General features: G+C 37.1%; 2 protein-coding genes and 1 non-coding gene across 4 annotated transcripts; all 3 read right to left on the reverse strand.

Annotated features, from left to right (window-relative positions):
• Positions 1-4249: 4249 nt before the first annotated feature.
• Positions 4250-4358, reverse strand: LOC122283473. Its single transcript, XR_006230876.1, has one exon. It is a non-coding gene; the product is annotated as a small nucleolar RNA R71 (small nucleolar RNA).
• Positions 4359-24524: 20166 nt separating this feature from the next.
• Positions 24525-25055, reverse strand: LOC122282250 (uncharacterized mitochondrial protein AtMg00310-like). The gene has a single exon (XM_043094202.1). The coding sequence runs from the start codon at positions 25053-25055 to the stop codon at positions 24525-24527; it is 531 nt and encodes a 176-aa protein (XP_042950136.1).
• Positions 25056-29595: 4540 nt separating this feature from the next.
• LOC122281778 (renalase) lies at positions 29596-44793 on the reverse strand. 2 transcript variants are annotated; one of them, XM_043093545.1, is made up of 9 exons: positions 44414-44789; positions 44197-44296; positions 43735-43915; positions 42146-42218; positions 41872-42051; positions 37048-37145; positions 36793-36881; positions 36510-36683; positions 29596-30093 (listed from the first exon to the last, which is right to left on the reverse strand). In XM_043093545.1, exons 1-9 carry the CDS (start codon positions 44454-44456, stop codon positions 29931-29933), a joined length of 1101 nt encoding a protein of 366 aa, XP_042949479.1. In that variant the 5' UTR covers positions 44457-44789; the 3' UTR covers positions 29596-29930. The 2 variants fall into 2 exon arrangements, with proteins under 2 accessions (XP_042949479.1, XP_042949481.1); XM_043093547.1 differs by lacking the exon at positions 36510-36683 and having other exon boundaries at positions 36740-36881; positions 44414-44793.
• Between the last annotated feature and the right edge of the window lie 27296 nt (positions 44794-72089).

The raw sequence follows: 72089 nt of genomic DNA on the forward strand, positions 1-72089 counted from the left end.
TGATTCTCAAATAATTTATGAATTGATCACTTCAACAAACACACACACACACACTCAATAAATAAATTTGAATCGAAAACCTCCTAATTTCTTTTCCCTCCTTTTGCAATGTGTCTTGATTTTATGTTTTGTATATTTTCCTAAAATTCAGATTTCTTACCTTTCCTGTGCCTCGGTCATCTACGGTGCTACCATTAATTTAATTTAATATAACTAAGCAAATCACAGCTTTATATCTCAACATGAAGAAAATATGATGATTTCAAAAAAAAAAAAAAACAAAAATACATAAAGAAAATTGTAAAATATGGTAAATACCTAACCTAACCAAAAAATCAAACTACATTTGGAAATTAGAGGTATTTATTACCTTTAGAGGGAACTGGAAGGGTGCGAATCACCGTTTGGAGGGGCTGGACCGGCTGGTTTGTGGGAACTGGAAGGGTGCCACGGAAGGTGTAGGGTGCGACGGGAGGGGCTGTGACGGAAAGCTAAACTTCGAAAGGTTCCGATTGTCTTGCGACGGCGCCGTTTGCGATGGAAGGGGGCGAAGGTCTGCGATGAAAGGGGGCGAATGGGTCGGCCGTCTGAGAGGTTAGGGCATCGATGAGCTGAGGGGGGAATTGGGAATCGATAAGTTGAGGGGAAGAAGGCTTTGCCTTCGGTTTAGGAATAAAACGGTGCCGTTTGGGGTTAAAATAACTCCAAACAACGCCGTTTAATAGACCGGCTGGGTTTAAAAAAATAAACTGAGTTGCATGAAACGGCGCCGTTTCATGCAACCCGGTTTTAAAATTGGTCTCCATTGGACCTAAACGGCGCCGTTTAGGTCCAAATTTACATTAAACGGCGCCGTTTAGGTCCAAATTTACATTAAACGGCGCCGTTTTCTATAATGCCTATTGCCTAATATATTCATCCAATTCTTTTATCTTCTTGTTATTTAAATTAAAAAATATTTAAATTAATATAATTAAAGTTAAGTAAACTAATTGATGTAATAATGTGGATTATTTCATTAACTCAAAAAATAATTAATTAAACTTATATTAATATATTAATTACTATTTTATTACTAACTTAGAGTTAGAGATATAGACTTAGTTAACTTAGAGATATTACTAATTGACATTAGTTAATTACTAGAACATTAATTTAAATTTAAAGTTTTATATTGTTAAACTTAATGGTAATATTTTAGATGAAAATTGCATAATTAATTATACAATTATTATATAAAATAATATATATAATATATTTAAAAATTTATTTAAAAATAACATTTTTCTATTCGGTCCGGTCCGGTCCAAAAAAGGCATGGACCGGGACCTGGACCGAAACCGAATTTTTAAGTTCTCTTGGACAGAGACCGACCGGCTCTAAGGCCGGTTCGGTCCGGACCGGACCGAAACAGTCGGTCTGGTCGGTTTTCCCAGTCCGGACCGACCGGCTTTCACCCCTATCTAGAATACATTAAACCTATGCGTGATAGTGGAAGATAGGAGAGAGATAAAAGAGGGTTTCAGAACCCTAAGCGCCTACACGCCACCCACCCATACAATAATGAATATGTGAGTTCCTAGATGATTTGCAATGATGAAGGGTGCATGGGGTATACCAAAAGCTTGAAGCACAAGTCTCCAAGAGACTTTAGCATTTTTTCCAAGGGATCTACATGCCTAACCACAAAGGCCAACCACCATTTTTGCCATGTGTCACGCATGCATGGAGCGTGGAAGCTTTTAGAGAAGTATAATCATGAGGAAGAGGAAGATAGGGCCTAGGGAATTGGCACACACTACTTTTGAGGATTTTAGAAGAATCTTAGTGGGAGATGAAGATAGGAGAGGAAGACAAATGGTCGGTTAGAGCAAGATACACACCATGCCAATGCCAAATGGCAACCATGCACACGCCTAGGGACAAGAAGACTCAAATATTGAAGAGAAACATTTAGGGTTTCAGTCATAAAGACCTACATGCCCTTGATGGTTCAATGAACCTAGACCACATGTAAAGGACCTTTTGGAGTTCCCAATGTAAGGCAATGATGAAGAGGAGGAAGGGAGGGTATCAGCCAAGGAGGCAAGGTGCGACATGGCAACCATGCATGGAGCCTCTTTGGTTTCCACAAGCAAAATAATGATAAGAGAGAGGGAGTGTGTGGGGAAATGAGAGGTATTTAAGGGCCTCATTAAAGGGCTGGCACCCTACACCCTCCAAAGGATACCTAACGGTCATGATGAGTGTAAACTGCACTCTAAATACCTTATTATTGGACTAAAATGTTAAAATATGAATATAAATGATAGGTATTAATCTGTATTCTTGAATTGAGTTTATATTTACTTTGGGATACTCATAAGAAAATTTTTATGTTTAATTTTAGAGTCTATAAAAGAGTAAGTCAAAACCTAGTCAAATTCAAAGGAAGACTTTTAAGTGGGTAAGATGTTGGAACAACCAAAGTAATTTCAATGAGTGTAGGACTCTTCAAATAAGGATAATGATGGGGTTTGAGAGTAATTTGGATCAAGAAAAAAAAAAGAAAAAAATACAAAAGGAAACTGTAAGAAATCTAAGTCCGAAATTTGCTAAGAGACAGTATGGACATATTTTAATATTTTGATCGTAACTTTCTACTCACATATTTGATTGATACGATTATTAATGCATTGGTAAGCTATCCTGAATGGCTACAAATTTGTGTCTAATAAGGATTTATCAATTCAGACTCCTGAAGTGTGTATAGGGCTGCCAAGCAGAATCCTAAAAGTTAAATGATTTTTCAGATGAATCAGAAAAATATTAGGGTTACTTTTCTATCCTATATAAGCATAGCATTAGCATGAAATTGAGGAGGCGGAGAAGCACAAGAGGCATATCTGAATAGGGAAAAAAAATATACCATTTGTTTTACTTTTTTGAGTTCTCCAATGGTGATTGGTGAAAATACTTTGACTCTGTTTCAATTCATAGATTAAGATTTATTGTTTAAACTCTTAGGATTGAATTCTCTATTTGTTTTGGATTTTTATAAGTTTGAGACAAAGCTATAGGATTATGAATATATGATTGTAATTTAAACAGTTGTTTTTCATGCCATTGATGTGATCTCTTGTTCCACTATTGTTTGTGAACATAGTGTTGTCTCTAGATCTGATATTTATTTTTATAAAAGAAAACTGTGGTTGTGTTGTCTCTAGATCTGATATTTATTTTTATAAAAGAAAACTGTGGTTTGTAAAGAGGGGGAATAGATCCTAGAAATAAATTTGAGAAAGTAGATGAACATAATGTCATATCTTTCAAAGAGGAATTTGGTTCTATAATTCTTAATTGTCTATATAGCTTGGATTGAAAAATTCAGAATATTGGATCCGGTTGATTGGAGCTTGAAACTTTACTTAACTTTTTATCCATGCCCTAATCTCATTTTAATTGCATGCTTTAGGTAGAATTTTCAGATTCTTATCATATTACTATTTAATATTTTCCTTTAAGTTTGCATCTTGTAGTGTTTCTTTCGACTTCCTGTGGATTGACATCATGAACTATACTATACTGGTCGTGTAATAGTTTGGGTGTATCAAGTTTTGGTGTCATTGCTCGGGAAACGGTTCAAAAAGCGTATTAAAAGAATATGTTTGTTGAATTTGACACACCAAAGGTGGTAAACTTGTTCCTTTCTTTTAATTTTAGATTTAGTTTTTTTTTTCTTTCTTTTTCAGTGTTTGCATGCATAGATATAGAGATGAGTTAGGTAGATTTGCAAGGAAACCTAAAGTAGACACTTATACTCTCTTTGATAATCTATTTGACACGTTGTCTAATTTTGATACACATTCTATTTCATTATTTTCTTCATTTAACAAGAGTGTGCACGAAGATCAACCTGGGACTCTACATGAGTACCTTCACCCTACATACATAGCAACACCATCATGCATTATCTTTCCATCTAATAGTCCTCCAATAGATTTCAAACCAGGTATGATACAACTTTTTCCTAGTTTTCATTGTTTGGATAGTGAAAATCCATATGTGCATAGTAGGGAGTTTGAAGAGGTTGTTGCTACATTTCATAGTCAACTTGGCATTGGAGATGTTGTTCGACTTAAGTTCTTTTCTTTCTCACTTAAGGATAAGCCGAAGAGTTGTATGTATTCATTGAGACCACGACCGATTGGGTAATGGGCTGAGATGACCCAATTTTTTTTCAATAAATACTTTCCTTATCATAAAAATAATGCTTTGAAAGGGCAAATCTCAACTTTTACACAAAATGATAGTGAGACTTTATATCAAGCATGAGAACGTTTCAAAGAGTTACTTAGCTTTTGTCCCCATCATGGTTATGAAAGATGGTGTCTAGTTAGCTATTTTTATAAAGGTCTTACTCCTAGAGAGCGTCAATTTATTAAAATGAATAGTGAGTTTTACCAGGAGGATCCGTATGAGATAATGGAGTATTTGAATGAACTTGCAGAAAAAGCTCAACTTGGACAGGACCAAATGCTTTTGATAGTACCAATCGAGCACACTCCAATCAAACTCATTCTAGTGGAGATATTTATCATCTTAGAGAAGAAGATAACTTAAGGCAAGGATGGAAGGCTTGACTAGAGAGTTATAGGCATTCAAGATGAAGGAAACTATGTCACCTTGTATTATTCCCCAAATTGATGCCTCTAAACTTTGTTTTGTTTGTTAGGGAGTAGATCATCTTGCACAAGATTGCCCAACAATTGCTGAGATGAGAGGAGTGTATGAGGAACATTGCAATTCTCTTTACATGTATAAAATGTCATTTTTTCCCTACTCAGATACATGCAATTCTAGTTGGAGAAATCACCCAGACTTCCGTTGGAAGTTTGATACTCACAAACATCAAGAAATTATTCTGCACCATATCATGCATCATCTTCTTTTAGGAATCCTTTAGAAGATATTTTACATACTTTTATTGAGACACAGGGTAAAACTAGTTAAAAGTTTGAGTCTTTGATTACGTAGAACGTTGAAGTGAGATAGAAAGCCATATATCCAAGATAATGAGCTCCTTGAGTGTGAATGAGCGTGACAAGTTCCATTCTTAGCTCAATCCACACCCCAAGGTCAACATATGGCACAAGAAAACTTGAAGGATGTCAATGCCATTATGACACAAAGTGGCAAATCCTTACATATCCAAACTGTCAAATGGATTGAATACCTCCATTGTGAGGATTTCCTTTCGTTATAAAGGCACCAATGTGCAGTATACACGACTAGAATTAAGCCTAAATTACAATAATCAAAATCTGTCTAAGTATGGAAACTAGCACCTTGTATAGATTCTAAGTAAAGAAATATATACAATTGTCTAAAAATAAATAAGGAAACAAAGAGCATATCATGCTAACATCCCCCCTCAAATTCATGGCCTTTCTAAACACATCTACGATCTGGAGGTCAGTAGAAACATGAGGAAGTGTAATGATACGAGAGTCCAATATTTCCTGAATGAAATGACAATCCACCTCAATATGCTTGGTACGTTCATGAAAAATAGGACTGGTAGCAATCTGAATGGCACTTGTGTTGTCAGCATGTAGAGGTGTAGGAGAAGATTGAACACAACCAATTTCAGTAAGGAGACCCTGAAACCAGAGAATCTCAGAACAAGCAGCAGACATTGCACGATATTCAGATTCAGTAGAAGCTTTGGAGACATGATCCTGTTTCTTACTCTTTCAAGATATCAAGGAGTCACCAAAAAACATGCACCAACTTGTAACAGATCAACGCGTATCAGGACATCCTGCCCAATCGGCATCATTGTAAGCCACAAGATGAAGAGGAGTGCTAGTAGGAGGACGACTAGGGGAACCTTGAAGATATTGAATGATACGACAAACATCAGCCAAGTGTAGATGACATGGAGCCTGCATGAACTGACTAACCTGTTGTACATCAAAGGAAATATTAGGGTGAGTAATAGTCAAATATTTTAGACTCCCCACTAATTGTCAATACATAGTGGGGTCAGAGAGGAGATCACCCTCTTCCCAACGATACTTCGTGTTTACTTCCAGATGAGTATCCACAGAAGAAGTATCCTGAAGACCAACCAAAGTAATTAGATGTGTATTTATGCCGATTCAAAAAAATGCCAGAAGGTTCAGTATGGACTTGCAATCCCAGAAGTAAGAGGACCAAGATCCTTCATATGAAAGGAGGCTTGGAGATGATGCTGCATTTGGGTGATCAGAGTAAGTCCGTCCCAGTAACAACATTATCATCAACATAAACCAGAAGAAGAGCAATGCCAAGAGATGTCTTGCAGAAAAATAAAGAAGAATCATAGGCACTCTGCTTAAAAGAAAATTGAAGCAAAATGAAGCGAAATTTATCAAACCACGCTCAGGGAGCCTGTTTCATCCCATACAATGATCTTTTCAATTTATAGACATCCGAGGAAGAAGAGGAGGACAAACCAGTTGGAAGGGTCATGTAGATTTCTTCTTTGAGATCACCATAAAGAAAGGCATTTTGACATCCATCTGATGAAGAGGCCAACCTTGGGAGGTAGCAACAGAGAGAATAGTCCGAATCGTAGTCATCTTGGCAACTAAAGCAAAAGTCTCCTCATAGTCCACCCCATACTCTTGCTGATTGCCAAGTGCAACCAACTGGGCCTTATACCAATCCAGAGTCCCATTAGAACGTAGCCAACATTCATGTATGATTATCCTGAAAAGCCCAAAGTTCCTCAACCATTGCCGCATGCCAACATTCATGTTTAGAGGCCTCAAAATAACTTGACGGGATGGGGATGGAGGACAGAGTAGCATGAAGAGAGGTATGAGAGAAACCATACCGGTCTAGTGGACAAGATACTTTGGTCGAACGACGAGGAACTATGGTAGTATCTAGATCACCTATAGAGGATTCAATGTGAACATGCTTAGATGGTGGACCAGTCTCGGGAAGGGGCAAAGTAGGTCGTCGTCTTTCATATACAAGTCTAGATTTGAATCGGTTAGGAAAAGGAACCGGGTCATCAAAATTAGGCAAAGCATGCATATTAGGCAAAGACTCAATAGAAGAAGGAAGAATGACTGATTTTCAAAGAACACGACATGATGAGAAATACGAAAACGATTAGAGCATGGATCATAGCAAACATAGCCTTTGTGAGAAGCACTATAACCCATAAAAGTGTACCTAACAGATTGAGCAGATAACGTATGTCGTTTATGGGAAGGCAAATGAATAAAGCAAATACAACCAAAAGTATGCATATTAAGGTAGCTAGGATGCTGATGATAAAGATGAAAGTAAGGACTTTCAAAATTCAAGACACTGGATGACAATCTATTAATTAAATAAACTATCGTAGATAATGATTCGACCCAGAATTGAGGGGGAACAGAGGATTGGAGTAGTAACATACAAACAACATCCAACAAATGTCTATTTTTTCATTTAGTAACACCATTTTAAATAACGTTGAGAAACAATGCTTTTTTGGTTAAGAAAATCATGAAACTCACGAGACATGTATTCACCACCTGAATTAGACCGCGGACTTTTATTGCCAGCAGAAAATTGTGTTTCAACATAAGCAGTAAATTGTTGAAAGACAAAAAAGACCTCAGATTTTGAGTGAAGAAAATAAATCCAAGTATACTTCGTATAATCATCAATGAACGTAACAAAATATTTATAATTTACATAGGTGATAATAGGAGAAATTCCTCACTATGAATCAAATTGAAACAACGTTCAGTATGATTACTATGAAAAGGAAAAGCAAGAGACTTACTTTTGTCTAATTTACATATGGAACAATCAAAAGAGAGAGAAGAAAATTGATCTTTATTGCCCAACAAACTAGAGTTTATGACATGATATAAAATAATGGAATTAGGATGACCTAACTGTTTGTACCACACTTCACACTTATTGTTCACAATGTTACAAGAAAATGAAATGACATCAGGAATGAAAAAATGTAAAGGAAATAAACATCCAACTTTAGGCCCCTTCACGAGTATCTTGCCCGACACCTGATCCTGCACAAGACAACCATCAAGGAAAAAATGAACATCACAGTTGTTATCAACCAATTGACCCACTGAAATAAGACTAGTAGAAAGATGAGGAGATATAAAAACATCTCTAACAGTGGAATCCATATCCCCAATAGTATGAATAGGTAACTGACTACTGTTAGCAATCAGAATGTGTGCCGATCCAGTATAAGGCCTAACATTGCTAAGTGTATTAGAAGAACTAGTCATGTGATTAGATGCACCCAAATCAACAAGCCAGGAGGGAGAAAGGGAATTGTTACCTTGCAACCCTAAGGCTGAAAAAGCTAAAAGAATCATCTGCTGAACCTTCTCAGTAGTAAGAGTAGATGAGTCATCAACAATAGTAGAAGAAGCGGAACCCACAATAGCATGATAAGCATTAACTTGACGATTTTGAGGACTAGTAGGACAATCTTTGATAATATGCCCAAGCTTCTTACAATAGTTGCAAGATTTCCATGCACAATATTAGCAATATGACCGTATTCTTTGCAACTGAAACATTGAACTGTCTGCATGTCTTGTCCCTTGCCTTTTCCGTGAGTAGCATAAGCCACTGCATTGGGTATCATTTTGTAGTGCTAATAAGTAGCCTGGGTGGCAACCCACTGCTCCACATGAAATAACTCCTCAAAAAAAAAAAAAAAAAAAAAAAATCCAAAGACGGCATGGGAGCATTATTCATAAAATTGGAGCAAGTGACCTCAAATTCAGGGCATAACTTCATTAAAAATTGATCTCGCTTGCTTTGCTCATGAACTTCCTGGACAACAGAGAGAGACTCTTCAGGTACCTTGGCATAAATTATGTCAGTAAATTCTCCCCAGAGATTATTAAATCTAGAAAAATAATCCTAAATGGAGAGATTGCCCTGAGTATAACTGCCAATTTCATACTCTAATTGAGACCGGAGGGCCGTATGGTCCTGATTATACATCTTTTAAAAATATTCCCACATAGATTTTGTAGTCTTGTAGGGCCTCAGATTAAGAACAATAAGAGGATCAACTGATGCTAAAATCCATGTCATCACCCGAGCATCTTTGATCTTCCACTTAGCTAATTTAAGAAGCTCAGTAGGAGCCGGATTACTCCCATCAATTTAACCCCATAACTCCTTTCTCGTAACATATAAACGGAATTGAAATTCCCATGCAGAATAATTTTTACACGTGAATTTCATAGTAAAAGAATCGAAAGACATGATACTTGTAAGTAAAAAAATAATCACACGCCCAACAAAGAGAATACTTGCCCAACTGAAATATGCCTACAACCAAAAAATAAAAGAAGCTGTCGACATCCAAAAGTTCACAAGAAGCTATTGCCAACACAAAAAAAAATCACAAGCTGCTGCCAACACCAACCCACAAAGTTGAAAGTGAAAAGGCAATAGAAATTCATAAAGGAAAAATGGAAAAGGCAACAAAAATTGTCGACAAGGAGCTTGAAACCAGAGCCACACAACCAGGAAGCCGAAAGCCACAAAAAATACCAGACCCATAACCAGACTGCATTGAAAATTAGAGGAGAAACCAAGATGGCACCCAGATTGCACCGAATCACTAGAACAACACCAAAAAAAGCACAGATGCTGTCGAGAACTCCAAAGTGAAAAGCCCAAGAATAGAGGTGTAACCAATTCGGTTCCGTCTGGTTTTGGATAAAATCTAGGACCGAACCGGTATGTACCGATTTTGTATTTTCAAAAACCGATTACGCACTGATTATCCTCTTAAACTAGTACGTTCGGTTTTACTGGTTCCGGTCCAGTTTGTTGGTTTTAATATATTAAGTATATTAGTATTACTAATGTATTTATCAAAAGAAATATATTGAGAATTTATTAGGCAATAAAATGTATTTAATATATATATTTTATATTTAAAACATATGATCAAATAAATATTCATGTTTAAGATTAAAATGTTATGTAATAAATTATAATATATTATTTCATACATAATTGTATATATTATATATAAAATATATTATATATAATATTAAAAATTAATAAAATATATATAATATGTGAACCGGTCCGGTCCGGTATTGGAAAACATAAAACCAATTCCAGATCGGATTTGACCGATTTTTAAAATAAAAGAACCGATTCCAAACCGAACTGGTCGAAAACTAGACCGAATCAACTGGTCCGGACTGGTTTTCCGGTTTGTTGGTTTATTCTTACACCCATACCCAAGAGGAAAAAAAAAATTGTTAAGGCTAGTAACCTACCCTTGATACCATGTCAAATGGATTGAATACCTCCATTGTGAGGATTTCCTTTCATTATAAAGGCACCAATGTGCAGTATACACGGCTAGAATTAAGCCTAATTACAATAATCAAAATATGTCTAAGTATGGAAACTAGCACCCTGTACAGATTCTAAGTAAATAAATATATACAATTGTCTAAAGATAAATAAGGAAACAAAGAGTGTTTCATGCTAACACCAACAATTGATAAGTTAGAAGATGTTGAAGAGGATCAAAGCAATAGTGGTGCCGATCTATCCAAGGAAGCCGAGGTAATAAAGAGCCCAGTTAAGGTACCATTTTCTCAAGTTTTAAAATTGAATAATGAAATTTTGGATCTTAGTAATAAAATCCTAGAGAACCGCAAGCAGGTAAAAATTAACTTTCACTTACTGCATGTTATTAAACAAGTTTCTAATTATGCAAAAGTTCTTACATATTTGTATATAGTAAAGAAGAAGAACCATGTTAAGAAGACAACATTTTTGATAGATCAAGCTAGTACTCTAATTGAGCAACAAATTCCTCTTACGTATAAGGACTTTGGTTATCCAACCATTGCATATAATATTGAGAATCATGAGTTTGGGCAGACATTGCTAGATTTAGGAGCTAGTGTAAATTTGATACCTTATTCCATTTATTTGTAACTTGGTTTGGGTGAAATTAAGCCTACTTTTGTTGTGCTTCAATTGGCTAATTGTTCACACAACTCATGATTCTGATTTCCTTGAATATTCCCTTATTAATTTTGACTTTGATACTATTAGTGATTCATCTGATGTTGATATTTGTTCTATTTTTTATGAAACTCAAGAGGAATATATTACACAAGATTGACAACCGAAATTTGAGAAGTTGTCTAAGAAAGGTGAAAAATAGATTCCTTCAAGTGTGAAAGCACCAAGAGTTAAATTGAAACATTTGCCCAAGTCTAAGATCTATAATATTAAAATGAAAGCGTTTCATGGTAAAAATATTCTTAGGAAGACATTTAAGCCTAATGATAGAGTATACTTATATGATTCTAGAGTTCACAAGCACCCTAGAAAACTTCAGTCTAGGTGGACCGGCCCCTTTGTAGTGAAGCATGTTTTTAAAAATGGGGCGGTAGAAATAGAGGACCTTAGGGATGGCCGGTTTTTTAAAGTAAATGGTCAATGCCTAAAAATACTTATTAATAGACAAGTTTCTAAAGTGGAAGAGATTCTACTTGCAGACTCGGTCTATCCACCTTGACCCCACCACGCAGGTATATATTTTCATTTTCTTTTCTATTCTTTTCTTTCTGTTCTTTTTTGTTCTTTTTTGTTTGTTGCTGTTTTCTTTGTTTTCTGTTTGTAGGATATTGTTATTTTGCTATTTCAGTTTGCTATCTCTTATGCTTGTCGGGCTACCCATATCACACATCAGGTGTATTCTACCATCTTCAGTTACTATTTATTCAGTTTTTATTCTTAAACATCAAGGACAAAGTTTCATTTAAGTTGGGGGTGAGACTTGGTGCAAATTTACATTTTCACACTTATTGGAACTTTGTGGCACTATCACATGTACATTCTTTCATATGTGTACTCATTCTTATACATAGCCATCTTAGTAAATTTAACAAACCCATTTTGATCATTATGCTTAGGTATTCAGAGGATTTCTAATGCACTCATCTAACCTTTGTGGTAAGATGGTGGTTTGACAAATGTATCTAGATAACTCTTTTGCCTAAGTCTTTATGTGTGAGTTTTGGAGAGGAGTGAAAGCCAACAAATGCTGAAAATTGTGATAAGCATTCATTGATTTTTTGAATTTGGTATTTCTTTTAAGAATATCATTGTATAGTTTGCGGTATAATGGTGGATATACTTGAGATATGATAAAGGTTAATTTGGGATTAATGTTTGAGCCTTTCAAGCCAACCCTTTGAATTATAGACCCTTAGTAGCCAACTTTAAGCCAAGAAACACATATAGCTTTTTTTTCTTCATATACGTACATTATCCATACCTCTCCACATTAGAGTATAACCTACACACTGATTTTTCCTACCCTTGATACTTCCAAGTGTGTACTAGATGTGTCATTTTTTTTTTGAGAAGAATAAAAAAAATAAAGAGAAAAAAAGGAAAGAACATGAGTTACTAGATGTTCAAGTGACTTAGCTTCAAAGGCAGAAATACCAAAGCTGGATAGAAATAGCAGAATACCAGGGTGACATATAGTTGTTTTTTCAAATTATTAAAAAAATGAAAAAAGAAAGAAAGAAAAAAGACAAAAAAGAAAAAGAGACATTATTCGATGATTTGAAAGGCTGAAGAGTACATTAAGTGAGGAAGGTGATTTATTGATATGTTTAATAAGATTCCTTAGATATGTACTTGAAAGTTTTTAAATCCTTTTCCTTTTTTTTCTTTATATGGCCTAACCTAAGCCATGTTACAACCTTTTGTTTTGACCGTTCTAATCTCGAGTAAGCCTATGAAAAGAATGGTTGGATTCTCATTTGTTAGTGTTCCTATCATAAGATCAATGCTTACTTGTTGCTTGTTCATAATTACCTAAATCTCTATGTGATTGTGTGTACACCACTTGTCAACTCTACATAGAGAGCTATGGAATTGATTATGGAATTGTTGTTGAAGTATGCTATGTTTCAGCCATGTCCATTTATGCCATGCTCAATTGTTGTTCGTAGACTAAAATGCCATGTTTGGATTTCGAGTAATGTTGCATGCCTTGATTGAGCTTTTACATGTTGTTTTATATGTACAAGAATATTGCATGTTCTAATTCTTTCAAGCTATAAACGTGATGCAATTTGATACATGGCATGAAGACATGATTTCATTTCTTAAAAGTTACATGGTTCATGACATATATTTTTGGGTTTTACATTTAAGGAAGATGAGCTTTATCACAAGAACATGTAACATGCTTTTCGGGTTATGTTTTTTAAAAAGAAAGGGGATACATGTTTTGTCATGACCCCAAATGTTAGAATGGGGGAATATCCTAGTGGAACTCCTCTGTCCACTATGGAATACTTAAATTAGAGTGGTAACCCATAGGTTGGCGAAGAACAATCAATGAACTTTGAATGGGTCCTTCTTAAATGATTCTGAAGTGAAGTAGCACCTAATGCTAGTGAGTGCAATATATGAAAAGTATGGTGAAGGCATTACGATCTATTGTATCATATTGTAAACATGGTAAAGGCTAATTGCAAACTACCGTATCATATATGAAATTCCCAACGTACCCCTGTAAAACCACGAAATTGTCTACCAATTTCCTTGAACAAATAAGTTAGATTTCAATTATCAAGATTATGAAACAAATCAAATACTTTAAAATAAATAATCAAACTTGCAAGACACAACGATTGGTTACGAAGGGAAACCCTTTAAAGAACTCTTTAAAGGTAAAACCCTACAGGGCAGCCAAACCCAGGAAAGTCAATCTTATTATTTGAAGAACAATTACAAGCAATAATCAATTACAAAACCTTTGCAATTCGACTCTCTTGCCTAGACAAACGACCCGTTTGTCTTCTACCACAGTAGCAGCCAGAACCTCTGGCGATCTTCAAATGTTGACTTCCCTTCTGGAACTCCAGAGGCTGAAACCCAATTTATGTTGTTTCGCACTCAAAGCACGATCACACTCAAGAAGATATGAAAAATCCCATGAAAATTCTCAAGTGAATTTTCTCTCATAAACACTCAGAATCTCCTCTGTAAAATTCGTGGCTTGAAGTCCTTGAAGAGATACAAAACCGAATCCCTTTAAATAGAAGGTCTGAAAAGAGTTCTAGTTGCAATAGGACTCTGCTGACGGTTAGCAACAGACGTGAAAACGTGTTCCGACGGACTGCTAACATTTCGCGATAATATCTTCTGTTATTGACTAAACTCTGTTCAAAAGAGTTCTAGTCATAGTAGGACTCTGCTGACGGTTAGCAACAGACACGAAAACGTGTTCCGACGGACTGCTAACATTTCGCGATAATATCTTCTGTTATTGACTAAACTCTGTTCAGCTTTCTTCTTGATAAATACCAATATTCCAGAACTCGATTTTAACCTTAAAGACTTATCTAAACAACACCTAAGACTTCTAGATAGACTCAATATTATTTAGATACAAATCAATACTTATTTTACATTCATCCAAATTTAATCAAATAATGATAAGATGAATCTTATCATTTATTCAAATTTAATCAAATAATGATAAGATAAACCTTATCATTTAGTCATCTAATCCTAGCCAATTTTTGCCTTTACAATCTCCCCCTTTGGCGGATTGGTGACAAAACCAACTTGATGAATGTCTTGCATATACCATCTTCCCTTTGGTGGATCGGTCACAAAACCAACTTGATGAATGTAGTGTGTACCTAAGACAAAAACAACCAGCAGACTAAGATCTCGTGAAAAATATCTTAATACAGTTATGATAAGAAATGACATAGAACATTCCTTGAAACTAGTCCCAATAATAATCAAAGGTTAGATGTAATGTAAACTGACAAAAAGAAAGTGTTCTAGTCATCATCAATAACCATGTTCAATACTTAGTTCTCCCCTTCAATATTCTGCTGCTCCCCTTTTTATTTTCAGCAAATTCATTAAACTCCCACTTACTCAAACTCCCCCTAAACTTCATAATATCAAGATATTCCAATTATTTTTTCTCCCCCTTTTTGTCACTAATCTGACAAGACACAAAATAGAATAAATATCACTTATGTGAGTCAAGATGAAGATACTAAGAAATGATGAACAACTCACATGTGTCTCAATTTTTCATGGATTAAATGCACATGATGTATGAGCATGAATGTATGTTTAAACAATGAGCAAATGATTGAGACACTTTGATTGAGACAAAAAAAACAAACACTTGGTGGGCATACCATGAAAACCGAATGACAAAGATCAAGAACTCACTCAAAAAACGTCCTCAATACATGCATAGAGTAGATATAACAAAAAAAAAACCAATTGATTTTTTTTTAATTTTTTTTTATAAAAAAAAAAAAAACAAAAGGGCAAGTAACATGCCTAAATGCATCTTAATTCAAACATAGTGTAACTCACAAAACAAATTCACTAAAGTACACCCTCTTATTTGCAACAAACACTATGGATGTTCACTTCTCATAAGATCATCAATGTCAAAGTTCATGTAAGTGTGTGAGTGAGTATACTTATAACAAAGCATTTTTATGAACTCATTTCTTCAATATCTTTTTTTTTTTTTTTGATACCTTTGTTCATGAAAGATAGCTTCTTATAGATGCTCACAAGAGTTTGTTGCTTCACCTTAAAAGTCAAACTTTATGCTAGGGCCTAGATACATGAGCATCTCCTCTAAACACTAGTTTGTACACCCCCTTTTTGTGTTCATGTTTGTTGCTCATCTTTTTCCATAATGATTAGAGCAACGATTTTTTCTATAAGAACTTTAAGGTGGTAGATCCGTGTAGGGTGTTTGTCTTTTTCCGCAATGAATTAACACCGACTTTTTCTATATGGATCAACTCTTTGTGTTTGGCAAGAGGAGAGCTCTTTATTGATGTACTAGATTCAACTAGTATTAGTCAATTCAAGGCATGAACTCCCTCTTTGATGAGCATCTCATTAAATGATGTGAACTTTAATTATATAAAAAAAAACATACATATAAGTTTCTCATTGTGCATTGAAAATGAACTTTGCCAAGATAATCCATAGGGTTAGTATGCACAAAGTGAATTGCACAAAGTAGAGAGATGCATAGGTTCAGGAATTTATTAAGTGAGAACACAAATGCTCAAACTTTGACATATCAAGCATGCACTTTCCTTAAAGAAAAGTTTTGAACCAAACCAGAATTTTTTTATATTATATTTTTCTTATTTAAAATTGAAAAACAGAAACATAAAACAAAACAGAAAAATAAAATGCATGTCCTAGGCTAATGCAATAATATAACGGATGCAAGAACATGCAAGTAATCCTATCCATTAATGTGACATGGCATCCTCTTTGACCACCCATTTTGCTTTAAATTTTGGCCTATTCTTTTTATCAACATCACTTTGTATGATCTTTTCTTTATTTTGAAAGCAAAAATCTGCTATTTCACTAATTTTGAGACTTAAAAAATTGATTTGTTGACTCATATCACAAACTTGATTCTCTACACTATTTCCTTTCCTTTTTGGATTTCTTTCACATCCATTTTTCTTCACTTTATTCAAGTTAAAGCAATTTGGTCTTATATGACCAACAACACCACAATAATGACAAATAGGAATAAACTTACCTTTGGACTTACCTTGGTTGGGCTTCTTTGTCATTGATCTATCATGTGAGGCTCTTGAAACATGAGTTGTATACACGGCCTTCTTTGGAGTTTCTTTATCTTGACTTCCTTTAACAAAAATGATATCTTTTGATGAGGTGGCAGCGGATGATGAGTCTTTAAGTTCCATACCTTGGGAAGTCATATACCCCAAACCCATGCGATCACAACTAGATTTTTGAAAACTCAACATCTCTTCTAGTTTCTGTGTTGCTGTTTTTTTTTTTTAACCTTTTCCAATTCCTTTTCTAATGCAATTTTTTGATCCCTTAATCTTGCTATTTCAATATCAGAAATTTTGAATGCCTCAGACAAGTTATTTTTCTCACTCTCCATATTAGTGAATTTCTTGTACAGCTTCTTGTTGAGTTTCTTTAATTTGATCACTTCTTCACACACATCATTGTAAGCTTCTTGTAAACTCAACTCATGATCATCCACAACTAGAGCAATCTCCGAATCACTATTGTCATCATCACTTTCAGATTTTGTTAGCTCAATATCAGAAAAATCATTAACAACAGTAGAAAAAGCCACAAAAGTATTGTCATAATCAGATGATGAACTTAAAGTTTCAGATTCTGAACTATCACTAAGTGTGACATTCAATGCTTTTCCTTTACTTTTCTTGAAATTTGGACATTCAATTCTTATATGACCATAACTAGAACATTCGTGACACTTTATTTTATCAGATTTATCTTTATTCCATTTTTCAAAATAATTTTTCTTTGCAGAAAATTCTTTACCTCTTTTTTCCTTTCCACTATACTTTTTATTAAACATGAATTTTCTGAACTTTCTTACTATGAGATCTATATCCTCATTGTTAAAATTTTCTTCATCAGAAAAATCATCTTGATTTTCTTCTATAGTTTTTAAGGCAATAGACTTACCTTTTCTTGCTTGAGGAAGTGAAGATTCATACGTTTGTAAAGAACCTACCAATTCTTCTACCTTTATTGCATCAAGATCTTTACTTTCTTCAATAACGGTAACTTTGGGTCGAAATCTTTCAGGTAAAGACCTTAGAATCTTCCTCACGATCCTTGAATCCTCCACCTTCTCGCCGAGATTAAACCTGGAATTCACAATATCATTCAGTTTAGCATAAAAATCATTAAAATTTTCGTCTTCCAACATTTTAATCTCTTCAAATTTTGAAGTTAGCATTTGCAATTTCGAATTTTTTACTATTCTTGTGCCTTCATGTGTAACCTCCAAAATATCCCAAGCTTCTTTAGTAATCTCACATATGGAGATTCTTTTAAATTCTTCGGAGGATACCGTCATGAAAATAGCGTTAAGTCCTTTGCTATTCAAATTGCAATTGTTGATTTCATCTTTTGTCCAAGCATCTATAGATGTCTCAGGTTTAGTCCATCCTCGTTCAACCAAATGCCATACACGTTCATCCAAAGACTTGAGAAAAGACCTCATACGAACTTTCCAATAAGCATAGTTTTCCCCATCGAAGTATAGTGGAACGTATAATGATGTTGACATGATCTACAAGGGCACAGATCACACTCGAATGAGTGAACCACGCTCTAATGCCAATTGAAATTCCCAACGTACCCCTGTAAAACCACGAAATTGTCTACCAATTTCCTTGAACAAATAAGTTAGATCTCAATTATCAAGATTATGAAACAAATCAAATACTTTAAAATAAATAATCAAACTTGCAAGACACAACGATTGGTTACGAAGGGAAACCCTTTAAAGAACTCTTTAAAGGTAAAACCCTACGGGGCAGCCAAACCCAGGAAAGTCAATCTTATTATTTGAAGAACAATTACAAGCAATAATCAATTACAAAACCTTTGCAATTCGACTCTCTTACTTGCCTAGACAAACGACCCGTTTGTCTTCTACCGCAGTAGCAGCCAGAACCTCTAGCGATCTTCAAATGTTGACTTCCCTTCTGGAACTCCAGAGGCTGAAACCCAATCAATGTTGTTTCGCACTCAAAGCACGATCACACTCAAGAAGATATGAAAAATCCCATGAAAATTCTCAAGTGAATTTTCTCTCATAAACACTCAGAATCTCCTCTGTAAAATTCGTGGCTTGAAGTCCTTGAAGAGATACAAAACCGAATCCCTTTAAATAGAAGGTCTGAAAAGAGTTCTAGTTGCAGTAGGACTCTGCTGACGGTTAGCAACAGACGCGAAAACGTGTTCCGACGGACTGCTAACATTTCGTGATAATATCTTATGTTATTGACTAAACTCTGTTCAAAAGAGTTCTAGTCGTAGTAGGACTCTGCTGACAGTTAGCAACAGACATGAAAACGTGTTCTGACGGACTGCTAACATTTCGCGATAATATCTTCTGTTATTGACTAAATTCTGTTCAGCTTTCTTCTTGATAAATACCAATCTTCCAGAACTCGATTTTAACCTTAAAGACTTATCTAAACAACACCTAAGACTTCTAGATAGACTCAATATTGTTTAGATACAAATCAATACTTATTTTACATTCATCCAAATTTAATCAAATAATGATAAGATGAATCTTATCATTCATTCAAATTTAATCAAATAATGATAAGATAAACCTTATCATTTAGTCATCTAATCCTAGCCAATTTTTGCCTTTACAATATAGACTATGATGTACTCACATCCAATTGAGAGGGTCGGTTATGTGATGCAGTAACTAGTAGGGAGCCCACAGTTCGTAGGGGAGTTGTGAGATATCTACCCACATTGTTATATTGAAAAGATTCCAAAAAATTAATAAGAAATGGCACTCTATTATTAAGTTGTACTGTTACCTGGTTACATGGTTATAATTCACTGTTAAATTTGTTATATGGATACTTGGTCAATGATTTTGAGAAGAGGACAAGCATGGATCAAGTTTTTGGGTCAAGTATATGTCCATGCATCCATTCTCAGGGTTTGCCTCTGCATGTTTGTATTATCCTTCTGTATGTTATTTGTTAACTTACTAAGATTTCTTGAAATTTCACTATGGTAGTTTCCATTACCATTCCCCACCCGGAATAGTAGAAGTTGTGACAAGATTTCAAATCTCCGCTCAAGATGGACTAGTTGCTTGACCTTATCGAGGATGCATTCACTCTTGAGGCCTGTAACTATTTGTTTTTTTTTTCCTTTTTTGTCTAAAGGCTACTTCATGCTTCCTGAAGGAAATCCAAGACATCTTGAATAAGGATTATACACCATAGTGGCAACTTGAGCTTGAGGAAGCCCTCACCCTAAAAAATCAGATGGACTATGTGACTGACTATATAAGACAAGCACGGGAGTATATGGTTGAAGCCCAAGAGGTTGCTTGAATTTTGGAGATATAGCAACCAAGACTCTATGCCCCATAGGGAAACAATGTCTTTTTATGTATTACAAGTTGTGGTGAGCTTGGTATTATGAGGGTTATGGTTGAAACCCCTCTTTTGTATTGGAAGATTTTGAACAGTACACTTTTGGGATTTCTTAGTTATATTATATTAGTATCATGCATTAATTGCTCCATTTTTTTCTTAGAATTAAACCTTTTCATCTGCAATTATTACATACTAGTAGAAATATGCTAGGTGCATTGCATATTATCTGTCATGAATGAGGGTATGTAGCCTTGAGTTACATGTCCTGACACTTCAGTCTCCATCCAATCCTAAGCAGGGTTTGGGGGCATCACAGTATGTAACTATGTGCTGCATGTTTTGGCACTTCAAGTCTCTATTTCATCCCAAGCGAAGGTTGGGGGCACCACAGCTCCTATGCCATATTGGAAATGTGGGGTAAATGTTTGTGAGTATGTTGTAAGATTAGGCATTGCATATTCTATAACTCCCTTTATTTTCTACATGAAACTTAATTTATCTTCTTCATTATGTTTACAAATTATCTTTATGCTGTAATTTGAGATTATGGGTTTGGTGACGAAAAGTGGTGATAATTGAGTTTGTCGAATCTTATTGTTTGTCGATTATCATGGACGGGTTGAGGAGTCCCCGTGTCATTTGTCCAGAATGTTGCCATGAGTTTCATACGGATAGAGTGATTCTCCATGATGATTGGAGTGGAATGTCTTCGCATTGACCTCACTTGATAAACGGGTTGAGAGATTTCTCGAGTTGATCATTTGTTTTGCTTTTTAGGGGTGTTGACCAGGTTGAGTGATTTTCCATGTTGAATGATTTGGAATTGATGAATTAGCTTGCACGTTCGTTGGGTTGAGTGATTCTCAGCATCGAATGGTGGAATGATTCCCCGCTTGGTACTTATATGATAAGATATGATAGATTTTTTTTTTATGTTTTGATAATAGGGTGATTCCTTGCCTTGACAATAACTATGCATTCATAAGATTTGCTCATAAGGTGATTCCTTATGATGCTTATATACTTTTATTTTATTCTAACTATGGTTCCTCGCCATAACTAAAATATAAATATATATTTTATTTCATACTTGTGATGCTTATGTATTTTTATTTTACATGAAACCATGCATGCATATTCATCGATGTTGTCTCTCATTGCTAGTACTGTCATGGGTGTTTAACCTACTAGGATTTCTTAGAAGTCTTACTGTGGTGGTTCCACTTGCTGTTTCGTTTATTGGAGCTGTAGATCTTGATATAGATGTAGCCTAAACGGAGTTTCGTGGGGAAGAAGGACTGATCACACTCAAATCGTAGAAACAGAGGCCTGTCTTTGTTATTAGTTATTTGTATTTTACAAAGATGTACTTTTTAGTTAGGCAACAAATCATGTCCGGTTTTTTGTACTTGGATGTAAGTGATGAACAGTTGGTGGTGTATAATATTACTTGGAAAATAGCAATGAGATGTATATTAACATTATTAATGGGTGAACTTCTTATCGACTTAGACCTCTGGTACAATTAGCATTTAGTTTTTTACTAAATCTTTACTTATTTCACTATGACTTATTTTGTTTACTGCATATTCGATCCATTGATACGCACCTAGACCAGAAGAAACATTTGGGGTGTTGCCGATTGGCTGGCATCCTTGGCACCATGAATCCTCGCTAGGCTTTTTATTAAGGAACGGGGCACCACAGGACCTCTTTGCCACTAAGTGAACACAAGCCCTCTTGTGAACACCTCTATGAAAGCTTGATTTGTACTCGTGAGTAGGGGTGTAATGGGTCCGATTCAATCTGATTTTAGACAAATTTTGGAACTAAACTAGTATACAATGATTTTTGAAATTTAAGAATATATACGAGCCGATTCATCACCGAAACCAGAACTTTTAATTTTTTCGATTTGTCGTTTACACGAATGATACTACATAAGTTTAGTATTATAATTTTTTCAACACTAAATTTAATTGTTAGAATTGAGTATTTGTTATTAACAATTGCTAATTCATTAGTGTCTAATTATACTACACTATGGTGTAAGTAGTGTCTAACTTATTAGTTATAAGATTAATATACATGAATAATAAGATTAGAATTTCATGTTATATTAATTAAAAATTTAGTATATAATATATGTAATATAACATAAAAAATCATATAAAATTATTTTATATATAATATAAAAAATTAAAATATATATACTTCTATAGGTCCAGTTCCGTTCAAACTAGTTTTCAAAATATGAAAATCAATACTGAATCAATTTAAGACTGGTTTCAATTCTTAAGAACTGGTATCGGACCAGACTGGTTACAAACCAAACCAAACCCATTGGTTCGATCTGATTCGGTCGATTCAATCAGTTTGTTGGTTTTTTAAACCCCTATTTGCAAGTCTTTTTCAAATTAATAAATTTTAATTGATCTTATATTTTGATATTATTCTATCATTTAGAGTATCATTTCCTATTTAATTTACATGGACTCCATATTCGAAGTTGCGATCGAATCTATTCACTAAAAATGAATCAATTCAATATATTTATTATGTACCAACAAGTGTTATATTAGATTTGAATTCAGGCCTTGAAGCAATCTATATTTATGGACTGCCTCCATTATCTTGTAGCTATCAAATACCCCTATTCCCATTTTTTCTGATCCTTCCATAAAAACGATTCATTCTCTTCATAAAAAGTAGGAGGTATACCAATAAATATTTCTTTTTTGATTCATCCCTGGAGTTGAATGCCTTTTTCAGGAATTATTTTTTTTAACAATATGCAAAAATCAAGAGAAAAGGTAAATCCTTTATGTTACGCCAAATCCTGCTCTTTTATTGATAAAATGAATATATCCATCATTTCTTGAAATCTCTCTTTTTATTCAAAATCATGTTGTAACATGTATCTCCCCCATTTCGGTCATCAACTAGATGAAATAAAAAAAATAAAACTAAGAATTTTGAAAATGATTATATATTAATTACTATAAAAAAAAAAAAAATACACACACACACATCCCTATCCTTGCATGGGGAGGAGGGGCTCCTTTTAAATTTTTTCTCTTTTTTAGAATTTCTTATTTTTTCTATTTTTACCATCTTTTGTACTTTTTTAATTTTTATTTTTAAACTTAATTTCAATAATTTAAGAGTAATCTTATGAATCGCATCACTATTCAACAACTATGCATACATCATGATGTGACAATTTTAATTTTTTTTTTAATTTTTAAAGAAAGATACTTTCATTAATTCATAAACCAACTCCACTTACATTAAAAAATTAAATCAAATAATTTGGGATATATAATCAGGAAAAGAATCCCACCAAACAATCAAGTCTTCTAGATGCCTAGCAAACTTTGCTAGAGTATGAGTTGCTTCATTAGTCACTCATCCACTATGTTGGATTGAACATCTTGGAATCACCTGCATTATAATCTTGATTTCAGAAACTAAGTTGCCCCATGAGGACCTCGAGGCATCTGTTGCTTGGATTTCATTCACCATTACTAGTGAATCATTTTCAATTATCAACTCAGTGATGCCTAGAGGGAGACAGATTTGTAAACCACGGAAAATAGCTAGCAACTCCACCTCCTAAGGGCCATTTACAATATTTTCCTTCTTACTGGCAGCCAGTTTAACCCCCCCTGCATCATTTATTAAGACCATTCCCACCCCTACCTTGCATTGATCATTGAAAATGGCCCTCTCTAAATTTAACTTAAACACCCTAAGAGGTGGAGGCTGCCAACTATTTGGATGGATGGGCACCTTTAACTTCTTTAAACTCTTGAGCTAATGACAAAGCATGTTCAATTACTTGTTCAAAAGCTAGCACTTTGTCTTCAAATATTTTATGGTTCCTTCTGTACCACAATTCCCAAGCAATCAGAAAGAGTTTTTCCAAATCCCCATTCTTGCCTCGTGTCATAACATCCCATACAATCTGCATAAAGTCCAGCCTCTCATCAAACACCAGCAAATTTTCCAAATAGACCTTCCATGCCTCCTTCAGGAGAGGGCAGTGACATAAAGCATGCCTCACATCCTCCTCCCCCTCACCACACCACTTGCAAGTATCCTCCTGTATAATCTTCTTTCCTTCAACTTCTACAATGTTGGAAGCCCATTCTTGCATGCTCTCCATGCAAAGACTTTAATCTGTTGGGAATTTGTAATTTCCATATCCTCCTCCACACCTTTTTATGATTTTCAGCATTTGAACATTCACCACATTGTCTTGTTTGATCAATGGATTGAAAGAACCTATTAGAACTCTGCACATTGAAATTTTCGTGTTTTTCATGTTCTCATATAATGCAATCAGGTCTCATATATGCACTGAGCAAAACTTTGAAGACTTTATCAACTACTCAAGGAGGAAACATATGTCTAACTTTCCACATTCCACCATCTGGTATCTTCATCTATGAGGCACTCCACTCTAGAACATATAGATTAATCTCTCTGATTTGAGTCCTGGAGCAACCTATGACATGGGAGCCAATAGTCAGACCATATATTAATAGCTTTTTCATCACCCACTCTCCACCTACACCCTCTCAGCAGGTTCCTTTTAGGTTCCCATATCCCTTTCCAAACATATGAAGGTGAAGATCCTAGCTTTGCATCACAGAATCTGGTTTGGGGAAAATAATTAGCTTTAAACACTTTATGCAATAGAGAAATTTCCTCCGTCATGATCCTCCAACCTTGTTTTGCAAGTAGAGCCTCATTGAAAATTTGTAACTCCTTAAAGCTCATCCCTCCATTTGCTTTAGCTTCACACATTTTACTCCAGCTGACCCATCTAACTTTATTTTCATCCTGCTTTTGCCCCCACCAGGACTTGGCCATCATATTCTCAATCTCATTACAGAAAGTTGCAGGGAGTTTGAAGCAACTCATGGTGTAAGTTGGGATGGCAGGTGCAACTGCTTTAATTAGCACCTCTTTTCCACTCTGGGATAGTGTTTTATTTCCTTCCATCCAGCTAGCTTATTCCATACCTTCTGTTTTAATTCTAAAAAAGCCTTCTTATTTCTCCCCACAATAGAAGGAAGACCAAGATACTTTTCATATTGATGATGGTGTTGGACCCCTCAAAATGCCATAATCTCTTCTTGTTGGCTGTGGGGGACATTTTTGCTGAAAACCATTGAGGTCTTATCTCTATTCACTGTTTTCTCATAGATCTCAAGCAAATGTTGAATATTTAGGCTTGTCTGCAAATTGGCCCTACAAAGCAGCACAATTGTCATATGCAAATAAAAGATGATTTATCTTTGGGGCCCTTTTGCAAATTTGTACGCCATCCACTTGTTTATACTCTTCTGCCTTCTTCAATAGAGAAATTAGGCCCTCAGTGCATAATAGGAACAGGTAAGGGGATATAGGATCCCCTTGCCTCAAACCTCGAGTGGGATAAATTGGACCCTTCGGCTCACCGCTCACCAGAATTGAGAAAGATACTGATCTCACACATAACATGACTAGATTGATCCATTTTTCATCAAACCCCATCTTCTACATCGTTGCCTCTAAAAACCCTCACTCCACCCTATCATGTGCTGTTCATATCAAGTTTCAAAGGCATAAAACTACTCTTTCCAACTCTTTTTTGTCTCATGAAATGCACAAGCTCATAAGCCACCAGAATATTATCTACTATTAATCTTCTAGGAACAATTGTACTTCGGGAATTGGAAATAATGTTTGGTAGCACCAGCTTAAGTCTATTAGCCAAAATTGTTGATATGACCTATAAATCACATTGCAGAGGCTTATAGGCTTAAAATCAGAAATCAACTCAGGCTGTTTCTTCTTAGGGATTAGAGTAATGTAGGTGTGATTTACTTCAGCAGGAAACATACCACTATTAAGAGCCTTTAGCACTGCACCAGTCACATCTTGCCCAACTACATGCCAAAATTTTTGAAAAAAAATAGGAGCCACTCCATCAGGCCCTAGTGCCTTGGTTGGGTTCATTTGTTTAAGAGCCACATTAACTTCTTCTTCACTAAAAGGCTTCAGCAAGTTCTCATTCATCCCAGTAGTCACTTGGCCTCGCATCCCTTTGCCTTGCATCCCTTCCAAAAAATCCATCTGACCAAACTCTGTAGAGGCTTGAAAAGAGTACTAAAATACTCTAGGATCAGTTTATCTCTATCCTCATTCAGCTGCCATATACCATTTCCATCTCTAAGTCCTTTAATAGTATTTTTTTTTCTTTCTTTGTGGTGAAAACATTTAGCATTAGTATCCCCTTCCTTCAACCATAGAGCCTTGGATCTTTGTCTCCACATAATCTCCTCCCTCTCAAGCCATTTCTGCATATTAGCTCTGGCCTCTTTATATTATGTTCTATTTTGACACAAAGGATCATTACTCTGCAGAGATTGCAGTCTTGTTCTTGCTTGCTCAATTCCCTTCCTTACATGACCAAAATGAAGCTCGTTCCAAACTGACAATTTCTCCCCACACCTTTCAATCTTCTTTAAAACAGTATGCATCTCAATCCCACCTACTGTCCCCTTCCAAGCCTCCTTAATCACGCTTTTACAATCTGGGGCTTCAACCCACGTAGCTTCAAACCTAAAAGGTTTCTGTCCTCTCCTTTGGTGCAGCTCATTACCAACTTCAACTTAATTGGTACATGGTTTGAGTAGGCAGCAGACCCATGCTTCACTCGAGCACTTGGAAATAGAGAACACCACTTCAAATTTGCAAGGCCCCTATCTGGCTATCTGGTCTTTCATCAATACATTGGTAAAATTCCCTATTGTTGCACCAAATGAATTGATTCCCTACATAGCTCAGATCTTTAAAAACACACTCATCCACAACTACTCTAAAAGCCAGTAATTGTCTTTCTAGTCCTGGTTGTCCACCCCCCCCAAAAAAAACAACACCCAATTCTCATTATTGCCTAGGATCTCATTAAAGTCCCCCATTAGTAACCATGGTTGATTCTGATTCACCTGCAGAGATCTAATTAGGTCCCAAGTTTCATGTCTTTTAGTAGCATCAAGATTCTCATATACCTCAATAAAGAACCAAGGTTCAGTCTCATTGTCAACTTGTATCTGTGCATGAATATGCAATTTTGACTAATGCATAATAGTCAGTCTCACACCCTCCTTCTAGAACAAATCAAAGTCCCCCACCCCTACCCTCACAACTCACAGCTAGACCATTTTCAAAAGCCTAATTTCACTTTCTGTTTTTTTATTATATTATCAACAAGTCTTGTTTCTTGCAGAAACAAAACCTTGGGAGCTTCCCTTTTGACCAAGTCATGAAGGACACGAAATTTTCATGGGTTCCCAAGCCTACAGGAATTCCAACTAAGAAGACTCATGACTCCCGGCAAGGCTGTTGCACAGCCACTGCCGATCTCTTCTTAGGTGATTTTCTACCTTTCTCATCCCCTCCACTCAACTCAACTTTAGCATGGTTACTAAGTTTCGTTTTTTCAAAGAATGACTCGTGGTAACCCCACTTCCACTAGGAACACACTCCCTCTTCCTATTTCTGGAATCAAGAACAGGCTCCAAAGGAATACATGCTATTCGAGCTCTTTCTTCCACATACGTGATTTAGGTGTGCCATGCAGTAACACTTATGTGGGATGATGGGCTTGGAATACAGTTAATGGGCTTGAAACACCAAAATCAGGCCCACGTAGTTGTTGACCCAGCTCCTCACATACACCTTCCAAAATCGCACCAAATTCCTTATTAGGAAACTCATCACCAGTCATGCCCTTCATAGCATATTCCTCACCATCCATATAACCATAGCATTTAAATCTCCCTCTTCCACATATCCCTCCACCTCGTTAACTTCCTTCTTGACAACATCAATCACGTCCATTATAGACAGACCCGTTACCCCATTATTTCCACCAGATTTTTTGCAACTCCCATTTGCAATAGTTGACTCAGGATTCGAATTTCTCACCAGAGAAACACTGCTGGCCTTCGAGCTCTCTTCCCCAAACATGCTTTTGTATTGGTTTTCTGACATGGTTGAAGCTCCTGTCTGCTGTTTATGCCCTCTTCTACCATTAGTAACTGCACGTAACCACGTACCAAATTGATGAGTGTCATTTGAGGATTGATCAGATTCAGAACAAGCATCACCAACATGGAGAATCCTTCCACACTTAAAGCAAAAGCGCGGGATTTTCTCATACTGTAATGGGATCCAATATTTCAATCCATGCAATGTAATGGCTCTCCCTCTTGCTAAAGGCTTATACAAGTCCAATAAATTCGTACTCTTCGAAAACATCTCCAACCCACATCATCATCATCATCCTCAACGTCCACATCCTCTACCACTCCCATGGGTCTGCCCATCTTCTCACCACATGCATGATTCATCCCCATTAATGGAAGGTTATGGAATTGCACCCAGAATGCTACCATATCAAAACACGTTTGACTGGGTTGAGTCAGACTATCGAATTGTTTGATCACAAACAAATGGCGATCAAACAACCAAGGTCATCCCTCCGGTACAAGATTTTTGTCTACATGGGTTGCAAACGTAATGACAAACATATTTGCTCCTACCTCTTGAAAACTGGCTGACTTACTCAAATGCCAAATCTTGGCCATTGTTGATTCCACAATTTGTTTACCAATTGCTCTGTCATTCCAAATCTTTCCTATTAAGCATCTTTCACCTTTACATTCTACCTTAGTGGTCTTCTCCCCCTCCAATGCAATAGCCTCATCCTCCTCCTCGCTCAGTTTAAGCATTCCCCACAATGCTTGTAGTCTCTCTATTCTCTCTTAAAAGAAAACTCTTCTGTTGAATCTCCTCGCTCTACCAAACAACTCCGGTGACTGTGAGACCCTTCCACCTCTATTCACTCAAGGAGAGCAAACAGAGAGGAGACTTTAGCCCATTAATTTACCTAGACTTGCTCCAATGATGTGACAGTGTTAAATAGCCTTTGAATTTTTATCTTTTTTAAAAGAGATTTGTTTAGGGTTATGAGTAATGCTATATATTCCGTGTCAGCTTATCACAGTGGGATGAAAGTTAAATCAAGATATAATACATGGCATTTTCCAAGAGTTTTAGCAAAGCGAGAATAGTAATATCCTAAGAGAAGTTTTTATTCATCATTTTCTTACTCACCATTCCCTTGCAATCCCCTTATGTGATATCAAATGATTTAATGATTAGTATCGAATGATAAATAGTTTTCTAATTATTTAATGCCATATTAGATGATCGTGGAAAGATAATAGCAGAAAGGATAATGAATAACACTTACTCTATTCTGAAGGATGGTAATATGGTAGCTAATAGGAAAGTTCTATAGCTATATAAGTGCCATTATAGCTATATTATAATATTTGTGGCGAGTTAAGCCAACTGCCAATAGAATCTTTCTTTTTTCTTTTTCTGTTTTTGCAGCAGTTATTAAGGGATACCTTTGGCTTTTAAGGTTCAGAGGTTTGAGGTTTATGAGGATCCTATTCCCAGGAAGGGAGGAAATAAAGAGTGGAACTATTAAAGAGCTCAAACATATACAATTAATAAATAAGTAATATAGCAATTACATAAGTTCATGCTTAATGCTTATAGTCTGCAATCATGAATATCAGAACATTCATTCAACTAAAAGAGCTTATGAATATACTTTTTTTTGTTTTATTTTCTGTTGATCACAATGATCAATTTCATGAAGCAGTTTTATACCACTGATGACAGATACACGTTGCAGATACACCTAAATTTTAACAAGTAGCCCAACCAACTTGCAGATACTCCTAAATTTTAACGAGTAGCTGCCCAGATGACAGACAGTAAAGGAAGTTATTTGGTGAAATGATGAGAGGATTGTTACCAACAGCTAGAAAGCTTGGAAGCAGCAGCTATGCCACTAACTATGGCACCTTCAATATTTGGACTAACACAGAAATCTCCACAAATTGCAAGCCTTTTGTTCTTCTCCCAAAGGCACTTCTCCTCTCTGGCAATGCTTGTAGCAGGAAATGCACTCCCCCTATAAGAACATTGAAGGGATTACATAGACACTAGGCAATATAGAGTTGCTACATGTATTGAAATGATGTTATACAATTCAGTGTTCGAATAGTAAGTAGAAAAAACATAAATTCTCACCAAGATAACATAGGAAGAAAGACTAGTATAAAATAAAAATAAAAATAATCAAGTGTCTAATATGGCAAGTTTGGAACTGAAAATTTCGTACTCATTTAGTAGTCAGTGCAATATGGCCACAGATAAGCTGCAGATAAGATTCGATTTTACACACACCCAGTGAAAAAAGTCATTGCTATAATTATGAGTCGACACATGCAGTGAATTCAATAATACAAGCAATATCAACGCAAGGCATAATGCAACTAAACATTTTTTTAATAAGTAAAACACAGCTAAATATATTTTTTTAATTAGTAAAAAATTTTATTGGGACAAGTAAATAGGCATAGTTCAAATATGCAGCTAAATATTATCTACTACTATGGGCAACAGACACCAATCAACTCTTTCTCCATCTCAGTTGAGCATAATAGACAGATTATCAGATAGCCTCAACCCTATCCTTACATTTAAAAATCTTTTCATAAAAAAAAAAATTAAAAAATTAAAAAAAGCCACCATCCCTCCCCACAAAGCTCCTTTCTTAAAAGTGCTCTATACACAACAAAGAACAGATATGTGTGCACTAGTCTCAGGAGAGAGAGAGAGAGAGAGAGAGAGAGAGAGAGAGAGAGAGACAGAGAGAGAGAGAGAGAGAGAGAGAGAGAGACAGAGAGAGAGAGAGAGAGAATGACGAAGAGATGCTATAGCAAGCCAACCTATGGTGTTGCCACAGTTTCAATTCCATTTTGGGTACTCAAAAGAGTAATGATAGGGGTATGGGACACACATGGTAAGTTTTGTACATGCTGACATGGCAGTGCCACTTCAGCATGAATAGTTATCTCCTTTTTTTTAACACAAAAACAATGTTATGAAACAATGATCTGTATTACCTAGCTTTTGTTGGAATGTACATGTTGGTCTATGTCTTGTGGATATTGGCAGCTCTGGGGGATAATCGTTATGATTATTTTTCCGAACTGGCTGTGAAAGAAATGTTATCTGGGCAATTACCCATTTGTTATGCATCACACTCATGCTGAGAATATTTCGAGACTCAACCATGATTCGGGTTTCTTTAGGCATTTCCCAAATTACATTTCACTATCTACTATCATGAAAGATAAAATTGTTCTTGTGGATATGATTTCATAAAATTCATTTTTTTTTTTTTTAAAAACAAATGGAGAGTATTCTTTCTGCTGAAGTGGCACTGCCATCAGCATTTACAAAACTCCCATATATATTCCCTACCCGAATCATTATCTTAAAAATGCAGCTGTGGAGGAGGAATACAAGATAGACAGCTTTCACCATATTCGACCTAATGATATCATTTATAGTAGAAAGAGAAGACCCATGGAAGAGAGAAGCTGCTAAAAATAGAACAATTCGAGCAGATGCTGTCGTGAAAATGGAATGCAATTTTAATATTCATCGCAGCACTGCATTTATTGTTTATTTGTAAAATAGTATACAACTTAAGTCATTCAAGGCTCAATTAGGATAGGAGTTGTAACTCAGCAATTACTTTTATTTCAACAAAATGAAAATATTCAGCTCATAATTATTTTTGAAAAGTAAACAATTGTATTCATAAGAATAGGCATGGCCCAAGTACACAAGATGGTATACAAGAGGTAACACCTATCTAGGAAGAAGCAATGGAAACAAGAAAGTCATGAACACTGAGACCATTAAAATCTACAGCTATGGCCCATAGAAATAGATTTCTAGTAAAAAGAGATCTAAGTTCCTCTATTGTGCACTCCTTGTCTTTGAACATCCGGTCATTTTGCTCCTTCCACAAGCACCACAGAATACAGATATGAACCATCTTCCATACAGCTTTGATTTGTGGAATGCCTCCTAGATTTGTCCAACTGTCCAACAGTGTAGCCACTATGGCAGGCATAACCCAAGCTAGCTCTGATCTACAAAACACATCATCCCATAACGCTCTAGCAAGCTCACAATGCAGTAAGAGATGATCCATAGGTTCGCCAGTTTTCTTACACATGTGACACCAATCTACTATGATCACCCTACGTTTTTGCAAGTTATCCGTCATCAAAATCTTACCCAGAAATGCTGTCCAAGTAAAAAATGCCACTTTGGGAGGTGCCTTATTTCGCCAAATCCTTCTTCATGGAAACTGATTGTTTTGTGACTATGTAAGAGACTTGTAGAAAGAGCGAACCGAGAATGCACCTTTACCTCTGGGTACCCACCACGTGTCAACTCCTTGAGTGCTCGGTTTCATGAAATACAAGAGACTAAGGTCTTATTTGGTTACACAGATGAGATGAGATAAGAAATATGTAAATAGTAGTGAAATGGTTAAGTTAAGATGTTTTATGAGGTTTTGGAAAAGGATAGAAAAAAAGTTAAATAAAAATACTATAAAGTTAAAATATTGTTAGAATATAATTTTTTAATATTATTTTTGTTTTGAGATTTGAAAAGATTGAAGTGTTTTGTGTGTTCTTTTTAAAATTTGGAAAAGTTGTAATGATTAGGTGAAAAAGTTGAAAATTTGAAATTGAAAAGTTTTGGTTTTTGAATGGTGTTTGGATATTTAGATGAAATGAAATAGGATGAGATGTGTTGAGACCATTTGTAAAACCAAACAGGACCTAAAAAAGTCTTCAAAGCTGCCAACTTTTCAATCTTGGGCCACCCTATTGAAGTTGATGTTCCATTGGACTTGATCTCCAAATATCACCATAAGATTAGCCGCCAAAGCTTCTTTCTTGCTTGCAACCTGGAAAACTGAAGGGAAAGAGTCCTTTAGGGCATTATTCCCACACCATAGGTTGCTCTAGAATTTTATTTTAGAGCCATCTCCCAGCACGAGTCTAGTCTGACAAGAAAAAACGCCCCACCCTCATCTAATGTGTTTCCAAACTCCCACCCCATAAGCCTTACTTACTTCTCTAGTGCACCAAACCCCCCCCCCCCCCCCCCCCCCCCCCCTCCTTTTCAAAATAAAGGAATAAAAAAAAAACACTCACCTCCCTATTTGCAATCAATCACTAACTTCCATAGGGCTTCCGATTCCATATTATATCGCCACAACCATTTCCCGAGTAAGGCAAGATTGAAAATTCTTAGGTTTCTAATTCCCAACCCACCAAAAGAAATTGGGGAGCATACATTGTCTCAACTGATTAGATGGAATTTGAATTCATCTCCCATGCCACGTCAAAGGAAATCACGATGAAGTTTCTTGATCCAGGTCGCCACACTTGCTGGAATTGGGAATAGATATAAGTACGTTGGTAAATTAGACAGTGTACTCTTGATTAAGGTGATCCTGCCACCTCTAGTACAGTCTCTTCGAACTTGTCAATCTACATTTTATCTTCTTGATCACTGTATCCCAAATTGATTTAGCCCTTGAGGTAGCCCCCAACGGAAGACCAAGGTAATTCATGGGAAGAGAAGAAATCTTACATCCAAGAGTGTATGCCAACTGCCAGTTGTTACGAACATTGCCAACCGGCACCAACTCTGATTTGTCAAAATTCACTTTCAAACCTGATGCCGCTTCAAAACAGAGTAGAAGTGCCATCAGTGCCCAAATTTGGTTTAGGTCTGCCTCACAAAATATTAGTGTATCATCTGCGAATAAGAAGTGAGAAATGTAAACAGTACGTCTATTGGGGTCACCAAATTTGAATCTAGCCACAAAGCCATTATTAACCAAAGTCGAGGTCATTCTGCTAAGCGCCTCCATGACAATGAAAAAGAAGAGTGGGGACATTGGATCCCCTTGTCTTAGGCCTTTGGAGCTGTTAAAGAAACTAACTGAGTTGTCATTCACCAAAGCTGCAAAATTTCGCTATTGATATGAACCATCTGATCCATGAACATCATCTCTCCCCAAATCCACACCTCCCAATTAAGTAAAGTAGAAAGTCTCAATTAATATGATCATAGGCTTTTTCCATATCCAACTTACATAGGATCCCTGTATTGCTAGATTTTAGTATATTATCTAGGAATTCATTGGCGACGAGAACTAAGTCCAAAATTTGCCTACCCCTTACAAATGCATTTTGGGGTTTTGTAATGATCTTCCCCAATAAAGTACCTCCCCTAGGCAATTTGCAAGACTAATGGGTCGAAAATCCTTAACCTTTGATGCCCCGATCTTCTTAGGAATCAGTGCAATAAAAGTGGTAATAAGGCTTTTCTCAACTTTTCCAACCGAGAACGATTCCTAGAACACCTTTATTAGATCTAGGGGTGTACAAAATTCAGTCCAGACCAAAAAAATAGACTAGACCAAAAATTTCAGTTCGAAATGGACTGAATACTATACCGCTCAGTCTCGAACCCAAAAACTATGGACCGAAAACATTTGGTCTGGTCCAGAGGTCTATAAATTTTGGACCAGACCAGACCAAGCCCTATATATATTTTTTTTAAATATTTTAAATAATTTAATATATTATTTTTATATAGTAATTATATAAGTTAATGATCTAATTTTCATCTAATTTATTATCACTGACCATATAAAATATTAAATAATATATGGTATCAATTAATAATAAATCATAAATCATTTAATAATTTATGTCATTATATATGTAAATAGTTAATACATCATACATTCATACATATTCTACTATTTACACTTAATTAAAGCAATTAGGTCATTTTGTTTTTTTAAATACCTAAGTTGCAAGCAAGCATGAATAATCTATGTACAATGAAATTTTTTGATATTTATTAACCATACATAAACCTTATGAAATTATTAATAATTATGCATACTGAAGAGTAAAGTCTAAATTAGTAAGTAGTAACTATCAACATCATAAATATAATTATAGCTAATTTTTTTTTAATGAGTTAGTTACATAATCCACATTAATAATTCACTTAATTTTAATTTTATTAATTTAAATAATTTTTTTATTAATTTATTTCCAAAAAAAAGATGAAACAAAATAACAAAGTAATTGGGCTGGACCGATAGCTATTGGTCCGGTCCCTATGGGTGTTCGGTCCAATCTGGTCCCTATGGGTGTTCAGTCCAGTTCGATCTAGGAAAATGATGGTCCGAAAATTTTATTCCATCACCCCGGACTAGACCGGACCAACTTGGACCCCTAATTAGATCATCCTTCACCACATCCCAACATGATTGGAAGAATCCCATTGAAAATCCATCTGGACCTAATGCTTTTCTTTTGCCATTCTCCTCACCACACCGTGAACCTCCATCTCCTCAAAAGGCCTCTCTAACCAAGAGACATTATGCAGCTCAATAGATTCAAAACCTAGTCCAGCAAGCTTTGGCTGCAACCCCTATTGCTCGGTAAGCAAGTGTTCAAAAAAATCAGCAACATGTTCTCAAATCACAGGGGCCTCCATACAAGCCCCACCATCTAGTGTTTAATCTATTACTTAAAAAAAAAAAAAAAAAAAATCTATTGCATTACTTACTACAAGTCTCTAGTTTCAAGAGATATTCAAAAGTACATGCACTCTCTTCATGTTGTAGTCAAATCTGGGATCTCTAAGATAGATTAGGATTTGAATAAATATATCTTACTTAGCTTCAGAAAGAAATGAATATATGGGGAATGTAATGCAAAGAGAAAAAATGAAAATAAAAGTGTCCTTGTTCTCTCATGACATCCTTTTGGCAATTATGCAATAACGCCACTCTATAATCAGTAACATCCACATATTTACAGCTTTCTCATTAACCCAAGGATTTCATTATTTTTTCTTTTTGAAACAAATCTAAGCATTTAAAACCTTGTACACAACCAACTTGATATCTACACTGAAATCCCAACCCCTCTCTCCAAGTAATCCCATCAAAATGGAACCCCATGGTATTCTGAGATGTTACAACATTAAAATGTCACAGCCAGGTGTCTGGTTAGAATATTTGTGGAATGCATTGAAAGGCTTGGATCAACAATACCCCCTACAATAAATAGAAGTTAGGACAAGGAAAGATTCTTCATGTAGTGAAAGAAGAATATACTACATAATTAGGGCTTGCTGTGCAATCATGATCAAGCCCGGCCTGGCTAGCCAGGCTTTTCTTTCTGTAGCATGGGATTGACATGTGGGGGTATGGATGGCTATATTTCGGGGAGTGTCCTGAAAATAGTGTGGTTTTTATATTGATCCATCTTTTTTACAACACTAATCAAAAGCTCTTAGTGATATTAAAGTGAATATGATGAGGATAAAACTTTGAGTCTTTTGGCTAATATTAGTATGTGTGTGCAAGATCTGACAATTAGCAGTAAACCTTAGAACTCTAACCCTTATACTGACCATCTATGAGCTCTCTTGAAGAAGGGCTGAGAAATATCTAGTCCAGTGCACTGTAATTCATGGAAAAGTTCTTCAGCCACCTTTTTCAATGTTGCCTCCGAGGGCTTAAGAAGTCCAGTTTGAGCAATTATACCATTTGCATACTCAACGGTTGAATGCAATACCCATCGTTCACTGTGCAGAAAGGGCAAAGGTCATAATACAATAAATAATCAATAATTAAAACCTACCTTGAAAATTCCTTTCCATGAATTTGTTAAGAATGCAGCATACAGCCACATACCATGTGGCAGAACGCCCTGGCTTGCTACTGTCACAACAAGCCCAACTTAAAACTTTTGAGTTCACAACTCTGAAACCTTTTGTTGGTATCTGAATCATACAACAAACTTCATAAGGCACAAGGCCACCCCTGACTGAACCTCACAAAAATTGTTTTAGGAAAGAAGCATCATTCAAATGCAACACACAAATTTTGAGTGAATCAGCAAATTCAGAGGAGACTACATTACTTAGAGATATATAATTCATATCTTACTGCAAAAAGAGGCTCTGCAAATGCTATCATGAGAGCAAAACATGGGATAACAGGGATATCTTGCAACTTCACTGCCATCCCCGGAACCAAATTCATATCTGCATAAACTTACATAGAATTACTTTACATTTCAATGACAATCACAATACAAGACCAACAATAATAGTAGAAAAAGGAAGAAAAACACTTTATAGACTTATACCATGCTTTCTGGTCATCACGGAACATATAGTTGAAAAACCAAATTCACTAAATCACCAAGACTTTCCACTCCATTTCATCTTCCACCATAATTTCAAGGAGCTATCTAAATTTCAATATTTATGCAAATGTCTGGTTGTCAATGTGAGATCCCGAAGGAAACCTTAGGGTTTAGTCACTTAGTGATTGAAACTTAGAAAATTCATAACATCCGTTTAAAATCTTTTTTAGATCAAAGGAAGAGTGAAATTGTCATATTTAGGATCCCCATACTTAGAAAAAAAAGATGGCACCACATGGCAGCCACATGTCACCTGCGTGGCAAATCCTAGAGAACCACATGGCAACCCTAGAACACCCTAAGAAAGTTTGATCAGGAACCACACCATTGGGTGCCTTGGACACATCACCTAGATGCATGATACTTGGCATCCACTTTGACCTATGAGGGATCGCCATGTCACCACAAGGCTTGCCACCTCACTTGGCCCCACTACATACATGCCACATGGCATGCCAAGTCAGCTATCCATCAGAAAAATCCGATCAAACTTGCATCATGGCAAGCACATGGGCCATATGCCACTTGTCACACATTAAGCCAAGGTTGACCATAAAGGACCAACCACCATGCATGGCCTTGAGCCTCCAGGCGTCCCACCCACCTGCAGCAGCCCTTTTGTTTAACATTTTATGTCGCAAAATCCACCTTACACGTCTACCATAGGATGAAAGCCAAACAAGGGGCCAGTGAGAGTTAATGCAAGAAAACCCCTCAAGCTCTCTTTTTCCCTCTCACTCTCACTCTCACTCTTGCCGGTCACTCTCTCCCTCCCTCCCAAGCTCTATTGCTCCCAACGCTCTCTTGCTCTCTTATCTCTCTCAAGTTCAATCACATTTTTCTCTCTTTCTCTTAAGTGAACCTACACATACACACACTCAAACCCTCACCACTCCAAGAAGCCTCTCACCATCACCTAGCTTAGAAACCTTTGGAGTTTCGGTTTTGAGGCCCTCAAAGTATGAACCCTCTCGTCTTTTTCCTTTTGTTTGAGCTTTTGAAAGTTTTTTCTTGGGTGTGTTTTGGAATGAGACTCGATGGTTGAGTTATGGAGTCCAACTTGTAAAAGGGGTTTCAAGTAAGCATATGTTTCATCTTCTTGAATTTGTTCAGTGGTGTGTTTTGATGTCTCAGTTTCTCTAAAAGAGCTCGCTATGATGAGTTGTACAAGGGTGTTTGGTATCTTTTCCTCGACTATCATGAAATAAGTTATGGATTGGTTGAATAAAAGAGATAATATAAACCTAAGGGTTTCGGATTCTAGAGTTGGGATTTTATTAATGCATCGTATGATGGTCGATTCTCTTGAAGGGACGAGGCACCTAAGATCATGATATTATGGAGGAAAAGCTTGAGGTTTGTTTGGTTAAAGAGAAAATCAAGTGTTAATGTTTTAAGCCTCGATTATTTAAGCGTTGATATGTTAATATCCAAGAAAACATATTCAGAGTTTTGTATCATTGATTTAGTCTTGTTTGAACCAATGGACAAGGTATGAGATTTTATGAACAAAAACTTTGATTTTTGACAATGGATGGTTTCGGTTTTCTCATGGATGTAGGGTATGTGTGAGTTAGATTGAAAATATTTAGGAGAATTGGATTTTCAATATGATTTTTGGGGTAAAGGTGAGATTCGGCTCTATACATATATATTTGTATGTGTGTATTGATCTTGTTTGAGGAATCAAAAGTGAAGTCTAGAAACATGTTAGGTTTTGGGTCCTATATTATTATTATTATATATAGGGACATGAGCATAAGAGTGTATATGTGCAACATGTGAAAGTGTGAGGTAACCAAAAATGTGTTTGGACCTCTACTCTTAATACTCTAGGATATAAAATAAGAAGCGTGATTTAGAATATGTTTTGATGGTTGTTCAAAGGACGGTCATATGTTGACAAGAAAAGGGGAGAGTTTCAGGGCCTATAGCTTAGGGTTTGGCCTTATACAAACTAAGTGATGATTTTCTATATATAAGCAAGGATCTAGTTCTTCTTACTTATAAAAAAAAAAAAAAAAGTAAGGATCTAGTTGGGATAAACTCTTAAATTGGGACTTAGAAACATGGAATAGAGCCTTTGAGGCTCTCAGGTTGGATCCTATGGTGCACCAAGAAGGGACTTTTGCATTGAAAAGTAAGGGTATCAGGCTTGCCTTTGGTATAACGGCTTGATTTAGCGAAAAGGATGATTTTATAAGATAGAACTAGAAAAGGGTTGGTGGCCAAATGGCAGTAAGTGAAAACCAAGTGGATCTTAGTGCAAAAATGGCCTTCATCAAGGGCTTATTTGCAAATTCAACTTCCTAGGTTTACTTGTTTCACTCCTTAGAAACTTCCGTCTAATATTCTAGTCTAACCGAAATATACTCTCTCGCAGACAGCAAACAAATCAACACTCCGGTAACTTTAGCAATTCCAGGTAAGTTACTCTTTGACCAATACCCTATGATCGTATGATGTATGGCTGTATGTTACACACGATGTATAAAGCTCCATTCTATTGTTATTTCTTGTAATTTTTGCATTTAATTCTTGCCTATGCATTTGTTATTACAAGCATGCTTGCATTAAAAACATTGCATTGTTTTCTAAAAGTGGCATGAGGGTTGGGTCACGAAACCAAGCTGGGATGGGGCATTATATTAGTGAAACTCCTTTGGGATGGAGTGGTGTCATCAGGGTTGACATTGGGCTATCAACAACCTTGAACGAGGATGTAACAGTCTTGGGTCACAAGACTTGCCTCTTGGCTGGTGAAGTCTAGAGAAGCTGAAGCTGAAGGACAGTTACACGAAGCCTTAAGTGTTCTTGAGATGAAGTCACGCTGATGGGCATTACTCGTAGTCATGACAAAGGGAATCAGGACATGCACATTGATTTTTAAGGGAAGCTGTGGCATATGGTTAATAAGAAACGAACGGAGAATTTAGGAAACAAAGATGTTGATGAATCTAGAGAAAAATCTCCTCAGGTGCATTTCATTCTCATGCATATATTTATCTATGCACTTGTCATTGCATACCATCACGGTTCTTGTCTCGTGGTTAATTTGCTGAGATTTTATAATTTCATTGTGGTAGTCCCATTATGGTACCAATCCTCATAACCGTAAGTTCTGCAGACCAGTATGATGAGGGAGGATTCAAGCAAGACATCAAGCCAAATGAAGACGAGTGAAAGAGGATGCTAAGGCCATCCTGCAGTGGCCCACTTATCTACCATTATCCTTCCTGTTTTGTTTACACAGAAGGGGAGAACAGTTATTTAAATTCTGAACATTTATTTTTATGAACTTGTAATGAAAAAGTGCTAATCATGGTTGTATTGTGACTTGTGGAGATATTCCTGAAACAGTGTTTTGAGGTTTAAAATTTTTTCTCTGCTACTAAATTTTTAAGACTCTTTACTTTTCACTGCAAATTGTTCATATCATTAGTAACATGCTAGAATCATACATATTACTGTCATGATCGTATGAGGTGTGTAACACAGTGTTACATGTCCCAACGTCTCGACAATCCATCAAATCACAAGTGGGAGGTCGGGGAAATCAATGTCAATACTGAAATTTATTAAATTATCCGATCAAAAATATCTTAGGTGCTCAAAATATGCATATCTGTAATTGAAATGCTTTTCAAACATTTCGTATTTAGTTTTCTCATATAAAACAATAGCAAAATCCTTTTCTTTTTACCAGTATGTGCACAAAGGAACCATGGTGGGCTCATAAATCACAGGTCATAGGATTGTGACAAACCTGGTATGTGATTAAAAATGGTTTTCTTTATAGAAAAAAATAACATTATTGAGCCTGCCAATATAGGCTCGTAGATTATTTTAAACCGAATTTACCTCTGTGCACAACCCAAATGGCCCTAGGTTCTACACCTTGAGCCGCCTGGGCTTCTGCCCAGTCAGCAGTTGGGTGAGGCCTGGTTTGACACCCAGGAAATGAGCTTGGGCTACACAAACCCAAGTGCCGCCTAGGTTCTGCGTGCCTTAGTTTTTTTGTTTAATAATCTTATAAGTTGGTCCTGGCATAGCCCAAGTACATAGGAAGTAAAGTTGGATTTTTAATTAAAAAAAACAAACTGATTTTATGTTTTTTGAAAAGTTATGTTGTGGCATAGCCCACGTTACTTATAAAAATAAAAAATAAAAATAAAAAGAAGTAAATCATGTAATGTTTTTTATTATTTATTATGTTGTGGGTACTTGTCATGCTTCATTAGATTTCTGTTAGAAAATCTAATGAAAATATGACGGAGAGTCTAAATTCAAAACATATACAAACCAGAAGATCAAAAGGTTAAAATTAAAAACTCTAGAAGCAAATAGATAATGGTGTAAAACCCGAGGACTGATTATATGCTTAAACCTCAATAAAGTGCAAATAACTTATTGACCACCAGAATGTGAAGTTTCATCAAACACCATTCTTAACAATACAGACCTTTTTCATAAGAACAGCATAGATTTTTAGACACAAGCAGTTCAAGCCCAGACACAAATATATAATCATAATAAAAAAAATTGAAGGCAAGATATAATACCAAGAGGTGGTGCTCGTCCTGTAACATTTGTAAACCTGGGAGAAACAATGTTTTTGTCTGATGCAACCACCCCCTGAAACTGACCGAGATTTTTCCCATCCAAACCCATCAAAGACCATAAATTCTCATCCTCTAGCCACTCCAACCTTCCAACACCAACACCGAATTTACTTTCTACTCCTGAAAAAAGTTAAAAAAAATATTAAGTATTTTCTAGGTTCATATAACATCTTGTATAATAGTCATTCCAAAGAGAAGCAGAATGAAGACACACCAGTTTCTTGGCATAATGCTCTACATATTGCATTCATGCCTGGTACACCCACATAATTCTTGGTTAGTCCTTCCTGAATAAAATTGATAATCAGAGAAACAGTTGCCAACAAAATATCATATACACCATAATTTTTCGTACATTCAACTTCTGCTAATGTTTGAACTTGATATGCACAAATAACATGCAAACGGAAAAAGTTCACCTTTTTTAGGGGGGAAAAAGCAAAAAAATCTTCTCTTTACTTATGATAACATTTTCCTTCAAATCTCAGACACATGTATAGATGCATGATAGAGAGTGTTAAAGAGTTAAAATGAAGAGGGAAACAGAACATCTTGTGTAAGAGATGCAGTTCCAAAAACCTCAGAATCAAGGTGTCATGAAGGTAAGATTAAGAATATGCTAAGTAGACCCTGATTTTGCCCCCTCAGTTTGACCGCTCGTGTGTTTTAATTTTTAATTTCTTTATTTTTTCAAGGCTTGTTTGGATAGTAAAAGTGTTTCATCTCATCTCATTATTACAATTTTCCTAAATTTTCACACAAAATATAATAAACAATTCAACGTTTTCAAATCTCAAAACAATAATAACATTAAAAAATAATATTCTATTAATATTTTATTCAACTTTCAATTTTCATCTAAAACCATCTCATCTCATCTCACTATCCAAACTGCACCTTAATGGTTAAGACAGCGACTACTAGTGAATGTATGTATTTTTTTGAAAATGTTTAAATATATTTAAAAAATGTTTGAAAGAAAAAAGAAAAAAATGGAAATGCACTAGGGGCACACCCAACGGTACATGCTGGGCGGCCCCCTAGCATTGTCTACTGAAAAGATGTCTTAGTGTAATAGTTTTGGACACCTCAGCTTGAATAACAATTAAAAGGTAGGTGTAAAAGAATTTTTTATTTTTTTTTAAGTAGAGGTGTAAAAGAATTCAAAGGAAGGAGTTAAGTAAGATTTTCTTTTTAATTAATTCTTGCCACTAAAAGAGGGGCTTAAGAAGGAAGATATTCGTGAAAAGAAGTCTGTAAGAGAGTATTCTTCAACCAATAACAATTTATGGTGACCAAAAATATAGACTGGATCCTCATTCTATATTCTTTTTTGGATGTTACTGTGTATATAATATTATACATTGTGGTGTAGAACAACCTGTGATTTAAAATAAGAACTACAATTCAATAAAAGTAACTACATAGATAGCCAACTACATGCCACCTCACAGCATTGATATCCAATCTTTAAGAGCAGGTTGAAAAAGTGCGGTGCTGATAACAGAAAGCTGAAACATTCATTCAAGACCAGAATCCCAGCATAGACAAAATAGAAGGAGAAAAACAAAAAGGATACCACGGAGCAGGAATAACCACAAAGCTATACTAATAGAATTGGAACGCAGACTCATGTTACAATTCCAAACAAGATAAAATTCAACCATAATCACAAATATTTTAAGGGGGGAGGGGGGGGAGGTAGGAGAGGTAATGACATTATTAAAAATTATTGGGTTAAAACCATAGCGCAAATGAACGTTGGAATTTGTCTCAGGCATCATAAAAGGAATAGTAGTAAACCTGCTGTATGCCCAGAAATTTGTGGGATATACAATCGAAAGCTCCAAAATTCTCATCCCACTCAGCAACAAGACCTCTTGATTCCCACTCACGAACCAGATCCCACACCTCAGCTTTGCTAACAGTGAAATACGGAGCACCATGGTCGAACACCAGCTCTCTCCCGTCTTCCGTAACTTCTCTATTTGGGAATTTTCAAAGAATAGCAAAAATCAAAGACCCCTATACATAGGTGGGGGTGTGTGTGTATCTATATGTATTACACCTAACAAAGAGCAATTTTTTATTTAATAATTTAACAAAGAGCAATTTTGATAATAAGAATGGCGACTATTCATTTATTTATTTATTTATTATGGATACTCAGCAAGTAAACTAAGGACGAAAATAAGATAAAACATAAACGAAAAGGAAGTCAAAGAACCTTCTCTGTGACATTTTCAAAAAAAAAAAAAAAAGAACCTTCTCTGTGACATACGGCCACCGGGGCCTCTAGCAGACTCGAAAATAGTCACAGACACGCCATTCCTGGCCAGAATTGATGCACAAACTGCTCCTGAAACTGCCCACAACGGTTTTTTGTCATTTTGATGTTCTTATTGAATTAAAGAGGAGAAAATAGTAGTATTATCAAAGAATACTATTAATGTAAACGAGAGAGTTGGTTCGAAATGCTCACTTCCACTTCCCACCACTGCTACCTTGTTGGCGACGCTGTTCATGGCGATTCTCCGGATTCGGCTGTGCTCTTTTACGACACGTCGAGAAGTTAATGTGGCAGGACCGGTGGTTCCAAAATGACAAAAACCGAAAGCACGAGTTAAAATGTTTTTATGAATAGCGCCGAAAACCCGAGAAACTGTTTTGTAAATTATGATTTTATAATTTGATAGCACTGTTGCGAGAAGAAAAGGTTGCAGAGAGAAAGATCATGCAGAAGAGAAGGAGAAGAGATAAACCCTCCCTTGTCGCAAGTCCTTCACTTTTTTCCCTTAGCTGTCTTTTTATTCCTCGAGTCCCACCTACTAGCATGAATACTCTGCGGGTTTGAATTTCCGTGGAATTCATATCTCCAGCAAAACATAGAACAAATTATTACTTATATTACTAATCTTTGGTTTTTCTAATATGATACGAAACAAAAGCTCAAAGTAATTGATACTTTGTTAGGACGTTGTGGTACGGAGCATACAATTATAACTGAAGTAGAAATAAGAAAGAATAAAAAAAATAATAAGGAACTCCAATTGTAGAAGAATTTCACTTATAACAAAAGAATTACAAGAATTTCTCTCTTGAATAAGAAGAGCACAATTGACAATACTCTCTCTTATAAAAGGAGAAAACTCACTCTTTATTATAAAAAGAAAGATAATATATAGGAGAAACCTCACTATTTTTCTCTCTAAAACTCTCTCTCTTTCTCTAAATTTTTCTTTCAAAATGTGATAGGTTTTTAAAAGTAAAAACATGTATTTATAGGAGTTAAAGGAGGTGGAAGATGGCGGAAGCAAGTGGAAGATGGCGGAAGCAAATGTGAACGCAAGCTTGATGTAGGTTGTCAACTAGCCACCATTTTTGACCCATAAATGTGGCTTTGGCGGTGGAAGATGGCGGAAGCAAGTGGAAGATGGCGGAAGCAAATGTGAACGCAAGCTCAACTAGCCACCATTTTTTACCCATAAAAGTCCATAAAAGTGGCTTTACAGCTACACATCTCCCACTTAAAGTCACTTTTGTAATCCTTCTATCTTTTCTACACTTTCCATCTCCATGCCGCTTACATATCTACCAGGCCTAAGGAGGATCGACACTAGATAAACTTGTCATTATTAATTGGCTTTGTTAATATATTTGCTAGGTTGTCTTTTGTATGGATTTTTTGTATATCCACACTTCCTTCTTCCACCTTCTCACGAACGAAGTGATACTGAACTCGTATGTGCTTTGTCCTTGAATGAAATGCTGAATTCTTTGCCAAATGCAAAGCGCTCTGACTATCACAAAATAAATCAACCTTCTCTTGTACGTGTCCGAGCTCTTCCAGTAGCATTTGCAACCATATTGCCTCTTTGCTAGCTTGTGTAGCTGCGACATATTCTGCCTCCGTTGTAGAAGTAGCCACGATAGACTGCAATTTTGAAACCCAGCTTACAGCTCCTCCAGCAAGAGTAAACACATAACCTGAGGTGGACTTGCTCTTGTCAAGATCACCTGCATAATCTGAATCAACATAGCCTCTGACAGTAAAGTCTGATCCTTCATAACATAATACGACATTTGAGGTACCCTTGACATATCTCAGGATCCTCTTTACAGCACTCCAATGCTCTTTACCAGGATTTGCCATGTATCGACTAACCACTCCCACTGATTGTGCAATGTCTGGTCTTGTACAAACCATAGCGAACATTAAGCTATCCACTGCTGATGCATACGGTACTCGAGACATTTCCATCCTCTCTGCTTCAATGCTAGGACTCATACTTGAGGATAACTTGAAATTAATGGGAAGAGGGGTAGAAATTGGCTTACAATCTTGCATGTTGAAGCGTCGCAAGATTTTCTTCAAATAATTTTTCTGAGAAAGCCATATCTTCCTATTATTTCTGTCTCGGTAAATTTTCATCCTTAGAATCTTGTTTGCTGGTCCCAAGTCCTTCATTTCAAACTCCCTAGCCAACTGTGCCTTTAAGTCTGTAATACGATCTTTGTTGGGGCCTGCTACCAACATGTTGTCAACATACAACAACAGAATAATGAAATTATCATCACCAAATCTCTTGTAGTAAACACAAGGATCTGAATTATGTCTGTTGTATCCAAGGCTCATGATAAAGGAATCAAATGTCTTATACCAACATCTCGGCGCCTGTTTGAGACCGTATAGAGATTTGTTCAACCTGCAAACCAAGTTCTCTTTTTCTTTTTCTTCAAAACCTTCTGGTTGGAGCATATAAATTTCTTCTTCAATTTCTCCATGAAGAAATGCAGTTTTCACGTCCAGTTGTTCTAAGTACAAGTCAAATGTAGCACACATCGCAAGGACTGCTCGAACCGTTGAGAGTCGAACAACAGGAGAGAATATTTCGTTGAAGTCTATGCCTTCTTTCTGAGCGAATCCTTTCACCACCAATCTAGCACGATACCGCTCCACTTGATCATTGCCATTTCGTTTGATCTTGTAAATCCATTTGTTTCCGATGGCCTTTCTTCCTTGTGGTAGTGGTACAAGATCCCATATTTTGTTTTTATGGAGAGCTTCAATTTCTTCTTGCATTGCAACCATCCACAGAGAAGCTTCTTGGCTATTTGTAGCCTCATGGAAATTTGACGGTTCTCCATCTTCTGTTAGCAGACAGTATGCGACATTTCCCTCCATGATGTACTCTGAGTGCCAAGCTGGTTTTCTTCTCTCCCGAGTTGACCATCGAACTTGTGGAATTGCACACTCAGCTTGTTCTTGTTCTTCGTGCTCTGATATTGCTTCAGAAGAATCTGGAACTTCTAATTCTTGTCTTTCTTCAACTTGAACTGTAGTAGTCTCTGATTTCTCTTTTGAAGCACTATCATTTTCTTTTTCTTGTACCTTATCTTCTACAAATACAACATCCCTGCTGATTAGCACCTTGAGGGCAGTGGGATCCCACAGGCGATACCCCTTGACTCCATCAGCATACCCTAAGAAAATACATTTTCTAGATTTTAGATCTAGCTTTGATGTTTCTTGGGCACTGTACATAACATAAACAGGACTTCCAAATGTATGTAAGTGAGAATAATCAGCTGGCTTATCAGTCCACATCTCCATCGGCGTTTTCAGATCAATTGCGGTTGATGGTGACCGATTGATCACATAACAAGCAGTCTTGACTGCTTCTGCCCAAAATGACTTGGCCATTCCCGCAGTTATCAACATCGCTCTTGTTTGTTCTAACAAGGTTCTGTTCATCCGCTCTGCTACTCCATTTTGTTGTGGAGTGTATGCCACCGTGAGTTGCCTTTTGATACCTTCTTGTTGACAGAAGCTATCAAATTCAATACCAGTATATTCTCCTCCATTGTTTGTCCTTAAACACTTGATCTTCTTTTCAGATTCAAGCTCAACCCGCGCTTTGAATATTTTGAAAAGTGGAAATACATCTGCTTTATTTTTTATTGGATACACCCAACATCACCTGGAGTAATCGTTAATAAATGACACAAAGTATTTTGCTCCTCCTAGGGACAAAACTGGTACTTGCCAAACATCAGAATGGATTAGTTCTAAGATAGCTTTACTTCTAGCAGAGGAACTACTGAATTTCAATCTGTGCTGCTTACTAGTAACACAATGCTCACAAAAGGGTAATGAAACCTTTTTGAGCCCTGGAAGAAGCTTTTGTTCAGCAAGAATCTTCAAACCTCGTTCCGACATGTGGCCAAGCTTATGGTGCCACATCATTGTTAATTCTTCTGCTGAACTTGCCAACGCAGTGGATGCTTCTCCTTCTTGTTGTGTTTCTCCTTTAAGCATGTATAAATTTGTAGCTATCTTTTCCGCTTTCATCATTACAAGCGCGCCTTTAACTATTTTCATGATCCCATCTTGAATATGGGTTTTACACCCACTATTATCTAATTGTCCTAAAGACAATAGATTTTTCTTCAGGCCTTTCACATGTCGTACCTCCTGAATGGTGCGAACTGTACCCTCACACATCTTCAATTTGATGGTACCAATACCAGCAATCTCCAAAGCATGATCGTCTCCCATGAGCACAGATCCTCCTGAGATAGGTTCATATTGATAGAACCATTCTCTCCGGGGAGTCATATGCCATGTTGCTCCTGAGTCAATAAGCCAGATATCAGCAAATCTTCTTCTACCTTCAGTAACTGTTGTTGCCTCACTGTATAAAATTTCACCATCATCTGAGGTGCTTGCTACACAACCCTGAGCTTTTGACAACTCAGGGCCTTTTCCTTTCGCTTCTTCGTTCTTCTTGAGATGCCAACACTCCCTTTTGTAGTGCCCTTTCTTGCCACAGTGATGACACTTGACATTCTTCTTACTTCTGGATTTTGATCTACTCTGATTTTGACTCCCACTGGGGCCACGTTCCGTTGATCTCCCTCTCGTCATTACCAAAGCTTCGGCTTGCTGTAAACCTCCTGGTCTATCTTCTTTGCTTTTGCGCCGACTTTCTTCTTCAAGAACTGCAGCTGCAATATCATCGAAGACTAGAACTTCAATGTTGTTGGTTAAGTTGATGATGAGTTGATCATACGAATAAGGTAGACTTTGAAGTAGAATTTTAGCACGTTCACCCATCTCTATGTTATGCCCCATTGCTGTGAGCTGTGAAAATAAAGTGTTAAGGGTGTTGATGTGGTCTGTCACCATAGTTGACTCCATCATCCGAAGGGTGTAGAGTTTTCTTCTCAAGAAAATTTTGTTGTGTAGTGATTTGGCCTCGTACAATTTTGTCAGAGTATCCCATATCTCTTTTGCTGTCTTTTTCTCCACCACACTTGACAATACTCCATCAACTAGTGCTAGGTGCAGATTAGTAATAGCATTGCCATCCATCTCGTTCCACTTGCCGTCGTCAGTGATCTCATCGGGCCTATCTCCAATTGCCGTCAAGCAATTATCTTTCCTCAAAATTGCTTTTATTCTCATTTTCCACAATGAGAAATTACTCCCATTGAATTTCTCTATTTCGTACTTCGTCGCCATTATTGAAGATGCCTCATTTCCACTAACTGGATCTAACTGTAGCACGAAAACTGGCTATAAATCTGATGCTCTGATACCACTGTTAGGACGTTGTGGTACGGGGCATACAATTACAACTGAAGTAGAAATGAGAAAGAATAAAAGAAATAATAAGGAACTCCAATTGTAAAAGAATTTCACTTATAGCAAAAGGATTACAAGAATTTCTCTCTTGAATAAGGAGAGCACAATTGACAATACCCTCTCTTATAAAAGGAGAAAACTCACTGTTTATTATAAAAGGAAAGACAATATATAGGAGAAATCTCACTATTTTTCTTTCTAAAACTCTCTCTCTTTCTATAAATTTTTCTTTCAAAATGGGATAGGTTTTTAAAAGTAAAAACATGTATTTATAGGAGTTAAAGGAGGTGGAAGATGGCTGAAGCAAGTGGAAGATGGCGGAAGTAAATGTGAACGCAAGCTTGATGTAGGTTGTCAACTATCCACCATTTTTGACCCATAAAGGTGGCTTTGGTGGTGGAAGATGGCGGAAGCAAGTGGAAGATTGCGGAGTAAATGTGAATGCAAGCTCAACTAGCCACCATTTTTTACCCATAAAAGTCCATAAAAGTGGCTTTACCGCTACATACTTAATGGTAATGATGTGTAAATGATTCTTTAAGTTGGAGTGAGAGTAGGGACCACAAGGGGCGATACTGATACCAAACAATGGTATTGGATTAAACATCCTTAATCAGAGCAAAAAATTTGCCTAATATTTGTTTAAAAATACGGATTACCCAAATCTAAATATATTTAGTTTTGAACTACACTATTTCAAGAGATTCGATCGTATTTGACCTGCTACTCTAGCTCACTCTTAATTTATTTTATTCATTCTTTTTTACGCACAACGTTCACATATGTCAGAACCTCTCTTTCCCTAGACTTTTCTTTTCTTTTCCCTTCCCTCCCTAGCCTTCCATTTTTTCTCCTTTATTTGTTTTGTGTATAATATAAAAGAATATTTGCATGAGTTAGGTAGTTAATGTTTAGTTGAGTTGCAATTTATCTTGTACAACCAATGTAATGCAATATAGTGTATTCTTCATATATCACATTACATGTAAACCTTATATGTATCAAGAACCTCTTTCTCCAGCAAGATAGATTCTGCTCCCATGGCTTCCCTTGCAAAATTCACACACAAACCCCAAATTCGATCAACGCCACAGGACAACTTCCTCAAAAATTAACTGGCCCTAATTTTCCTTCATGGAGTGCAACCCTTTCATCTTTACTGCTCAGTTATGACCTTATGGGATTCTCGGATGGAACTCATCCCTGTCCCACTCAGCCTACTCAACCTACTGATGATGCCAACATTGCTATGTACTCCAACTGGTTTTGGCAGGACTAGCTCCTTCTCAATGGCATTCTTGCCTCTGCTGCTGACTTCATCACACCACTCATCGCCTTAGCCAAAACTTCCCGCGATGCCTGGATTCGACTCAATCACTTGTATGTGAACAAGTCTTGATCTCGTGTGATGCAACTCAAGGATCATTTGACCCTCCTTCAACGAGGTGACAGGCCAATTGCTGCTTATCTCCAAGATGTCAAGAGCACCATCGATGAATTAGCTATCATCGATACCCCTCTATCCTCTGATGACATCACTCTCCATGTTCTTCACAGCCTTGGTCCTGACTACCACACTCTGGTTACTCCTATCCTCACTCGTGAAACTCCTCTCACATTTGAGGAATTGCATGATCTCTTGACCTCCCATGAAGCCTATCTTCAATGGCTGAACCATGCCAATCAACAATTTGGTGTAACTACCAATCCTACAAATCATTAAGTTTGGAATCGGCCCTCCACCAATGGCCTCTGTTCTTGTGATGACTCGCTTTTACGTGTATTTTCACTAAAAGAGTTGTTTTTAATTTAATTAATATAATAGTTCTTTTATTTTAAATTATTGTATTTTACATTGGTTTTAATTTATTTTAGTCGTTTTATGTTTTTAAAATCGTTTTCGGCGGATCAATTTTTGGATTCAGAGTGAGGATTGGACCTCATTTCTTTTCTTTTCTCTTTTTTTTTTCTTTTTCCCTTTTTCCTTTTTCTTTTTTCCTTTTCTTTCCTTCTTCTTTCTTTCTTTTTTCTTCTTCTTTTTCTCTTCTCTCCCACGCACGCCCAGCTGCTCCATTTCTTCTTCCCGTCGCCGACCCTTCGGCCGCCCAGTTCGCCGTCGTCTCACCGCCGTGTAGTACACCACCCTCACCAAAATTTTCCCCTCCCACCTATGATCACTCCCACCAATTTTCAGGGCCATCCGTGCAGTCGTTAGCCGCCACGCACGACTGGAAGTCACGGCACCAATTCTCATTTCTCTCTCTGTCGTCGGTTGCTTTCTCAGTCCAGAACCGCTGCTCGCCGGCGGCGTGGCCTACACCACCCACCCAGTTTTCTTCCCCTTCCACCGGTGAACATCCCCACCAAGTTTCACCTCCATCCGAGCCACCGTTAGCCGCCACGAGCTCCTCCAAGCCACACGATTTTTGAGCTTTTCCAGCGCCGTCGCTCCACCTCCGGCCACCACCTCTTCACAGCTTCTTCCCCTACATCTTGCCGACTTAACCCACCCATTTCCGGCCTCGATCCGTTGCCGGAGCAGCTCCCATGAGTTCAACTCTGTTCAGTCCCTTTTTGGCCTTTCACTTCCGTTTCTACCGCCACCCATGGCCAAAGCTCACCTCCCTTAGCTTCATAAACATCTCAAGACCATTCCCTATCAATTTCGTGTCTTGGTTTGTCCCCGTTCGGAAGTGGGTAATTTATTACCCACGGCCACAGTGTAAAATACATTGTTACGTTGTTTTTTCTCCCTCGTTTGCAACGCCGCGAGCTTTCAAAAAATACCGTATAGCGTTATAAGTATTTTCTAAACTCTACTTTTAGATTTAAATATATTTTACTCTTACAATAAATTATCCGTTGGTTGGTTGATTCTTAACTGAGTCCGAGAAGTTCGGGGGTCGGATGGATTGAGGACGGAGTTGTTTGGATTGTTGATTTGTGATTGGTTGGTTGTTTTGTGCATTGAGGTTGCATTTACATGGTGCATGCATGTGCATTTTATTTAAATTGAGAAATCTTATTTTATTGGCGTAAATGGATTTTCGGGTGCGTGTGTATCACGACCTCAAGCCGAGATGAGATATTATCTCTGTGGAGCTCCTCTGTTCACTCGGGAGTGTAATATATTGAGTGATGTCCCCTGAGTTGTTGCTGGGCTACAACGGGAGCTAGCGGGATGGTAACGCTCTTCGTACTGACTCCGTGGCCCTTCGCTGGTGAGGGCTAGAGGATGCTTGGCTACGAATGCACGGGGTGCGGAACTGGGCATCGCTCGTTTAGGTGTCACACGCGTGGTTGTTATCTGCAGTGTGGCACAGGAGCCAGGATGTGTGGATGACCCCTAGAGGAGGTCATGGTGCATACGGATTAATTGGTTATTGGATATGAGTTGGATTTGGGTCAAATGAGACTTTTGGTGTGAATTTGAAAATAATATGTTTTTTAGGCCAAATGGGATTTTTGGCGTGCGTGAAAAATATATGGTTTTACGGGTTATGTGCATTGGCATTCTCTCATGCATGTTGTTTGAGTTAATATGTTTTTATCTAGTGGTATTTGGATTTTACTTACCTGCGGCACCATTTTTGGTATCGTAGATTTTGGTGCAGAGATCGAGGAGGAGGAGGAGGAGGTTGAGCCCGAGGATGTGGCTCCGCCGGAGTATTGAGTGGAAGTTTATGTCTTGTTTTTGGCTTTGAACTATTTGTAGTTTGTAATATTTTATTATGTATGTTTTGAACAGCTTTGTATTAAACTAAGAAAAAATTCTAGTACTTAGTTATGACTTTCGTTATCTGCTGCGTGTTTCTTCGTGCACATTTGTTGCTTATACACACACTTGGCACTCGACAATAGGGTGGTGACCCGTGATCATCATCCGGACGACTCGATTTCTCTGTGTCCGTGCGTGGGGATTTGGGGGCGTCACAGGTAGTATCAGAGCAGTTTGGGTCTGGGTAAAACCACATGTCCCGTAAGGCATACCAGAATATTTTTAAAGTTGTGTTTTAAAATTTATTTTAAGTAAATTTGCTATTTGACATGTTTTATTTGTTTGAACTTGTTTGCTTGTTTTGATTTATTTAGTTATGTTATTGCATGCTTGTTTCTTTCGTTTCTTGTTATGTGGTTTGATTTTGGTTTTTGGTTGTATGTTGTTGGTTTTATTTGTTTTCTTAAAGGGTGTCAAAAGTTGTGTTGTGGCAGGAAGATGGTGAGGCCAAGAAAATCTATTCAAGAGCCTCGGGACGATACACCGAGGGATGATGGTATAGTCCAAGCGATAAGGTAGATGACTGAGTTCATGCAATAGAATTTTAGGCCACAACAAGGGGGGCCTTGGCTACTACCTGGAGGGCCTAGTGGAGGGGTGCAAGTTGGATGCACCTATGAGCGCTTTTTGGCTCATAGAACTCCACCCTTCACTGAAGAAGAGGATCCACTTCAAGCTGAAAAGTGGGTCAGAGACTTGGAAAGAACTTTTAAAGTATGTGGTTGCACTGAGGCACAACAAGTACTCTATGCCAGCTATCTGTTGCAACGCACTGCTTCAGAGTGGTGGGATACCAAGAGAGTAATGCTAGAGTCAGAATTGGGGTCTTTTGCCACTGTGACCTGGCAGCGCTTTAAGAAATAGTTTAATGATCGCTTCTTTCCCGCTTCTGTAAGGCGGCAAAAAGTAAGAGAGTTCTCAAGCTTGGTCCAAGGGAGCATGACCGTGGAATAGTACATCCGGAGATTTATAGAACTTGGGCGTTTTGCTCCCCATCTCATCACCTCGGAGGAGATGCAAGCCGAGCGTTTCCAGGAGGGTCTACGTCCTGATATACGTCGAATGGTGGTCAGCCACCGAATATCCACTTTTCAGGATTTAGTGGATGTGGCCACTCTTGTGGAACGAGAGAATAATTTGAGTATGGGCTCCTCTTCAGGACATAAGAGGCGGAGTTTTTCTGGTGAAGGAAGTAGTTCGGGTTCACCTCAGAAATTTGTTCAGCGGACCAGGACTCAACCACAAGCGTCTTCAGGTGTACGTATGGGAGGACAGGTGCCAATTTGCAGAATTTATAATAGAGCTCATGAGGGTGAGTGTCGGCTAAGTGGTGGAACCCATTGTTACCGATGCGGCCAAGTGGGACATTTCGCTCGTGAGTACCCCGTTAGAGTTCAAGGAAGCCGTGGAGGTATACGCGGTGGAAGAACAAATCAAAGGCAAATAGTGCAAGCCCAAGTTTATGCTATCACACCCGGAGATGTGGATGATGAGGCACCTGCGACCCATGATGCTGGAGTAATTATAGGTATGGATCTAATTTAATTTAATGTTGGATTTGATTTTTGGTGTGCTTTGGTTTCTTCTTTGTTTTGGATTTCATGGGTTTATATGTTTGATTCAGGGAGAGTCCGTTTATATAAGTTTTATGCTTGCACTTTGTTTGATTTGGGTGCTTCACAATCGTTTGTATCTTCCATTTTTGCTCGGATGTATAATTTGGTTACGGAACCTTTGCCGAAGTCATTGGTAGTGGCTCTACCAAATGGTGAAGTGGTATGGTGTTCCAAGGTTGCTTTGGGTTGCTGATTAAGCTGAAATATTGCATGTTTTAGCTATTTAAAACCAATGTATTTTAAATTCTTTGTGACATTATTATTGGTTTTAGATAAAAAAAAAATGGTTAATAAGCATAAATACGAGTTGTGATTTTTAATTAATTGATATCATGTTTATGCTTAATTTTATAATTATGATTTAATGGGACAATATTTCCTCACATAAATAGTCTGGTTTTGATAATCTATTTTTCTTTTAATTTATTTTTGAGTTTTATTTCTTTCTTCTTATTTTCAGTTTAAATAAAATTCAAATGAGATCTGGATGGAACTCTCGACCAAAAGTATATATTAATTGAGAGGAATGAAGAGAATGAAAGAAGTACTTGGCAGCTGAAAAATAAGACACAAAATGAAGACGTGGTGACTTTCTTATTTTGATTGTTCATAAATACATGCGATGAAGAAAATGATTTGCGGTGGACAAATACATGCAAAGTTAAAGTCTAAAAAGGAGGCTGAAACCAAGTAGAGGCATGTTGAAAAGAAAAAAATAAATAAAGAACATTGAAGTACATGCCGTGCCGTGTTTGAATTGGAAGAAGTTTGCAACTTGAGGCAGCTATTTATATATATATATATATGTGTGTGTGTGTGTGTGTGGCTGGACGGTAGAAAGGGAAGAGAGGAGATAGGAGAGTGGGTGAGCAAAGGAGCCATGCTTGAATTTTCAATCAAGGGAGCCGTGTAGGAGTTTTCAACCAATGGAGATGTGCTGGAATTTGATTGTGCTGAAAAGTATTAATTTGATTAAAGGAAGAAGTTTGGCACCGACGTGAGGCAGCTGTATATATATATATTGCTGGACGAGTAGAGGAGCTGAAAGGGGGGCTTCCCCCTCCCGGCTGGAGTGAGACTGGCTGGGGGAGGGAAGACGTGGAGAGAGAGCAGAAGAGAGGGTGAGTAGAGAAGTAGAAGAGTTGAGGTGTGTTGGTCGTGAGTAGAGAGGGAGAGAAGAGACGTGTACGTGGTTGGTAATTTTTCTGTATTCTTTTGCACGAATTGAATTAGTTGGAGATGGGAGTGTCGGTGAGAGGCATTTTCGTCCGGACCGAATGTTGCTGAAAGTGCCCCTGCACACTTGGGGAGTTGAGAGATGTTGAGAGAATTTTCTGGAGCTAGATTAGAGTCGGTCATTGAGGTAGGAAGGACTTACGTTGGACTTTCAGTTCTGTTTGGAGAGCAAAGAGGCAGAGAGCTGAAATGGAGAGGTTTTTACGGAAAGAAAAAAAAGGAGCAACTCAGGAGAAGGGGAAACTCACACTGGTCTCTACGTGAACGGAAACACAAAAAAAAAATAGAGGGAAGCGAAGGCACAGCTGAGAGGTACATGGTGGGTTCATTTTCGTTTGGAACGTTGGGTGAACCAGGGAGTATTGTGTGGGCAGTTTGGAGATGAGTTTTTCTTTGGTTTGCAGCTGGAGAGTAGTAGACGGGGAGAATTTACTTTGTTTATTTTAATGGTTGGTGAGGCTAATCTGGTCGTGGGAGCTGGAGAACGCTGCATTAGAAGGAGTTGGTTTGACGTGAATGGATGTATAAATTGGAGTTCTCGACAGCTGGACGTGAGCTACTTGCTGGACAGAACGTGCAATGGAAAAGGCAGCTAGGACACCAAACGGAGAGGGAGTTTTAACTTTTATTTTATTTTATTTTCTTTTCAGTTTTATGTTATTGTGTGGTTTCATTGTATTTTATTTTAATTTTATCCCGAACAATATTTTTATAGCACTTGTGATGAATATGGTTGGCTAAATTTTCATACTAAGGTTAGAGGTGAAGTTTAATGATTTAAATATTATTTTCAGATCCACGTAAAATTTATTCTGCGAGCTTGATCGATTGAAAGATTTTATTATTGGATATTTTGATTATCTATATACTCATCTTGATTCATTGTGATTTTTGAATACAGTGAATGCTTGAGGAATCCCTGTGGTATTCAAATAGATTTGTAAATGTTTTAATCATCAATTGTTCATGCTCAATCATAAGCGACTATTTTTCTTGATCTTAAATGCTAAATCTTCCAATTAAACGGAATCATTATTCTAGTTTAATTGAAGTAAATCGATCGGAAACAATATCATAAATTATTAAACAGATCCTCGAAACCTTAGTCTTTCTCCATATTAATTCATTTTATCATTTTAGTTTGATTCAGTTATTTTATCAATCTTCATTTGATTACTCGTTTCTTTTAGTAATTTTGTTTCATTGTCTGAATTTATTTTCTTTATCACAAACGTCAGTCCCTGTGGATTCGATCCTGTAAGATACTACAACACCTGTATACTTGCAAGTAAAACTGCACTAAATTTTTGGTTCATTAATTTGAGTCAGAATTTAGGCGCAACAGTTGCCCTATAAATTTTGATGGAAGGTTTTTGGATGCTGATTTGGTTCTGTTTAAGCTGTTGGGTTTTGATATCATCCTCAGGATGGATTGGCTATACCGATATTCTGCGAGTATTAATTGTAAAAGTTGGGTAATTAGCTTTCAACTTCCAGATGATGATTGTCTGGAATTTGCGGGGAGTAAGTTAAAAGAAAAGTCGGTAATTATATCGGCAATTCAAGCAAGAAGAGAGATTGCATGGGGAGCGGAAGCCTTCTTAGTCCAGATGGTGTCTACGTTGTTTGAGAAGAAGTCTTTGGTAGATATTCCAGTTGTGGAAGAATTCCTCGATGTGTTTGTGGATGACTTGCCTGGGCTACCTCCTGTCGTGAAATGGAGTTTGTTATAGACTTGGAACCTGGAGCGGCTCCTGTACATAAAGCTCCTTACCGCATGGCACCGGCTGAATTAAAAGAGTTGAAAACTCAGTTGCAAGAGCTGGTAGATAAGGGGTTCATTCAACCAAGTACTTCGCCGTGGGGTGCGCCAGTGCTGTTTGTTAAAAAGAAAGATGGAACCCTCCGTATGTGCATTGATTATCGGGAATTAAATAAGGTGACCATCAAAAATAAATATCCTCTCCCACGGATTGATGATTTGTTTGATTAGCTTCAAGGAGTAGCTGTGTTCTCAAAGATTGATCTGAGGTCAGGATACTACCAGTTGAGGATAAGAGACAAGGATGTGCCCAAAACTGCTTTCAAGTCAAGATATGGACATTATGAATTTAAGGTGATGTCGTTTGGGTTAGCTAATGCCCCTGCTGCTTTCATGGATTTAATGAATCGAGTATTTAGGCCTTATTTGGATTCCTTTGTAGTAGTATTCATTGATGATATTCTGATTTATTCCCGAGATGTTGAAGAGCATGTTTATCATCTTCGTCTAGTTTTTGGGAAATTAAGAGAACACCAGTTGTATGCCAAGTTCAGCAAGTATGAATTCTGGTTGGAGGAAGTCAGATTTCTTGGGCATGTAATTTCCTGAGACGGAGTGGCTGTTGATCCTAGTAAGGTGGAAGCCATTTTGTCATGGCAGCGTCCGACTACCGTGTGTGAGATCTGGAGTTTCTTGGGACTTGCCGGATATTACTAAAAGTTTGTGGAGGGATTTTCTCGCCTATCCGGACCTCTCACAGCTTTGACGAGGAAGAATGCAGAATTTGTTTGGTCAGACAAGTGTGAGAGAAGCTTCCAAGAATTGAAGAACAGGTTGACGACTGCACCAGTGTTGGCACTTCCAGAATTGCATAAGCCATTTGTAGTCTTTAGTGATGCATCTAAATTTGGATTGGGTCCTGTCCTTATGCAGGAATCTCATCAGCTAAAGAACCATGAGAAGAATTATCTGACGCACGATTTGGAATTGGTTGTGATTGTTTTTGCTCTTAAGATCTGGCTGCACTTTTTGTACGGGGAAGCTTGCGAAGTATACACTGATCACAAGAGCTTAAAGCATTTTTTTTCCCAGAAGAATCTGAACATGAGACAGAGGCGATGGCTAGAGCTAATCAGTGACTATCAGTGCGAGATCAAGTATCATCCAGGGAAGGCAAATATAGTTGCTGATGCTTTAAGTCAAAAGTCGCACTTGGAAGATGAGGCCGAGTCGTCAGGATTGGATTCTTTGCTTTGCGGGATGAGAAGACTCCTTATTGAAAGTTCACAGCAAGAGGAGGTATTATCTTCAATTCTTAATATTCGAATAGCTGATTTTGAAGAATTAAAGACTCTTCAAAGGAAGGATCCGAAGCTGTTGGATATCAGCAAAAGAGTTAGAAAATCTCGAGGGCTGTTGCATTACAGTATGGATAAAGATGGAATTCTTCGGTTTTGACATCGCAAAGTGGTCCTTAAAGATTCAGAATTCAAGGAGCGGATCATGGCAGAAGCTCATGCGGCCCCTTATTCAGTTCATCCTGGCAGTACGAAGATGTATTGGGATTTGAAGAAAAATTATTGATGGGATGGAATGAAGAAGGATATTGCCCTGTATATCGAGAGATGCTACACATGCCGTCAAGTCAAGGCCGAGCATCAAAGACTTGCCGGCATGCTCCAACCTCTCCCTATTCCAGAGTGGAAGTGAGACAACATCACGATGGATTTTGTAGTGGGCTTGCCAAGGACTCCTAGTGGGAAGAATTTTTTTTGGGTGACTGTTGACCGGTTAATGAAGAGTGCTCATTTCTTGCCTGTTAATAACACCGATTCCTTGGGTAAGTTGACTCGCTTGTACGTGAAAGAGATAGTACGGTTGCATGGTATACCGAAGAGTATTGTGTCGGATCGGGACCCAAGGTTTACATCTCAGTTTTGGAAAAGTTTACAGGCAGCATTGGGTACTAAGTTGAAGTTCAGTACTGCATATCACCCGCAGACGGACGGCTAATCAGAGCACACCATTCAGACCCTTGAAGATATGTTGCGAGCATGTGTCATGGAATTTCAAGGGAGTTGGGAAAATCAATTGCCGCTCATAGAATTTGCATATAATAATAGCTTCCATGCGATGATTGAGCTGAGATATTGCACATTTTAGCTATTTAAAACTAATGTATTTTAAATTCATCATGACATTATTATTGGTTTTAAATGGAAAAATGGTTAATAAGGATAAATCAAAGTTGTGATTTTAATTGATTAAAAGCATGAATTTCTGCTTGAATTCTACCAACTATTAATTACTGTGCATTCTAGTCCATAATTTTTCTTGCTTTTCATTATCATTTGCATTTGTACCATTGTTTTTCTTGTTCTTCATGTTCATAAAGTTTCTTGAGCTATCTTTCCATCTTTTGGGTTCAATCCATGAACCTCAAAAGATAGAAGCACTTCTTGACATCTGTGAATGGAAGTTGCTCAAGCTAATCTTTCATTTGTGTTATTTTGTTGTTGAGTGTTTTTTTTTTTTTTTATCTCCATCTCCATTTTTCGTGCATACCATGGTTTATTATGTTCATGCCTTGTTCATACTTTGTCTTGAGCTTTCCCACCATTCAAACACTCCCAACTCCATCTAACCTCATACACGGCCACACCAATCACCCCACATCATGCTCACTTAAACCATGACCCACCATTGCCCTCCAACAAGCCACCAAACTTCCAAAGCCTAGCCCCCACTTGCCGTCCAACCCATTCCTCATTTCCCTCAAAACTCACGGATCCCCTTTTCACACTCAAATAAATCCACCAACTCATTTCCAACCCACCTAAATTATACATTAATTGGAAGGCTGCTTGTTTGGCTTAACTTACATAGGTTGGTGCAGCTAAATTAAGTTGAGGAACATGTGATGAAATGAAGTCATCAAAGGCTACTGCTGACCACCGAAATGAAGGAAGAAGTTGGTGCAATCAAAGACTGCTGCTGTCCACCAACTACTGTCCACCGAAATGAAGGAAGATAGAAAGAGAACATGTGATGAATTGAAGATGGATTTCGGCTGAAATGAAATTGATTGGAGGAAGGGCAGCGTATGTGAGAGTGGCTGGACGACAGAATTGAAAAAAACAAATTGAAGAAAGTGCATGCACTGCCGTATTTGATTTGGTTTAAGTAAGGTTTGAGTGAGAAGTCTAAATTGGTGGGAGGTGATTAGCTGAAGTAGGGAGCTTGATTGATTAGTATCGGTGAGAGGCATTCTTCAAGTCAAAGGGGAGTTTTCAGAAATATAAAGAGGGTGAGTAAAAGACGTGAGGTGAGGGAAATAAAGAAAAGAAAAAGAGGAGCAATCGGTGGGAGGTGATTAGCTGGAATTAAAGGGAGTCGGCTGGAATTATTTCTTTTTTTGGAGATGTGTAGGTCGGTTGTAGAGAAATAGAGAGAGACATTGAGGTGCAGTAGGTGGGTGAGTGATGTGTGCTGAAATTAAAAAAAAAAAAAAAAACAGATTGAAGAGAAGAGATAGGAAAAGTCGGCTGGTATGAATTTTTAACAAGTTAGGCATGAAGTTAGGCATGAAGAAACCGTGTTGGACTTAGTTGTTTGGTTTGAATTAAGAAACCAATTGAATAAAATAAGAGAGGAGGAATGCAAGACACGGCAATTAAGTGTGAATGCAAGATTGAGGTGTGAAACCAATTGAGGTGTGAATGCAATTAAGTGTGAATGCAAGAGGTGACCGAATTAAGTGTGAATGCAAGATTGAGGTGTGAAAGCAATTGAGGTGTGAATGCAATTAAGAGTGAAACCAAATGAATGTGAGATGCAACTAGCCAAGATTTTCGGCTATAAAAGGGTGCAGTCCGAAGCTTACAAAAAAAAACTAAAACTTAGACAAACACAACTCAATACACACAATTTTCTGCTATGTACTTGAAAGAATTAGCTCCTTATTGTTTTCGGAAATTTTGTTTCTCCTTTTAGCTTCAAAGCTTTGTTGTTTTAGCATTTTTTTTTTAGTGTATTAATATTTGTTCTAGAATTGTATTTCATTAAGTGTAATACCTTAATTTCCATTAAGTGTGCTAGTTTGTTTCATTACTAGTTTGTTTCATTGCTAATTTGTTTCATGCAATAAAAGAAATTGTTTTAGAAGTTTTAATCAAGTATGCTAGTTTGTTTCATGCAACAAAAAGAAATTGTTTTAGAAGTTCTTATTAATTGTGTTACCTTAATTTATTGCAAGAAAGGTTTGGTTGTAAGCTTTTGTTTTTGTTTTTGTTTTTGTTTTTAATTTTTCTGAAACATCATATGTGAGAAATTGTTCCTTTTTGCTTTTAAATTTCAATTGAATAGTGAAAAGAAGTTTTCGTTTAGACTTTTCGTTCCCTATTTTATTTAACTTAAGTTTAAAGTTTATAGAATACTTTTGAGATATTTTTTTACTTAGAAGTTAGGGTAATTTATTTTCTGTTTACTTATTTCGTGTTATTTATTTTTCGCACATCTTTAAGTTTTCATTTAATAGTGATTACAATTGTTATGTGTTATTTTGAGAATTTGTGATTTAAATACAAAGATGAATTCTAGAATATTGGTTTGGGCATTTTCAATTTTCAGTTCATGTTTTGTCAATTACTTTCTAATTTAGTTTAATGCTTAATTTAATTTTATTAATTTCTGAGTTTAATCTATTAGTCCTTTACATTCCAATCCGACAATCAAAATCAAAAGACATGAATCTAGTCCATGACTAGTACCATTTTCCATCCATTGCACATACCATCATTTTATTTTCTCTTTGTGAAGTTTTTCACATTTTTTTCAACGAGTTTAATTTTAAGTAACTTTCCCTGAGGAGACGATTTAGGAATTTATTCCTAATTATTACACGACATCCTCCTGCACTTGGGATAGCATTAGTGCTACTCATTTTTGAGTGAGTCAAGTTTTTGGCGCCGTTACCGGGGATTGTATTTTAACTTGAATTTAAACTCGTTATTATTATTATTATTATTATTTTGCTTCTCTAAACAGATGTTTTATGTCATGGGTGAGAGACACTTCAAATAGGTTGCTTAGAGTCACATCGAGTGTTGAGAGTAGTATACACAGCTTGGAGATAGATAGCTCGTCTGGCTTTTCTTTGAGTGAACTAGGTGACGAAATTGAAATTGAATCAGAAAACATGGCTGCACCTGCACCACGCACTCTTAAGGACTATTTGCAACCCACTCGTACCACTACACCTTCATGCATAATTTTACCTGAAAATGCACCTAATTTCTCTATCAAGCATGGCATGATGTCAGTGATACCTCAGTTTCACGGGATGGATTCTGAGAGTCCTTACCAGCACTTGACAGATTTTGAGTTGGCTTGTGCTACTTTTATCACTAGGGCTGTTACTGATGAATTCATTAGACTTCGTTTATTTCCTTTCTCTTTAAAGGATAAAGCGAAGATTTGGTTTAACTCTTTGAGACCTAATTCCATTTCTAGTTGGTCTGACATGCAGCGTGAATTCTTACAGAAATTTTTTCCTTTTCAGAGAACTCAATTTTTGCAGGAGCAGATCAGCCAGTTCAATCAGAGACCTGATGAGACCTTTCAGGCCAGTTGGGAAAAATTTAAGGATTTGGTGAACATTTGTCCACATCATGGTTTTGAATCTTGGAGGCTGGTGAGCTATTTTTACACTGGTCTCACTCCGGAATGCAAACAATTTGTTCAGACAATGTGCAATGGGGAGTTCTTCAGCAAGGAACCTGATGAAGCACTATCATTTTTCGACTACCTTGCTGAGAGCGCACAACAATGGAATACTCGTACTGATCGAGTTCCATTAACAGCACAGCCACTAAGGGCTATTTTTGGAGGGGGCAGATATGAGCTTAAAGGAGACACTGATGTTCAAGTCCGAATAACTGCATTGACTAGAAGAATGGAGGTCATGGAAATGGAAAAGGTAAAGGCTGCGAAAGTAGCAGAGGCATGTTCTATATGTGCTGATTCAAACCATAAGACCCAAGACTGCCCGATTATGCCAGTATTTCAAGAAGGTGGGTCTGAGCCAATACAATCAGCTAACTGGGTTAATCGAGCACAGAATCAGCCTTTCTCCAACACATATAATCCAGAGTGGAGAAATCACCCAAATTTCTCATGGAGAAATGATCAGCCTGGTCGGTCCCCACCACCTCAGCAGCAGCCATTTAATCAAGGTGCTCCTCAGCACCAGTATCCGCCATATCAAAATCCTCAGAGCTATCCTTATGTAGCTCCTTCTGGATTTCAACCTCATGTAGCTACACAAAGTCCTCAGCCTTCATCATCTGCCAAGAAGACTCTAGATGACAGTATGGCTCAGATGGCCAATACACTTCAGCAATTCATGCAGATTCAGGCCACCACAAATAATCAAAATACTCAGGCCATAAATGAGTTGCGTGGCACTGTTAATAAGATGAGCACAACTTTGAGCACCCTAGAAAAAGGAAAATTTCCTGCATAGCCTCAGCCTAATCCTCAAGTATACAGACAACAACAACATCAAGTGCATAATGTCTCAGGAGACGTTATTGAGACAGCAAAAGCTGTTCTTACTTTGAGAAGTGGGAAGGAAGTTCCCCGACCTGAGATGACCATAGACATAGAGGTAATTGCTCCTACGCCTAAAGATGCAGCAGAGACGGATGATGTTGAAAAAGAACCAGAGGTAGCGAGACCAGAACTGAAGAAGCCTATGAGTGCAAATGCTGAAACTAGTAAGGGATACCAACCTGTGGTACCCTATCCTCAGAGATTGGCAGCTGCTAAAAAGAACAAGTATCACACGGAAATTCGATTTTCAAGCAAGTGAAAATCAATATTCCACTCTTGGATGCCATACAACAAGTGCCTTCATATGCAAAATTTTTGAAGGACTTGTGCACGGTGAAGAGGAAGCTGAATGTGAAGAAGAAAGCTTTCCTAACGGAGCAAGTTAGTGCATTGATATTGAGCGAGACTCCTCAGAAGTTTGGAGATCCCGGCTCTCCCAATATCTCCATTATGATTGGTGAATCACGAATTGGGAGAGCTTTACTTGATTTGGGGAGTAGTGTGAATTTGTTACCGTTCTCAGTATATGAGCAGTTGGGATTGGGTGAGCTGAAAAAGACCTTCATCATGCCACAGTTAGCTGACAGATCAGTTAAGGTACTGAAGGGTATTGTAGAGGACGTGTTGGTCCAGGTGGACAAATTCTACTACCCAGTAGATTTTGTGGTTCTTGACATGCAGCAGCTGGTCTCCACTATTTATCAAGCTCCTGTCATCCTAGGAAGACCATTTCTAGCTACATCAAATGCTTTGATCAATTGCAGAAGTGGAGTTTTGAAGCTTACCTTTGGGAACATGGCACTTGAGTTGAACGTTTTCAACGCTTGCAAGATGTCGGCACATTTTGATGACACAAGTGATTTGAATGCTGTGGAGAGTTTGACACCAACAGATTTTATTTGCTCAACTTCTCCTTTCTCTGATGATGATTATATTTTTCAGACACCTGAATTTTTACTTGATGAGAAAATTGATCATATCAATGAAGATGACTTTGATTTTTTTGATTGTTTTGCAGATTCATCTTTACCACTTGAAGTACAATTTGCGGGAGCAAAATGGAAACCCCAGTTCGAAGCTCTACCACCACCAGACATACTTAGATCTTCAGAGGAAGAAGTTCCTCAGTTGGAACTGAAACCGCTTCCTCAAGATTTAAAGTATGCGTTTCTTGGACCTGAAGAAGGAACTTTTTCGGTGGTGATTTCCTCAAAGCTAAATCAGAAGGATGAAGCCCAGTTGATTGAAGTATTAAGAAAGCATCGAGGTGCAATTGGTTGGACAATAGCAGACATCAAAGGTATTGATGCCGCTGTATGTACCCACAGAATCCATCTTGAAGACGATGCTAGACCGGTTCGTGATGCTCAACGTAGGCTCAATCCTACCATGAAGGAAGTTGTGAAAGAGGAAGTGCTTAAGCTACTCGCAGTAGGTATCATTTACCCCATCTCAGACAGTAAGTGGGTAAGTCCAACTCAGGTGGTACCAAAGAAATTTGGTTTGACTGTCATAAAAAATGATAAAAATGAGTTGATTCCAACTAGAATGGTTACTGGCTGGAGAATGTGCATTGATTATAGAAAACTTAATTCAGCCAGTAGGAAGGATCATTTTCCTTTACCATTCTTGGATCAAATTTTGGAAAGAGTAGCTGGTAATGCATATTATTGTTTATTGGATGGCTATTCTGGTTATTATCAAATTGCTGTAGCACCTGAGGATCAGGAGAAAACCACTTTCACCTGTCCTTTTGGCACTTTTGTTTTTACTAGAATGCCTTTTGGTTTGTGTAATGCTCCAGCTACTTTTCAGAGATGCATGATGAGTATTTTTTCTGACATGATTGATGATATTTGTGAAATATTCATGGATGATTTCTCTGTTTTTGGAAAATCCTTTGAGAGTTGTCTGCATAATTTGGCACGTATTCTCCAGAGATGTGAGGAAAAAAATCTTTTGCTTAATTGGGAGAAATGCCAATTTATGGTTACTTAGGGCATTGTATTAGGGCATATTGTTTCTTCTGAGGGTATAAAAGTTGACAAGGCAAAGATTGAATTAATATCTAAACTTCCTATCCCTAGGACAGTTAGGGATATTTGTTCTTTTCTTGGTCATGCTATTTTTTATAGGCGGTTTATTCAAGGGTTTAGTTCCATTGCAAAACCTTTGTGCACTCTTTTACAAAATGATATTGAATTTGTTTGGACTGATGAGTGCCAAAAAGCTTTTGATACCTTGAAAAAGTCGCTTACCACTGCCCCTATTGTGCAACCCCCGCATTGGGACCTTCCCTTTGAGATTATGACAGATGCTAGTGACTATGCCTTAGGAGCTGTTTTGGGGCAGCGAGTGGATAACAGACCTTTTGTGATTTATTATGCCAGTAGAACCTTGAATGATGCCCAGAAAAATTATACCACTACTGAAAAAGAATTGCTTGCAGTTGTTTTTGCACTTGATAAATTCCGGGCTTATATTCTTGGTTCTCCTATTACTATTTTCACTGACCACTCTGCTCTTAAGTATTTGTTGGCTAAGAAAGATGCAAAACCACGCTTGATTCGCTGGATTCTATTACTTCAAGAGTTCAACATCAACATTAAGGATAAAAAAGGAGTTGAAAATGTGGTAGCTGACCACCTCTCTAGATTGTCATCATCTCCTTCTTCAAATGTCAGCCTTCCTCTTGATGATAGTTTCCTGGATGAGCATCTGTTTGTGGTTAATAGAGCTCCCTGGTATGCTGACATAGTCAATTATCTGGTGACTAAGCGAATGCCATCTGAATGGTCAACCCAAGATAAGCGTCGGTTTCTATCTGAGGTAAAACATTTCTACTTTGATGACCCTTATCTTTTCAAGTATTGTTCGGACCAATTGATTCGGAGATGCATTCCTGATGATGAGTTTTCTTCAGTATTGAGATTTTGTCATACGGGTGCATGTGGTGGTCATTTTTCAGCAAATAAAACAGTGACAAAAATTTTGCAAAGCGGTTTTTATTGGCCTTCCATGTTTAAGGATGCTTACAATTTTTGTAAAGCATGTGAGTCTTGTCAAAAGTTGGGAGCCATTAGCAAAAGAAACATGATGCCCCTTTCCCCCATTCTTACTTTAGAAATCTTTGATTGTTGGGGAATAGACTTCATGGGACCTTTTCCGGTTTCCTTTGGAAACACATATATTTTATTGGCTATGGACTATGTTTCAAAGTGGGTTGAGGCCATCGCTTGCAAAACCAATGACCATCATGTTGTACTAAAATTTTTACAATCTTTGTTTGCTCGATTTGGCATGCCCAAGGTTATCATTAGTGACGGGGGTTCTCATTTTTGCAATAAACCATTTTCTACACTTGTGAAGAAATATGGTATCACACACAGAGTTTCTACCCCTTATCATCCTCAAACAAATGGGCAAGCTGAATTGGCAAACAGAAAATTAAAAATAATTCTGGAGAAAACAGTAAATCCTAATAGGAAAGATTGGTCGATTAAGCTTCTTGATGCTTTGTGGGCTTATAGGACAGCTTTTAAAACAAATCTAGGGATGTCTCCCTATCGATTAGTTTATGGTAAAGCTTGTCATTTACCTGTTGACATTCAGCATCGAGCTCTTTGGGCCATAAAACATGTTAACATGTCACTTGATAAAGCTTCAGGGCTGAGAAAATTGCAGATCAATGAATTGGATGAAGCTTGTCGGAATGCTTATGACAATGCACAACTGGCAAAGGAACGCATGAAAATTCTGCATGATCAGAAAATTCATCTAAAGCATTTCACACTTGGCCAGGAAGTTCTTCTTTACAACTCTCGCTTGCATATTTTTCCTGGAAAGTTGAAATCCCGATGGAGTGGGCCGTACATTGTAAAGACTGTTCATCCTCATGGCGCGGTAGACATTGTCAATCCGAAGAATGGTAATAGCTTCACTGTCAACAGACAACGTCTAAAGTTATTTCTGAAGGTCTTTGATCCACATGATGAGATCTTGCTTGTGCAAGACCCCAGGGAAGTGTTTTAAGTTGTTTTTCCTTCTTTACAGTTTTCTTTACTTGCTTTGTTTTTTATTTGTTCGTTTGCTTTGATTTTATATTTCATGTTGATTGTTTGTTTTGCTTGCTTAGTTCTGTGCACTTTGTTTTCTTTCGTTCGATTCATTGAGGACTATGTCTCTCACTAGTTGGGGGGTAGCATGTGTGCACATATATAAATAAAAAAAAACCCAAAAATTTGAAATTTGAGATTTGTGAAATTTGAGCATCTTGGTGGAGTAGTTGAGCGGAATTATTTGTGAAGATTTATCTTCAAGCTTAAACATAGAGCATGATTTTTGATGCATCATAATTATGTTGATATGTGGCTTGAAACACCAGGATGTTATAGTTATTGAGATGAAACTTGATAAAAAAATTTTGTAGAATGAAAGGCAAAGTTTGAAGGACATTTTGCACATGCTTACGCTTGTAGTGTTCCTTATTTAACATTCATTGATATAACACTGGAGAAGTAAACTGCAGGACTACCGAGCCATGCCAAAAAGAAAAAGAAAAGAAAAGAAAAGAGGAAGGATTGAAAAAATATATATATATATATAAAATGAATAAAGGCGACTTAGTGAACTTTCCTAAGTAAAAAGGGCTAGAAACAGTTACCCAAGACTTTGGGGGTTGAGTATTCAACCTTTAAAAACAGAGCTGGCGTGAAAACTGCTAGTCCCTTGGGCTTTGAGGTAGTTAGAATCAGCAATGATTAAATCTTAAGGTTGAAAAATCCTATGACAAATCATGGCTAGTAATGAGGAACACACAACCAATTTAGCTCCACACACACATTTGAGTCCTGAGATATTTGCCTTAATTCTATGTGAAAGATTGTTGAGATAGTCTTGGTGGGTATAACCCTTGGGGGTTGAGTAGTAACATGTCACTTTTGTGAGAATTCAAAATTGTGTTCGATTGTTTTTGTTTGAATTTCGATCTTTATGCAATATTCATCTCAATTAATTTTCACTATTTTGCTCAAGGATTAGCAAAAAGCTAGTTGGGGGGTGTGATTGAGCTGAGATATTGCACATTTTAGCTATTTAAAACCATTGTATTTTAAATTTATCATGACATTATTATTGGTTTTAAATGGAAAAATGGTTAATAAAGATAAATCAAAGTTGTGATTTTAATTGATTAAAAGCATGAATTTCTGCTTGAATTCTACCAACTATTGATTACTGTGCATTCTAGTCCATAATTTTTCTTGCTTTCCATTATCATTTGCATTTGTACCATTGTTTTTCTTGTTCTTCATGTTCATAAAGTTTCTTGAGCTATCTTTCCATCTTTGAACCTCAAAAGATAGAAACACTTCTTGACATCCGTGAATGGAAGTTGCTCAAGCTAATCTTTCATTTGTGTTATTTTGTTGTTGAGTGTTTTTTTTTTTTTTTTTTTTTTTTTTTTTTTTTTTTATCTCCATCTCCATTTTTCATGCATACCATGGTTTATTATGTTCATGCCTTGTTCATACTTTGTCTTGAGCTTTCCCACCATTCAAACACTCCTAACTCCATCTAACCTTATACACGGCCACACCAATCACCCCACATCATGCTCACTTAAACCATGACCCACCATTGCCCTCCAACAAGCCACCAAACTTCCAAAGCCTAGCCCCCACTTGCCGTCCAACCCATTCCTCATTTCCCTCAAAACTCACGGATCCCCTTTTCACACTCAAATAAATCCACCAACTCATTTCCAACCCACCTAAATTATACATTAATTGGAAGGCTGCTTGTTTGGCTTAACTTACATCGGTTGGTGCAGTTAAATTAAGTTGAGGAACATGTGATGAAATGAAGTCATCAAAGGCTACTGCTGACCACCAAAATGAAGGAAGAAGTTGGTGCAATCAAAGGCTGCTGCTGTCCACCAACTACTGTCCACCGAAATGAAGGAAGAAGTTGGTGCAATCAAAGGCTGCTGCTGTCCACCAACTACTGTCCACCAAAATGCAGGAAGATAGAAAGAGAACATGTGATGAATTGAAGATGGATTTCGGCTGAAATGAAATTGATTGGAGGAAGGGCAGCATCCATCTAAAGATATATATATATATATATATATGTATGTGAGAGTGGCTGGACGGTAGAATTGAAAAAAACAAATTGAAGAAAGTGCATGCACTGCCGTATTTGATTTGGTTTAAGTAAGGTTTGAGTGAGAAGTCTAAATTGGTGGGAGGTGATTAGCTGAAGTAGGGAGCTTGATTGATTAGTATCGGTGAGAGGCATTCTTCAAGTCAAAGGGGAGTTTTCAGAAATATAAAGAGGGTGAGTAAAAGACGTGAGGTGAGGGAAATAAAGAAAAGAAAAAGAGTAGCAATCGGTGGGAGGTGATTAGTTGGAATTAAAGGGAGTCGGCTGGAATTATTTCTTTTTTTGGAGATGTGTAGGTCGGTTGTAGAGAAATAGAGAGAGACATTGAGGTGCAGTAGGTGGGTGAGTGATGTGTGCTGAAATTAAAACAAAAAAAAAAAAATAGATTGAAGAGAAGAGATAGGAAAAGTCGGCTGGTATGAATTTTCAACAAGTTAGGCATGAAGTTAGGCATGAAGAAACCGTGTTGGACTTAGTTGTTTGGTTTGAATTAAGAAACCAATTGAATAAAATAAGAGAGGAGGAATGCAAGACACGGCAATTAAGTGTGAATGCAAGATTGAGGTGTGAAACCAATTGAGGTGTGAATGCAATTAAGTGTGAATGCAAGAGGTGACCGAATTAAGTGTGAATGCAAGATTGAGGTGTGAAAGCAATTGAGGTGTGAATGCAATTAAGTGTGAAACCAAATGAATGTGAGATGCAACTAGCCAAGATTTTCGGCTATAAAAGGGTGCAGTCCGAAGCTTACAAAAAAAAACTAAAACTTAGACAAACACAACTCAATACACACAATTTTCTGCTATGTACTTGAAAGAATTAGCTCCTTATTGTTTTCGGAAATTTTGTTTCTCCTTTTAGCTTCAAAGCTTTGTTGTTTTAGCATTTTTTTTTTTAGTGTATTAAGATTTGTTCTAGAATTGTATTTCATTAAGTGTAATACCTTAATTTCCATTAAGTGTGCTAGTTTGTTTCATTACTAGTTTGTTTCATTACTAGTTTGTTTCATGCAATAAAAGAAATTGTTTTAGAAGTTTTAATTAAGTGTGCTATTTTGTTTCATGCAACAAAAAGAAATTGTTTTAGAAGTTTTAATCAAGTATGCTAGTTTGTTTCATGCAACAAAAAGAAATTGTTTTAGAAGTTCTTATTAATTGTGTTACCTTAATTTATTGCAAGAAAGGTTTGGTTGTAAGCTTTTGTTTTTGTTTTTGTTTTTAATTTTTCTGAAACATCATATGTGAGAAATTGTTCCTTTTTGCTTTTAAATTTCAATTGAATAGTGAAAGGAAGTTTTCGTTTAGACTTTTCATTCCCTATTTTATTTAACTTCAGTTTAAAGTT

This window comes from Carya illinoinensis, chromosome 11 (assembly GCF_018687715.1).
Source record: "Carya illinoinensis cultivar Pawnee chromosome 11, C.illinoinensisPawnee_v1, whole genome shotgun sequence".
In the NCBI taxonomy this organism is placed as follows: domain Eukaryota; kingdom Viridiplantae; phylum Streptophyta; class Magnoliopsida; order Fagales; family Juglandaceae; genus Carya; species Carya illinoinensis.

Bases quoted from the DNA above. Each gene is read 5' to 3' on its own strand.
- LOC122281778 (XM_043093545.1), bottom strand. From the start codon at position 44,456: ATGAACAGCGTCGCCAACAAGGTAGCAGTGGTGGGAAGTGGAA. The intron at 44,297-44,413 runs GTGAGCATTTCG...CGTTGTGGGCAG, and splicing joins AGCAGTGGTGGGAAGTGGAA to TTTCAGGAGCAGTTTGTGCA. The intron at 43,916-44,196 runs GTTCTTTTTTTT...ATTCCCAAATAG, and splicing joins GGCCGTATGTCACAGAGAAG to AGAAGTTACGGAAGACGGGA.
- LOC122282250 (XM_043094202.1), bottom strand. From the start codon at position 25,055: ATGGAAGGAAATAAAACACTATCCCAGAGTGGAAAAGAGGTGCTAATT.